The sequence below is a fragment of the Coptis chinensis genome, chromosome 6, assembly GCF_015680905.1.
Source record: "Coptis chinensis isolate HL-2020 chromosome 6, ASM1568090v1, whole genome shotgun sequence".
Lineage (NCBI taxonomy): Eukaryota > Viridiplantae > Streptophyta > Magnoliopsida > Ranunculales > Ranunculaceae > Coptis > Coptis chinensis.
The window spans coordinates 72,359,865-72,431,798 of record NC_141461.1 but is presented as its reverse complement, the minus strand read 5'-3'; the positions used below and the strand labels follow the sequence as shown (position 1 = coordinate 72,431,798).

Here is a 71,934-nt window from a genome sequence, read left to right as displayed (position 1 = left end):
TTTAATTTGGTTATGTCAGTAGGCATTGTTAGTATTGTCAGTAGGAATTATCAGTATTTTGGTTCTGTATTTTGGAACAAAGTTGTTTGATGTTGATATGTTTAATGTTGCTCTGTATTTTGGAACAAAGCTATTTTATGTTTCTCTGTTTAAGTTATGTTGCTCTGTTGGAACAATTGTCAGTATTTTGGTTATGTATTATGTTGCTCTATTGCTCTGTGCCTTTAAGTTATGTTTCTCTGTTGCTCTGTTGCTCTGTGCCTTTAAGTTATGTTGCTCTGGAAAAGATTACCATTCAATTTGCTCAATTCTAAGTTTATAATGTGGAATGTGATGTCTATCTCATTTGAACAGCAGGAGGCACAAATTTGGTTTGTTTTTTCATTCAGAACAAATTGATAAACAGACACTAATGCTCTCATCATCTATAGCTTGTTTCATTCAGAACAAACAGACACTACCGACTCTAATGCTCTCTACTACTCAGAATGGTTCACATCCACATATCATCTAAAAACTCAATGAGTAAGGTTTGCATAAAACATACTTCCAAAGACATCTCAAAAATCACTTCAACCAGTTAATACATTCAAACTCAACCAGTCAATACATTCAATCTTTAAAGTCGATACAATTCACTTCAACCAGGACAACAACAAGTAAGCAAAAACAAACACTATAATCCATTTCTTCTTCTCGTTCTTCTTCTTCAGTTCTGCAATTTCAGCTCTCAATTCTACAATTTCAGCTCTCAGTTATGCAATAATCACTTCATGATCATTCCCTGCCAGTGGATCAACCCAGACAAAGAATAAACACCTTTCTGGGTGTGGAAACTTTCTACACCCAACAAATCTTCTTTCGGGGTTCATTGGCGTCTGAGAAATCCATAACTTGGGTTCAAGTCCACAATAGCAAACGGTTCGGAATTGGGAGTTGCCTCGAGAGTTCACAGATGTGGTAGAATTAGATATAGACATCTAGAATTTGAGTAGAAATGATGAGTTTGAGCAGCAACAATGAAGAGTTTGAGCAGAAATGATGAATTTGAGCAACAACAGTGAACTAGGGTTTCAATTTAGATTTTCCATGGTTTCAATTTGAAAATTTGTGAATTTGGGTTTCAAATCAGGTATTTGGGGATTTGGGGATAGAAAATACGAGAGGGAATAATTTTTTGTGCGCGCGCGAGTGGTTTTGTTGGTAGGTCACGTGATTTTCTCATGTCTTTGTTGACTTGACTTGACCAGAGTGTGCTGAGTGTGCAAGAATTTGATACATCTCAAAATTAGAAATTCCACGTAAGAAAAAAATTAATCCACGTCACTCTTCAGGTGCCGGAAATGAACCGGAAATATGAAGGTGGATACGTTTTACAAGTACAGGGTTAAAATTGCCTAAATTGAACTTTAGGGGGGTAAGTGGTAAAACTTGACAAGTTCGAGGGTGAAATATGCCAATTTGCCATAAATGTATTTACTTTAAATCTTTTGATGTGAATACATATGTGATTATCTGTCTATATGTGGACGACATGTTAATCATGAGTCCTAGCCTTGATGTTGTGAGAAACACCAAGATATTCTTATCCTCCCAATTTGAAATGAAGGATTTGGGAGAAGCTTATGTGATTCTTGGAATCAAAATCATCAAAAACAGTGATGGCTATATGCTTTCACAAGAGCATTATGTTGAGAAGTTTTTGAAGAAGTTTAACTTTTATGATAGTAAGCCTGTGTCGACACCTTATGAGGCAACTAGTGAACTTCAGAAAAATGCTCAACATAGTGTCCTTCAGTCTAAATATGCCCAAATTATTGGTAGTCTCATGTACTTGATGAATTGCACTAGACCTGACATTGGTTATGCAGTTAGTAGGTTGAGCAAATACACTCATTGTCCTAGCAAAGAACATTGGAGTGCGTTAAAGAGACTAGCCAAGTACTTGAGAGGAACACTGAATTACGCATACGTTTTAGACGAACTCCACCTGTGATAGAGGGTTATTGTGATGCAAACTGGACATCTGATTCTCATGATATGAAGTCCACTAGTGGTTATATTTTCACTCTTAGTGGAGGTGCAATCGCTTGGAAATCTTCTAAGCAGACCTTGATAGCTCGTTCAACCATAGAGTCCGAGCTTATTGCTTTAGATAAAGCAAGTGCTGAGGCTGAGTGGCTTAGAAACCTCTTGGCAGATCTTCCTATTGGTACAAAACCACCTCCAGCTGGACCTATACTGTCAGGCTGCAATAGCAAAGGCAAAGAGCAAATTGTATAATGGGAAAAGCAGGCATATCCGTCGAGACTTCCGGTCTATAAAGCGAATCTTTGGAATCGGAGTTGTGGCTCTAGATTATGTGAGGTCGAGTTAAATTTGGCCGATCCTCCGACAAAAAACTTAAGGGAGACAAGTGGTTGAAACGTCGAGGGGATGGGACTTTTGCCTTAGATAGAGGGGGCTTACACCGACGGCAACCCCACCTATGTGATTGGAGATCCCATGAAGTAGGTTCAAAAGGAAAACAAGTCACCTCGTCCGCTCACGGTATGCTATTGTCTTTCTTTGAGACGTCCCACCCTATGACTAGATAGCATTTTTTTGTATACTTTGTATAATTTGAATTGCAATGAGAAAAGGATGAGTTATTTTACTCTTATTGGAATCCATAGTCCATTTTTTTTTATGAGATAATGTATTTTAACTGCAATGTACACTTGATGGATATCCACCTACGTGAATGTAGAACTGGGTCGGTTCTTATGAGTATTCAGGCAAGTACTCTAGAACATTCATGGAACACAGGCAGCGTAAGGGCCAAAAAGCACAACACTGCAGAACAGGCATATAATGAAAGAGCAATGTGGGTGCATGTGATCTATTTTACTACAAGGGAATGTTGGTTCAAAGATTTTTTAATCCACCACTTTCACGTATTATAAGACATGTTATCCTATGACTGGTTCAAGCCCGCAAAGCACCAGTATCTTATGTATTGTTTTTTCGATTCTCTCTGGTATTTCGTTAACCCATTTTTTTTGTAATATCCTATTCTAAAATAGTGGGGGACTATTAGTATTTTGAAATAGTGGGAGATTGTTGGAATCTCTAAGAGTATTTCGAAATACTTGTGAGTGTGTGCAAAGTGGAGGAGATGAATTATGTGTGTTCTCTCCACTTTAGTGCATTGTGTTTAGTCCCACATTGGTTAACCACCACTAGCAAGTGAGGTATATGAGGAATTCCTCTACCATAAGGGCGTGCCCTTAGGGTACAAATGCTTTTGTGTTAGAAGGGAGAACTCACCCAAAGCCACACGTGCCCGCCCGCACCGAACCGAGCCGAGTCGCGTCGGGTTGGGTTCGGGCTTGGGTTTACTGTCAACCGCCAGAGAGTTCTCAGTGGAAGATCTTGACATAGTTTGACAGCTAGGTGAGTGCATGGTTCTCCCGGATTATTACGAGTGGCCAATTCCAGAGGCACCTATATTAATAGTGGCATGGCCACAGCCGGACGCGATGGAGGCACAAAAGTCTTGACTTGTAGTGCTTTACCGCTAGCACTTAAATTACAACAGTTGAAATGTGATAAACTACGCAGTCCTAGATTAGAAACTCGAAATAGAACTGGCAAAAGAAAGTCTTTTCTGCATTTATACATTAACATTAGGAGACCCGTTATTGCAACTGAAACAATAAACATAATCATTATAAATATGTAACTGGATCCTGTTCCAAAACACCGTATCATCAATCCTTTCCGCATCAAAACAATTAAACACGTCTTCCCAAGAATTAATACTTGGTTCGCTTAAAGCAACAGCTTGGTTGCTTGTACAAGTTTCGTCACTGCTGCCGCGCAGCATCGAGGTTGGCATGACCTTGTTCTTGTGCTGCAGCCACTTCTGCTGCAGCAGCTGCCAGCCTTCCTCCCTCGAGTGCCTCTGCTAAAACTCCACCCTCTGCAACTGCAGCTGCTGCAGCCATGATTCTAGATCTCTGTTCTCTCCAACTTGGCAACCAATTATCTTGCAATAGACGGCAAAACAAAAGAGTTGTGTCATTTTTATGTTTTGGGGCAGCCCCCTCCTCAAATAAGGACCAAACTTCCATTGAATACTTATGCTCAAGGCAATTGTTCTTGTACAAATACTTGGTTCTATGCCCGAGTAGCTGATTTTCATTGTCAAATATCGAATGCAGTTCCTTTGTTAGCCTCCAATAACCACCAAATTCGTCGTATCTTCTGATCATGTTAGCACCAAGGTGCAGAATGTACATGTAAAAGTATTCCCCTACTTGAAAAATGTGATCGGGTCTGGTCAAGTAGATATTCACTGGGGAGTTGATGATGTAGGGGGATTGTATTGGGACAGAATCTCTCTTACTCTGCAGAAACAACAGACAGTATTCATCTCTAGGGGTGAACACGGTTCCTTCAGGTGCAAGCCCCGTCATCTGCAAACATGTATATAAATATAATTCCATAATAAAATGTCTTTATGCTTACTGAAATTGAATCAAAAGAATGTACATTATATGAAACAGAGAATAAGAAAAGCAGAGCAAAGCACTTGATGTAAGTTGAATTTCATTTACAAATACTGTTATTATCAAATCATATTCTTAATATGCCGTAGGCATATATGCAATCAGCACCAAATCCTGAATCTAACAACTTCTTTTCAACTAATGCTGTGGTTAGTCGTGGCAAAAGTCTACATGCAACTGAAAATAGTTTAGCTGCAAGGGAAAGCAACCATGGAATACCACTTCCCTGGTTTTTTTTACCACAAATATAGGATCCCACTGCCACAGGACTAATCGACATTAAGTTCACTGGTTCCAGTCTTTACCGGTGTTTTAAAAATCGGCCTAGGCGGATGCTTGGAAGGTCCCTAGGCGCTAGGCAGTGCCTTGCCGACATGCCCAGACCTCTAGTACGTCAGAAAATCGGTTAGGCCTACTAGGCGGGCAACCAAGTGATCTATGCTGTGCAGTCCAGCAGGCTGCTAGGCGGTCTGGGCGCCTGGGTGGATCAGGGGAAAAAAATATACCAACCAAAAAGGTCTTAAAAAAATAGCCTACAAAGGAAGACCCAAAAATCCCAATCTGAACAGAAAACCTAACCCTTAAATCACTTCAGCTTTTCAAACATAAAACCTGTTTCTCCAACTCGCAAAGAGCAACAATAATCAAATTTCTAACGTGATACCCAAATTCCACTCCCCAAGTCAGTTCGCCTTTTTTTGACGTCCAATAAACGCCAGCTGAAATGAACATATTTAAAAATACCTCCTCAACCAAGTGAGTCAAATATTGCAATAATATTCTAATATATATATAATCTTATTTTAACTATATACAGCACCCAACATTACTGTAATGTCGTTCCAAACAGAAAAAAGAGTCCATAATATTGCTAAAAACAATATGATATACACAGAGTCCTAGTAGACTAGTTCATATTTTTGTTTTGCGCTTAAGCAATGGAAATTCTTGGTTGGAACTTGGAACACTACAGCCCTTTCATTTCTAGGTTTGTGTTTAAACTTTGAGCTATGTGAAATGTTAGGTCGGAGAACTCTTCTGTGTTTTTAATAAGTAAAGTTTGAGTTCTTCCATAGCGCCCAACTGTATACATTTTTTGAATATCGATAGTAATATCTAAACTGTCCCTGGAAACGTTTGACATAGAAAGTTAACTAGATTACTATATATATAAAATATACTTAATTTTCAAGAGTATAGTACGAAGTAGAAGAAGCTAATATGAACTTCAAGTGAGGGGAACAAAGTCGAACTACCATCAGCATGTTCAATTACATTAACTTAAGGTGTTCATGTGCACGTAAAATATACTAGCAATTATAGAGTTAAAGGAAGATGAGATAATAGAGCATTAGCGAACAAACCGGGACTAATGGATGAACCGACAGCCTTTCCCTATGATCCTTTTCCACGTACTTCCGATAACTTTGATTCCAAAGATCCGTTAAGAGTTTCCGCATCAAAATACACACTTCAAAAGGAACCAACTTACAGTTTTCTGCATCACTCCCTTGCCCAGCCAAATGTTTTTTCAGTCTTCTAACACCACCATACTTCATAATTTTCTTACAGTAAATGCACTGAGATTTCTTGCTATCATCAAAAGATTTTCCATACTTCCAAGCAATGTCCGGTTTACGTGGCATAATGATACGGAGTAAACCACCAGAAAGACCTCTACAAAATGCAAACAGCATATAATTAGAACATATTATTTGTTAGGGTTACATTATGTTTGTTACATACATAATATATAGTACACTATAGTTACGTACATTATCTCAGATAAGTCTTACCAAATCCTAGGACAATCAATATAGGTAGACCATCGATTTAATGACCTATGAACACTTACATAACTAGTATTGACTCAAACTCCCTTGAACATATATTTTTATCTGACTTTGAAGCATTTTCTGATTAAGGATGCTATTAGGGAGACCTTGTTCTACCTTCTTTTTGGAAAGCTCCAAGTTTATGAAACCAGGGAATACAGAGTTGCAGAACTTCCCTCTGTATAATTTTCTGGTTACTTAGCTTTTTTTTTTTATAAGTGCATTTTATTGAAATATAATAAACGTAGAGACAGTACAAAGGGAGTGAGAGCCTCACCTATAACGACACAACATATTACAAAAAGCAGTGCACCCTCAAGAATGGGCACTAACTAATTAGTCACCAGTAATAAGAAGTTCCCAATGGAGAACCAAGTCCCTAAACCTATAATCCTTCCTCTCTGGATATATGGAAGGCCAATACCAAAGAAAAGATACCTCCAAGACAGCTTGAGCAGGTGGAGTTTCCTTACGACAAAAAATCTGACCGTTCCTTAGTTTGGTTAAGAGAAATGTTCTAGACCTCGTAAATCATTGCCATTTCTTCTAGTTATTTCCTTAGACAACTATTATTTCGATCTGAGGTCTGGTCATTTGTTTGGAACAGTAACTACTATTTTGGATGCCTAGGAGTCGCGAGCAGATGTTTTTTCTAAAACTCCTTTCAGGACCAGAATCTATGCTAGCTAGATTAGTACGACTTTTACGCCTGTGCACCATTTTAGGTTCTAGGACAACAGCTCTCGATTATTTATAATTATCCATGAAGCTATGGTGCAGGAAATCTTCAACGTCATTTGAAATTCGAAGGCATTCCAAACTAACAACTCAAGAAGATATCTGGAGATGGCATGAATTTAAGCTGAATTTGGGAGTTGCAAGTTTCTATTATTAGAGAAAATTCCAGGTTGAATCATCATCAAACCTTTCTTTTGATAGATACAAATTTATACCTTCAACTTCAAACTATCATTATGCTAAGCATGTGATATGACTATATAGATGTGTCCCGAAGCTAACTGGTCAAGCCTCTTTAGTCCGATTCCCACCTTCACCAGGGAAAAGGGTGTTAAGGATTCCAGTATTTATAGCTCTGATCATTGTGCTTAAGCACGTAGTAAATGATGATATAGCTAGTGGCTTATAACAATCCTCTTTCCAGAATATATATATATTATATATATCAAAAGAAAAAAGAAAAAATTCAACTCAAGGATCAAACGATCTTGCATAGTGGAGTTCGAAGTTTTTTTTTTTGCTAGATAAGTTACTATTGTATTAATAATGGAAAATGCAAGAAAGTACAAGGGGAAAAAGGAAAAAAAATGAAGGTAGCAGGAACTTTGAGAAGTCATAAATTTTCACCTAGTTATATGCTGCTGAATCTAAAGTAGGTTAAGTGGGGCTCCTCCACTCTACAGAGTATTCATAGGCATACATGCCCACCATAAATTTTTAAAATTTCACAAGATAGATACTCACAAGTCACAGCTGGCAAATAATGTTGAATCCTCTTGATTTCCCTAGCTTTCTCAGATGTGGTAGAATCATCTTTCATCTTCTCATGCTCTTCGGCGACCCAGCTGCTCTACGCCTCATTTTAACGTCAACATGTTGAATTCGTTTTTCCACTTTCTGCCTTTCTGCTAAAGCAGCAGCTTTACTTGTAAGACGGAAAGCCTTTCCACCATTGACAACTTAAAACTGGTTCCCGCTATCTTAAGGGAAAACTTTAATAAAATAATGGTTTTACTTTTACTACTCGGTTACAAAAGCGCAAATATGAAATATGAATGCTCACAAGATATCATCATATGTCCACAAATAATACATGAAATTTAGCATGTCAACATTTCATCTATGTGAACCATTGTCTAGAATCATTGAAGAGGATATAAGAGGAACAATCTATGTAAGATTTTGATTAAGGAATACAGGTAGTGGTCACAGCTATCGTTCAAAATAAATAAATAAACCATCTATCATTAAATTTAGTAGTTTCGGAGCAAAATGAATTTGAAAACACGACCCATCTACATTACAAAATAATACTGCTAAGAAATTTGCAAATATCAACTTCACAAATTGAAAATCAAACACAGGAAAAACAGTTGTAGTTAGCTTCTCTTAACTTTAATTATTATTAATTAAAAACAATATTACTTAGCTGGTAATAACTAGGTACAATATAAACTAACAATACACCACAATGAATGTGTTCCAGTTGACTCACCTGACTACAATGAAGTTGTAAATATTCCTTAACAGGCTTCCCTCTGTGTGCAGATAGTGATCTCTTATAACCATCGAAAGAATTGAAAATTTGAGGCAACACAATTTGTTGTTAGAAATAAAGGATTCTGGAGGAGATATGGACCCGAACCATACATACTAGCTGGGCCTATTCCTGGTAGAAGAGTCCACCTCCTTTACAACAATGCGTTGTTCCTTCATCGATACAGGATCCATGCAGTTCGAATTGACAATGTGATGGCAGCTGGGGAGGTAACCCTGTTTCTATGCAAAATGACTAGGGACATCCATGTAAACGTGCGTGGTCAGCCTGAGACCTTCCTCCAGGTCGAAATGAAGATTGCAGAAGATGCTACGCTAGAGCAACAGAATGCGGGAGAATAAAAATGCTGATTTTGATGTTTAGGCAGCCTAGTGTCATGTAAATAAACATGGATGTGTGTTGGTATAAATTTTTTTCTTTTTCTTTTTGTTTGGAAAAATTGTTTGTAAGTTTGTTGTCATAGATGGATATAGGGGGTGCGTGTAGGGGTAGTTGCACCCCTGAGATTAGAAAAGCCCCACTACCACGGACTCGCACCCCCTAATTTTTTTAGCAAACTTTCACTATCGTACCCCCAAAATTTTCACAACTATAGTGAGAATATAATCAACAAAAAAAATAGTATGAAAAAAAAAAACTAATAAAAAATATTCCAATAAACCAACGTTTTTTTTTTTTTACTTCTCTTTTTGCCCTTATAAAATTATCATTTATTATTTATTTTGAGTCCAAAACCATTAAAGATGGACAAATATGTCTTTGAAAGTTTGATGGGTTAATGAGACTAAAACAAATAGTCAAAGGCCCCCGGTCAGTTTGTATAATTCTAATCACCTATAACAAACCCGTAAGCTCTCCCTCATTTCTTTCACTCTCAATTCTTAAACAAGCGTCAAACCTCAACCTAAACAAAAAACAAAAAACAAAAAACAAATTCATAAAGAACTTGCAACGCAGCTTGTTCCACGCTTGTCCTAATTATTTGTAAAACTCGTTATCATTATCAATAAAATTTTCACTTAAAAAAACAAAAAACAAAACAAAACAAGGTAATTTTTTATTTTCAATGTTAATCTTTTATAGTTTTCTCCAGATGATACTAGGGTTATATAGACTTATAGTATTATAGGAAGTTAACAATTTGTTGAATTGTTATAGACTTGTGGACTAGATTATGTAGATATATATAAACATAACGATTGTCATAATTATTTGTAAAACTCGTTATCATTATCAATAAAATTTCCACTTAAAAAAAACAAAAAACAAAAATATAACAAAACAAAACAAGGTAATTTTTTACTTTCAATGTTAATCTTTTATAGTTTTCTCCACATAATAGTAAGGTTATATAGACTTATAGTATTATAAGAAGTTAACAATTTGTTGAATTGTTGTAGACTTGTGGACTAGATTATGTAGATATTTATAGACATAGTAGTATCAATTAATGGCTTAAGTGCTTAAGTAGTTAATTTTGTCAGTCAATATTAAATTCTTAGTAGTCCACGCAATTTAGTTTTGTAAATTGAAATAAATGGATAATTTTGTTAATATTTATTGTTTAGAACTTCTGACAAAAAAAAAAAAAAAAAAAATTGCATACTTTTATTTTTTTGGGGGGTGGGATGGGGTGTGCACATAATCTCGCACCCCCTAGTTTAGAATCCTGGGTCCGTCCCTGTTTGTTGTTGCCTTGTTGGTAAATGTAGGCCTAATGATTCCAGGCTCATAAAATTGTGTCGGAGTTGATTGGAATATGATGTTATTGTAGCCTAATGTTCAATAGCAGACAGTTCAAATATACAACTCCCCCCCCTTCACTCCCCCCTCCCCTCCCCTCCAATGTTGAATAAAGAATTGATAACAGCATTACACAAATGTGAGTGATTTGTTTCTAATACTTGTTGGTGATTTGGTGTACAACCCATCCATTCCAAGTTGACAAGTTCTACTTCACTTATGGATTAAACTGAAACTCTCCTTCAAGGTGGTTATGTGACCTGATTTGTAGGAGTAAGGGTTAAGTGCCACATCCTCACAGTCCTTTTTACGTCTTGCTTTCTACCAAGAATGTATGTCTTACATCTTATTAATGATGACCTGCCGATTCTATAGTAGTTCTAGAGACATCACATTAGAATATCTCTTCTTTTCCCTCTTTATCTCTTGGTGGTTGAATTGTCAGAAAGAATAATGAGTAGAGCCAATGCTTGGGATGATTGAGGATTCTAGGGTTGGTTAGGAGCAAGTGTTAGTTTCTCATTTGCGATATGCCACTATGTGGATGACTTCTTGGTACTTTTTAGTAGTGATTCCACTTTCCACAAAAAATTAGGCTTCTTTGTGTAACTTTTTGTTGCTTTGAGCGATCTCTAGGCTTAGAGTTAAAATGGATCCCTTGGTGGTTGCCTTGGACAGAGTAGTTAGCATAGCTAATGCTCTTAGGATTAACAAGGTTTCAGGTTTGGAGGTGCGAGCTTTAGTCTGACATCTGCAGTATTTGAATGCTCTCGGTCTTGTTAGGGTTCCTTGCAAAACTTTTATTTCGATCTTCAAGCGGTAGTTGCTTTGAGGCAGTCTCGTTCTAGGCCTAAACTTAACTTGGCTAGGATCAAGTGTTTGGTTCGAGTGACACAAGTAACTTTGAACAGTGTTTTGAAAAATGTAGATGAGCCTCAAGGCGGTCTGCCTCTGCGAGGCATAAGACAAGTGCCAGAGGTGCTTGAGGATTAGGATATCTATTCTTTTCCCTCTTTATCTAATGGCCATGGGGGTTGAAGTGTCAGAAAGAATAATTAGTGGAGGTAATGTTCTTGGGATGATTGAAGGTTCTAGAGTTGGTTAGGAGCAAGTTTTATTTTCTCCTTTGCAGTGTTATTCCACTTTCCACTAAACTTGGGTTTCTTCATGGATCTTTTTGTTGCTTTGAGAGGTCTCTAGGCTTAGAGTTAAAATGGATACCTTGGTGGCTGTTGTCTTAGACTGAGTAGATAGCGTAGCTAATGCTCTTACGATGAAGAAGGTTTTATGTTGGGAGGTGCAAGCCTTAGTTTGACATCAGCAGTATTTGGATGATTTCAGCCTCAGTGCACTGATCTCCCAAAAGGCTTGAGGCACCCCTCAAGGCGCAAGTACTAGGCGTTTCTGTTTACACTAACCTGGATAGATTTGCAATGTCCAAGGGTGTTGTAAGGGGATGCTGTCCTCATCATACCTTAGGACCAGAGGAATTGGGGGGCCCTGTCGCTGGGAATGGCCGTAGGAAGTTGAAGTGTTAGCAAAGGTGGGAACTTTCTAAAGTGGTCTGGCACGAGTTATAAGAGCGTTTTATCGAACTTGACGATTTATTTTATTTCCATGTCTATGCGCTAGAATTTTTCTAAGTGAATCAAGGGGATTGTTTGGAATTTTCATGGAAGCACACTCTGAGGAGAACCAAAACGTTTTATCATGTGAGGGGCGAAAAGAGATGAGGGTTTGGGGTTGAGGAGTATGCATGCCCTCACGCTTTTTGTCTAGATGGTAAAGGAGGTCCCGCCAAAAACTCAAAGATATACGCGCTAAGCAGAAAATCCTCCCCAACCAAGAAGTCCTTGCGGTTTGGGTATTCCAATTCTCAAATCTCTAGTCACACCCCCACGCACACCCAGGTTCCTTCCCTGCTACATGTTGCAGGAATAGCTCTGAGGCAGATCTTGTCATAGTTCGACAATTCGATAGTTCAGACTTCAGAGCATATGGTTCAATTGGGTAGCTCAGAGCGTATGGTTCTCCCGTAAATTCGTAATGTTATGGGGGGCGTTAGGGTGTAATCACAAGTGTGCGCCCAAAGACATTTTTATGGGCAATAAAAATAGGATATGGCTGCATCAAGAGTGGTATAGTGGATGTGTAAAGGCACACATGCCTGGGGTCCCAGGGCTAAACCGTTAGCATATGACATACAATACCTTCTTATTTTTAAAGCATTACATACAATAGTTTTTTTTTGGTCGGTAAGCGAATTACAAGACAATAGTTGAAAGGTGATAAAGTAGGCATTTGATAGTTAGATATTCATAATTAAACCGGTAAAAGAAAGTAATTTCTGCCTAAGATTCGCATGACCTTGTTATTGTGCTGCAGCCACTTCTGCAGTAGTGATAAAGTAGGCATTGATAGTTAGATATTCATAATTAAACCGTTAAAAGAAAGTAATTTCTGCCTAAGATTCGCATGACCTTGTTAATTGTGTTGCAGCCACTTCTGCGGCAGTGATAAAGTAGGCATTTGATAGTTAGATATTCATAATTAAACCGGTAAAAGAAAGTAATTTCTGCCAAAGATTCGCATGACCTTGTTATTGTGCTGCAGCCACTTCTGCAGCAGCTGCTGCCAGGTTTCCTCCCTTCAGTGCCTTTGCTAAAACTCCACCCTCTGCCATTGCAGCTGCAGCAACCACGATTTTGGCTCGCTGTTCTGCCGAACTTGGCAACCGATTATCTTGCAATAGACGGCAAAACAAAAGAGTTACATCATCTTTTTGTTTTGGGGCAGCCCCCTCCTCAAATAAAGACCAAACTTCCATCGAATACTTATGCTCAAGGCAATTGTTCTTGTACAAATACTTGGACCTGTGCCCGAGTAGTTGATTTTCATTGTCGAATATCGAAATCATTTCTTTCGTTTGCTTCCAAGAACCACCAAACTCATCATATCTTCTGATCATGCTCATACCAAGGTGCAGAATGTATGTGTAAAAGTATTCCCCCACTTGAAGAATATGATCAGGTCTGGTTAAGTAGATACTCACAGGGGAATTAATAATGTAGGGGGATTGTATTGGGAAAGAATCTCTCTTACTCCTCAGGAACAACAGACAGTATTCGTCTCTAGGGGTGAACACGACTCCTTCAGGCGCAAGCTCGGTCATCTGCAAACATGCATATACATACGAAGTCCAAATAAAGGTCTTCAAAATTACCACAAATTAAGTATTTAAATCACTAGGTGTTCCTGTTCAATTGAATTTGCATAATATACAACAGGCAATAGAAAATGCAACTTTAAGATGTTAATATCAAGACTACTTAACAATGCCGAGCAAAACACTAAAGCTAAAGTTGAATTTCATTTATATGTAGTACTTTTATCAAACCAGAGATATATGTCTCAATCTGCAGTAGGCACTGTAGGCCTCTAAGTGCACCAAATACTAAATCTAACTTCAGAAAAACGGAATTCGGTTAGCATCAAGATGTCATTTTGGTTGTACAAATGAGGAGGACTTAGACCATATACTGTGGAAATGTTCAGTAGCCAAAAGGATGTGGAGCTGGTTAGCAAAGGAGTTCGGCTATAGACACAACTTCAATGATATGCGTCAAGCTATAAAGAAGGGAAGAGGGAGTAGTCCAGCCAAGAGACAAGTGTGGTCTGCCACCGTCGTGTTAGGGATGGTTGAACTCTGGAAATGCAGAAACAAAAGAGTCTTTGAATACAAGATGACAAGCCAGGAGCAATTGAAGCAAGAGTTAAGAAGGCAGGTGTTGAAGACAAGATGACAAGCTAGGAGCAATTGAAGCAAGAGTTAAGAAGGCATGTGAGTAATGCTTACTCACTCTCTAAAGGCAGAACTTGTAGGTCTGGTGGTGACAACAATTTCTTGCTGAAATGGGGACTACCAGAGAGAGTGACAAGAGCACCACGAGTAAGAGAGACGAAATGGGTTGCACCTGAACAAGGAGTGATCAAGATCAATGTGGATGGGGCAGCATAAGGCAATCCTGGAAGGGCAAGCATTGGTGCTATCTTCAGAAACCATTTGTGTGAGTTCCTACTAGTTCTCAGCAGAAACATAGGGATCACAACCAACTTCATCACAGAATGTACTACAATTCTAGAGAGTGTACCTAGAGCTAGCTGGCACTCGAAAAAGGATGGACAGAAATTTGGCTGGAATCAGATTCAGAAGCGGCAGTAAAGGCCTTTGGTACCTCGCAGTTACCTTGGACGATGCTAACAAGATGGGACCTGTGCAAAGGGTAGCTCACTAAATTCCACATATCCCCAATTTGGAGGGAAGCTAACTTCTCGGCAGACCAAGCTACCAATATCCCCAAGTATAAGAGAAGGCCAGTTCTTAAATGTAAATGGATTCCCCCAGTGCATGATTCAGTTAAGCTAAATTGTGATGGCTCTATGAGCAAGGATGGACTAGGATATGGAGGTATGGGCCGTGTGTTGGAGTTATCCCTCACATGAGGAGAGAAAGAAGTTCAGTTTGAGTGAAGAGGTCTGAGCGCGCATGCACTCAGATTGGTCTTGACCAAGGAGCGCCCGTGCCCATGCCGTGAACAACTTACAAGATACAGGGGTAGCGTCGCTCGACATTAGTACTTGCCCAAGCGCCCGCCCATGTCTATTTTCGTAGTTTCTGGTTGCTACAGTAACCGCGAGATTACGGGTTACTATATATACAGAAACAAGGTTTTGGAAAACCTAAGCTAACACGAACCAAGGCAACACAAGAGAGAGAAAACCCAATCTTGAAAGCAATCAAGATTGAGAGATAACATTTACAGAGAAAAAAGCCTGTAAAGAAAGAGGAGTGATCTAGTAAGGTGAGAGACTGAAAGGAGTGATTGTAATTTTCCTTCCTACTTTATAAAAGGATTAGTTCTTGTGGAAGTAGGCACCATTGGCCGAACCACGGTATATCTTTGTATTGTGGTATGCTTGTTCTTCTCTTTACATTATTATTTGTTGCTGATAGTTGTTTAGAGAGTTGGGCATGTTAGGTTGGTTTTAGTGGATATTTAGAATTGTCTGGAGATTGTTGTTGGTTCAAATACAAGTTATCTGTGTAGTAGGGATCGATTGGTATCGTTATTCTCCAACAAGTGGTATCAGAGCATTGGTTAGATTAATCTAGGTTGTTATCCAAACCTTGCTCGGAAGGTGTTTGACAACATTCCTGAGAGAATATTTGAGTTGAAATAACTTGTAGAGATGGACCATTCTAGAAACACTCGCATGATTAGTCTGAATAGAGCTAACTACACCATCTGGAAAGCTAAGATGGAAGACAGTGGATTGACGACAGTGTCTTCTACCATGTATCCCAAGAGACTACTGCTTTTGGCTTGTAGAAGAAACTCGAAGACCTCTATGAGAGGAAGTCGGCCGAAAATAAAGTACTGCTCATTAAGAAGTTTGCTAACACGAAATACAAAAAAGGTTCTTCAATGTCTGAGCATCTTAATGAAGTCCATAATATCATCAATTAGCTGCATTTGATGAAGATTAATATGGGAGACGAAGTTGAGGCTTTATTCCTATTAACCTCCCTACCTGACAATTGGGAGACGTTAACAGTTTCTCTTAACGGAGCTGCCAAAGATGGAGTTATTTCCATGGAGATGGCTACCGGGGCATTGTTGAATGAGGAGACAAAAAGGGGTTCACGAAGCAGCTCCTCTCACTCAGAGATACTTGTCACAGAGAAGCAGGAGAGAGGTAAGAGCAGAAAACTATCTCATTCTAGAGGTGATGACAGAAGCAAATCTAGGGGTGAAGCTAGAACTTATAAGGCAAAGAGACAGTGTTACTATTGTGCTACCAAGGGTCACTTCAGGTATGAGTGCAGAACACTGAAGAGGGATGAGAAGAATAACTGTGTACATGAAGACATGGTACAGAGGAACGGAAACACAGGCAGAGATACTACCGCACTAGTCGACGATGGTCTAGTGGGAATTGTGTTAGAATGTGGTGTGTGCTGTCTTAGTACCTCATGCCAAGATACAGAGTGGGTGATAGATATAGGAGCATCCTATCACATCACACCGCACGGGGGATTCTTCACTACCTACAACTGTGGTGAATTTGGTGAGGTAAAGATGGGTAACAGTGGAGTCTCAAAGATTGTAGGCATTGGTGATGTTCATGTAAAAACCAATGTCGGCAACACTGGCTACACCTTGACACTCAAGGATGTAAGACATGTCCCTGACATTCGGCGAAACCTGATTTCCTTTGGGAAGTTAGATGATGATGGCTTTCAAAACTCGTTTGGTAACAGGGTATGGAAACTGAGCAGAGGTTCCATTGTAGCAGCCAAAGGGAAGAAAACTTGCTCTCTTTACAAGACACATGCTAGTTTGTGTAAAGCAGAAGCAAATGCGGCAGAAGAAAAAGCTTCCTCCGAACTATAACACAAGAGACTGTCATATAGGTGAAAAAGGCATGGAAGTTCTTGCAAAGCAAAAAGCCTTGCCAAACATAAAAGGTACACATTTAAATAGATGTACTCACTGTTTGGTAGGAAAGCAACACAGGGTGTCTTTCTAAAGATTCCCGTCTCACAGAAAGGACATTGTCCTTGAGCTAGTTCACACTGACTTATGTAGTCCTATGAGAGTAAAGTCCCACGGGAGAGCTTTATACTTCTTGACTTTCATTGATCATGCATCAAAAAAGATATGGGCATATAGTCTGAAGACCAAGGATGAAGTACTTGGCGTGTTCAAGATTTTCCATAGCATGGTGGAAAGAGAGACAGGGAAGCCTTTGAAGTGTATTCGCTCAGATAATGGGGTTGAGTGCATTGGGTCGTTTGAAGAGTATTGCCAGAGTGGATTCGTCATGAGCAAACTGTTCCCAAGACTCCGCAACAAAATGTTATAGCCGAGAGGATGAACCGGACCATTGTAAAGAGGATGAGATGCATGTTGTCTCACTCTAAGTTACCTAGAAGTTACTAGGTAGAAGCAATGCGTACAGCCGTGCATGTGATCAACCTATCGCCGTCAAAGCCTCTGAATAGTGATTATCCAGAGAGAGTATGGTCAGGCAGAGATGTTGATTATGGATACTTGAGGGTATTTATTCATATTCCCAAGGATGAGAGATCCAAACTTGACAACAAAGCCAAGTAGTGCATTTTTCTGGGTTATGGGGATAAGAAGTTTGGCTACAAACTCTATGATCCAATTAACTAGAAGGTAATCCGAAGTTGAGATGTTGTGTTCTTGGAAGACCAAACCATAGCAGATTTCGAGGAGGGTGAGAAGCTACAAGCTTTCACTAATGATCTTGTTGATTCAGAACCAGAAGTTCCTATTGTGGAACGTGCAGAAGGCATTGAGAATGCAGAGAACCATGAGTTTGAAACTCATAATGATGATCCTATTGCTCATGATGGGATAGAACCTATTAATATAGAAGATGCAGATGAAGTGCATGAACCACCACCTAAACAAGCATAAATGCATCCTCCTGAGGCACCAGAAGATGGGGCAAGGAGGTCAGACAGAGAGAGACAAACTTTAACCAGGTATCCATCATATACGTATGTTTTACTATCTGATGGTGGAGAATCTATATACTATCAAGAGGCTCTTAAAGGTACAGGCAAAGAGAAGTGGTTGAAGGTCATGCATGATGAGATGGATTCTTTACATAAGAATCACACTTATGAGTTAGTTGAGAAACCGAAAGGAAGAAAAATTCTCAAGAATAAGTGGATCTACAAAGTCAAGCATGAGAAGAATAATCCACACCCAAGACATAAAGCTCGCCTTGTTGTGAAGGGATTCGGTCAAAGGAAAGGGATTGACTTTGATGAAATTTTCTTTTCTATAGTAAAGATGACTTCTATCAGGGTGGTATTGGGTCTGACCGCAAGTATGAACCTAGAGGTTGAGCAACTAGATATCAAGACAGCTTTTCTTCATGGAGACCTTGAAGAAGATGTCTACATGGACCAACCAAAGGGGTTTGAGGTCAAAGGCAAGGAGCACCTGGTATGCAAGTTGATAAAGAGTTTGTATGGGTTGAAGCAGGCACCGAGATAGTGGTACATAAAGTTTGATTCCTTTATGGTGAAACAAGGATACAAGAAGTCTGCTTCCAATCATTGTGTGTTTGTTCAGAAATTTCTAGATGGGGATTTTATAATGCTCTTGTTGTATGATATGTTGTATGATATGTGGATGATATGTTGATAGTTGGCCCAAACATCAACAAGATATCCAAGCTGAAGAAAGACTTGAGTAAGTCCTTTGAGATGAAGGATTTGGGTCAAGCAAATCATATACTTGGGATACGGATCACTCGTGATAGAAAGAGTGGGAAGTTGTGGCTTTCTCAAGAAAGCTACATTGAGAAGGTGTTGAAGAGATTCAACATGGATCAAGCGAAGCCAGTCAGTTGTCCGCTTGGTGGCCAGTTCCGCATGACCAAAGAGATGTGTCCAAAGGGCGAGCATGAGCAGAGTCAGATTGAAAAGATTCCTTATGCATCCGTAGTGGGCAACTTGATGTATGCAATAATGTGTACAAGACTGGATATTGCTTTCGCTGTTGGTGTTGTAAACCGATTTCTATCAAATCTGGGGAAAGAGCATTGAGAAGGTGTTAAGTGGATATTGAGATATCTTAAGGGCACTTCCAAATTGTATTTGTGTTTTGGATGAAATAAGCCCTTACTTGAAGGCTACACTGATGCAGACATGGCAGGTGATGTTGACTTAATTAAGTCTACCTCCAGTTATCTGGTTACTTTTGTAGGGGGAGCAGTTTCTTGGCAATCTAAATTACAAAAGTGTATTGCCCTCTCCACTATAGAAGCCGAGTATATTGCAGCCACTAAGTGTTGCAAAAAGATGCTATGGATGAAGAGGTTTTTCGATGAACTATGGCTAAAGCAGAAACAGTTTGTAAGTTCTATGTGACAATAAGAGTGTCATCTATTTGAGCAAGAATCCGAGTTTTCATTCTAGATCCAAGCACATACATGTGCGTTATCATTGGATTAGAAAAGCACTCGAAGACAAGCATTTGTGCATTGAGAAGATCCATACCGACAAGAACGGGTCAGATATAATGACCAAAGTTTTACTGAAAAGTAAGTTTGATGTTTGTTGTGCTACCTCCGGAATGGTAACACACTCCTCCTGTTGATTTGGAAATTGCATAGAGGTATCCCCCCTCACTGTTTGGGAGGGGGAGATTGTTGGAGTTATCCCTCAAATGAGGAGAGAAAGAAGTTCAGTTTGAGTGAAGAGGTCTGAGCGTGCGCGCGCTCAGATTGGTCTTGACCAAGGCGCGCTAGCGCCATGCCGTGAACAACTTACAGTACATTGAGGGAGCGCGCGCTCGACATTGGTCTTGCCCAAGGTGTGCCCGCGCCAATGTCTATTTTCGTAGTTTTTGGTTGCTATAGTAACCGCGAGATTGCGGGTTACTATATAAACAGAAACAAGGTTTTGGAAAACCTAAGCTAACACGAACCAAGGCAACACAAGAGAGAGAAAACCCAATCTTGAAAGCAATAAAGATTGAGAGATAATCTTTACAGAGATAAAAGTCTGTAAAGAGAGAGGAGTGATCTAGTAAGGTGAGAGACTGAAATGAGTGATTGTAATCTTCCTTTTATAAAAGGATTAGCTCTTGTAGAAGTAGGCACCATTGGCCGAACCACGGTATATCTTTGTGTTGTGGTATGCTTGTTCTTCTATTTACATTATTATTTGTTGTTGATAGTTGTTTAGAGAGTTGGGCATGTTAGGTTGGTTTTAGTAGATGTTTAAAATTGTTTGGAAATTGTTGTTGGTTCAAATACAAGTTATATGTGTAGTGGGGATCGATTGGTATCGTTATTCCCCAACACCGTGATGATCATGGTAAAGTTCTTTTTGCTTTCACAGGAGGAGGTTCAGTTAGCTCTATTCTATTCCAAGAACTTAAAGCTATTTAACAAGGTTTGATTTTATGTTTAGAGATGAATCTCAAAAAAGTCACTGTAACATCTGATTCTTTAAAGGCAGTTCATATCATGACAGGAGTAGAGTGTACGCCTTGAAGTTGCAGTAATCTAGTAGCTTCTATTCGTAAGTTGGTTTCAAGCATGATGGAGATTAAGTTCATCCATGTATTTAAAGAGGTGAACAGAGCAGCTGACCATCTAGCTAGGTTGTCTTCTTCTTATAAGGATGATGAACGTTATAGTTTTATCCCTCCTCTAAGTAGTGTACTTACTACTTGTAAAGGGGCGTTTTTCCCTTACATATACAGGGGGAAGAAGAAAAGGTTTGGATTTGGGAAAGACCGAGTTCGCTAAATAGCGAGCTGCCTACGTATCTTCTCTTGATTCTGGGGGGAGAGAAGAATCGGGTCTCACGTAGTTCATGTAGGTGGTATTTATAGGTATAAGAGAGTGTTGTTCTTTGAGACACGTGTACTTTTGTATACAAATGTAGGGTGGAGATTACGAATGAGTGTTAGGTTGGTTCTGGTAGGAAGGCGGTGATTATTGGGAGTGGGTGCAGTAGTTCATAATTCCCGGTAATTGGAAGTACAAATATGGCTTTGGTAATGATTACCCTTGGATTAAGAAAAATGTCTTTATTCGAAGCGTTCTGCTTTAGGTCGTTCAGTCTTCTTGGAACGTTCTTGAGCGAGCTGGAGTGTACCACCTACATAAAGCGAGCTGCTCGCGAGTCGATCTTGGAGGACGATGTCCTGATTGCGCTGCGATCTCTACTTATGCTTAACGCGTGCTTAATATTCTTTAATGAGGATATTACTCCCTTACACTGCCCCCTCTCAGTAGATTGTGCTGTACATTAAAGCGATCTGCTGAGAGAAAACAGTAATACGTGTTGAGCATGAGTGGAAGAGTAGCTGGTGTAAGTTGAGTAATTGGCATGCTGTAACGTTTGAATTGGGTTGCACGACGATTCGATTGGAAAACAAAAGTTGTCAGGTGATTAGCATGTGACCGAATCATAGCAGTTGGTAGAGAAACGTGTCGCCGCATTTTCTGGAATCGTAAAAAGACAGGTCCTTGAGCCACGTGTGTGGGCTAGGCCGTAGGTTGTAATCATAACTCCTTGGTAACTGAACGGGCGATTGCACAAAATCAAATTTGGGACAACTGCAAAGTTATTTTTTGTTTTCAGTCTTCAGCAAAACTGCAAGCTAGGGTTTCTCAGGTGAGTGTTTCTGCTGCTGTTGCCTTTCCGTTTTCCATTTTCTTTCATCTTAGTCAAGCGTTGTGTGTTTAGTAGATAGGTCGGTGTTAGGCTTTATTATTTAAGTTTGGGTAGTCGGTAAGAAGAAAACGTAAAAATGTCTGACTTCGACGATACTCTATCTGAAGAGGTTCGAGAGGTCTCTTTAAGTTGTGGTGAGTATGAGGATGATAAGGAAGAGTCAGTGAGTCTTGGTAATCAATCTGAGCATGGAGAGGAAGTCAGGGGAGATGATGGTAGTGTACGATCTGGCTCTGTTGGTGCTGTGGCTAGCACGTCAGGTCGTAGTGAGAGGTCATCTTCAAGTGGGTTGCCCCCTAGGACGGTAGATCGTCGTGCAGCAAGTGCATTCCCCGAACTGAGGGCAGCTTATGGGATAAATGTACCGGACCTGGAGATATACGAACCAAGGTCGAGTGAAAATGTGCGGAGTGAAGAATACAATCCGCCGAATGGTGGGGTAATAATCTGTGAGGGCCAGCTGAGAGCGCATATGCAAATACCGTTCTCGAAGCTGGTTTGTGACTTTCTAGCTCATTGTTGGAAATCCCCTTATCAGTTTGTTGGTAACACCTGGCGGCTATTCAGGGTGTTCGACCTGCTGAATGCAAGTGGCGAGTACCACATAGGGGTATCTGATATTACTGAGCACTTCGTTGTAAGGCGATCTGGTAATTTCAATTTTAGCTTGCAAACTATGACAACGCGTTCTGGTGTGATCGACGGTGTAAGCAACGAGGCTTGGACCAAGAGGCCGTTCTTAGTAGGCAACCATCGGTTAGCGAGTGTAGGTTGCAAACTAGGATTTGCAATATCTCCGATGGGTGGGAGTGTCTTGTACATGTCATTTTAATGGGTGAGTTGTTACTATTCTAACTGACCTGTGTCTTTGCTTTGCTTATAGATTTTTCTGTCAAAACACGAACTGATCGTAGGGAAATAGAGAGGTTCGCGCGGTTGACTCGAGTGCAGAAATAAGCGAAGCTGCCTGAAGTTGCTCATTTCTTTGTAGAGAAAGGGGGTCCAGCGATCCGGGAGAAAAGAAGGATTCAGAAGGATCGAGCTCGAGGTCAAGCTAGGAAGGAAGTGATGGAGAAGCGCGCAAGTGATTTGGTAACCAGGGAGGATAGAAATTGGGGTCGTGTTAGTTCCAGACGACCCTTAGGAGGTGCTGGTGCCTCAGGTGCGGGTGGGTCAAGCTGGCGACCTGAGGGTGGGTCGATTGATGCTCCTGTAGAGCTGGAGATGGTGGTCTTCAACCCTCGTGTAAGGAGCAGGTCGTCGAAGTGGAAAGCTGATGTGTCTGAGCAAGACGCTGTAAGGGTTGCGAAAGCTACGAGGCATGCTTTGGGGGAGAGTTCTAGCACTGGGGGTGGTTCTGGTGGTGGTCGAATTGGTGGTACTACCACTCGCAAGACTCGGGCGAGACCGGAGCAGGTTCTGGATCTGGCTACTTTTGGAGCTAGGCCGAGCTCGTCGCCGGTGGTGCGAGAGCCTAGTCCGCCAGCGAAGGCGAAGAGTTCCTGTAAGGCGAGTGGGAAGTCAACTATGACTGCTGAGGACTTGGAGACCCAACTTGTGTACCTGGATGACAACGGGTGCGGCAGATCTTGGAAGCTGGATCGATTGCAGCTTCAGGTCGAGTAAGGTAGCGGCCTGTCTGCTTGATCATATAACTTTGGATGGCAACCGTAAGGAGCTGGATGAGAGGGGGTTCGAGGATAACTTAAAACAGATGGAAATCGCTCAATGTCTGGTACGTGGGGCTGTCCTGCTTTAACTTATTTGCTTGCTTATTAAACTTGTTGCGAACTGATTATTAGCATATGTGTGCGTCTATGGCTTGTGAGTGGATTTCAGAAGCTGAAGGAGATTGCCCAGTTCTTTGAGACAGATAGGGAAACTGTGGTGAAGCTGATCGAGGAGCTAAAGAATGTTCAGGACGCTGCTAAGATCGAACGCGAGGAGCTTGAAGACCTGAAGAAAACGCACCAAGCTCTTAGTTTGGTGAAGATGCTGAAGGATATTGAGACGGAAGATCTAAAGCTGAAACTTCTGTGGTCTTTGAAGAACGTTAATGCAGCATGACCGTGGAAATTGGTAAAATTTGAATGAGTGCGCGACCGCAAGGGAGTTTCTCAAGACGCTACTAAAGCTTATGACAAGCTGGATGCTGACTTTGTTGATCTAGAAGCTGATTATAAAGCTTTGAAAGAGGAGCATGGACGTTGTACTCTTCGTCCTCCAGTGGTACCGGTACAGGGAGATACTAGTGGTGCTCTTACTTCTTCCATCGCTGCTCCGGAGATTGTTGTGCCTCGCACTGAAGCTGCTGTGTCTGATGTTTTTATGAGTCTAAATCTGGACGGTGTGTCCATAGTAGTGAGGGGAAAGAAACTGAAGTTGACAACTCGCTGGTGGCCGGAGGTTTGGCCGTTATGCCTGGAACTAGCGAGTTGTGATGTAAGGTTGGTAATTTGAATGGTTGTTAGTTGTGATACAATAGGACTGGTTTCCCGGGGTAACCTGGGCAGTTCGCTTTTCTGATTTCTGTTTGATAATACTGGATGACCATATGATGATGAATGTTGGTTAGCCTAGTTAGATTTCCTGAGTAGACTCAGCAGCTCGGCTGACCTGTGAACTGTGTTTGGGTCCGCCTTAGCAGATCGCTTTTTGCTTATATGTTATGCTTATCACTTGGTTCTTTGCTTTGTAAGACTCTTGTATGGTTAAATGTATGAATGGAGGTATCACTATATCTGTGTGGCTGTGTAGACGCTTCCTTGTGACCATAGTTGACTTTAAATAACTTGTGATCATTAAATGGGCGTCCTATCCTTACTAGGGCCTTTAGCGTTGTAGGTCGCATGTAACGCGAGTTGGTGATTCGTTAGGCATTGCGGAGATAGTAGGACGTAGGTCGATATCTCTGTTCTATAGAAGTGAAACAGTTCTGCACCTGCATGCCACGTGTAGGCAAATGAGCGGTTAGCTATGTGCAATGATGGCTGCCAAGTGGCCTGACGTTTGGCGTCTCGATATAATTATGATGTACCTAGGGAAGATACATTATTACACAATAAGTAACACTATTTGTAGAAGAGCAAAGGCATTTGTTCCCATTTGCTCTTCCTGTTACTGCATTTCTTCGTCTCCAACCTGTGCTGCTTCATCTTCTTCGCTGCTTGTTCAGGTACGTCTGTCTTCTTTATGTGGCTACCACATTTGAACAAAAACTAATGTTTTGGCAGTTAACTCGCATATTGTCATTCTTGCTCGTAGATTACACTATGGCCAGGTGCCACAGATATACAAGGGGAGAAGGAAGTTTAAAGGAGACCTCTCCTCTAATAATGGAGGAAATGGAATTCCATCCCCACGTGCATGGTGATCGGGGTAAAAGAAAAGTTGTTGTTGTAGAGGCCAAAGGGAACAAGCGACCTAGAAGATCAGGTCGTTCGACTGGGGGCGTTGTGTTCAGGTCGCCCCAGTGCAAAGCGTAGCGACCTGGGGCAAAGTCACCATGTCGCTGGTGAGAGTTCGTCTCCGCGTCTGAGTGATGTGGGGAGCGAATTCTACTACATGGGGAAGACAGGGAAGAAGCGTGTGGTGAAACGCTCTGATTGCAGCTTCCACTCGGCACCCATAGCGACCAGTCTTCTAAAGGGGATCGTGTTGGATGGTGACAGGGCTGAGGTAAAGGATGAAGATATGGATACGCTATTGGGGACCATGGACATGGCTGCTTGTTTGGTGAGTAACTTATGCATGATGTTTTTGTTTATGTTATTTGGGTAGTTTTGACTTTAACCTTGTACTTGTAGTTTTTTGCAGGGTATGACAAGTTGAAGAATGCTGTGCAGCGCGCCGATACTGACACTAACCCGCACGTCGAGCTAGGATGTATGCGAGCTGCGTGGGGAGTTGACAAGAAGAAACTGGAGGTGATGACCAAGAAGTGTCAGGATGCTGCTGAGGAGAACGCTGTGTTGGTTAATGCTATGACTGATTTGCAAAGGGAGCTGGCTAAAGTGACTGAATATGCCAAACAATGTCAGAGGGTGGCGCACAAGGTGCAAGATGCGTATACCATGGCCTGTGTCCAATATGTTGAGCTGGACGAGAAATATCACTAGCTGAAAAAGGCGAGTGACGGCGGGGAACAGGGATCAGGTATGCGTGTGGTGTTGAGATCTTCCAGGCACACCCCTTCGACTAGCGCTGCCCCGAAAGATAAGCATGTTGTGACTGATTCTTGATTGTGATGTCTCTTCTTGTCTTTGTCAGTTGTGGGAATTTTATAAATATTTTGTAAGTTCACCTCTCTTATATGAGAGTTAACAATAGAGCTGTGTCTTCAGGCTTGCCTGAGCAGTTCGCCATTTTGATACCGAGAACTGGTTTCCACGAGAGTGGCAGTTCGATATTTTGTTAACATGTTAGAAGTATCGATCTGGATTTCCTGGGTAGACCCAGCAAATCGGTGAATTAGTGTCTTGGCGTTAGCCGAGTATTCCCCTTGAATGTGTATGGAATGCATGTTTCTGCTTAAATGTTTATAGCTAGCACCTTGTTTATAATGCGTATGGGATGGAATGGCTAAGGAACCTGTGGTTTATCTTAAAGAAGCATTACGCTTGTAGTTATCGCTTTCTTTCGTGGATGTTGCACTCTGTTGTAAGGCTCATTGAGAGTACTCTCGTCGAGCTGAGCTTAATATTAAGGATTTCTCACTAGGTGAGTTGGGAAGGCGTTGGGGCCTGTAAGCTGGAGAGAGCGTTTTGCCCGGAGACAGCGTGTTGGCTTAAGAAAGCGTGTTGCTCACTGGGAGCGTTCTCACTGAGTCGATCCTAGAAGTATAGGTTCTTGACTAACGAGATTCGGAGAGGCTGTGGAGCCTGTAAGCTCCTGAGAGTGTTCTGCTCACGGAGAGCGTATGGGCTTATGAAAGCGTGTTGCTCACTAGGAGCGTTCTCGCTGAGTCGATCCTAGAAGTATAGGTCCTCGATTAGCGAGACTCGGAGAGGTTGTGGAGCCTGTAAGCTCCTGAGAGCGTTCTACTCATGGAGAGCGTGTGGGCTTATGAAAGCGTGTTGCTCACTGGGAGCGTTCTCGCTGAGTCGATCCTAGAAGTATAGGTCATCGACTAGCGAGACTCGGAGAGGCTGTGGAGCCTGTAAGCTCTTGAGAGCGTTCTGTTCACGGAGAGCGTGTGGGATTATGAAAACGTGTTGCGAGATTTGCCATTGCTAGTAAATGAAGTGAATTGTAATAATAAACAAAAGTAAATTAACTTTGAATTTACAGTAAAAGAAAACATGGAATATACGACAATGTAATTTTATTGATAAAACTTCTTCAACAAATAAGTGTTCCAAGGTCGTGGTAATAATTTCCCTTCTTGAGTTTTGATCAAGTATGCTCCGTTGCCTACAACGCGTTCCACTATGTATGGGCCTTCCCAAGTTGGTGCTAATTTGGAGTCATCTTGAGTCTTTTTCAAAACTAGATCGCCAGGTTGAAAAGATCGAGGATGCACTCGCTTGTTGTAGGACTTCTTCAGAATTTGCTGATAGGATGCTACTCTGATGGCAGCTAGGTCGCGCCGTTCTTCCAGCAGATCGACCTCTCGTGCTAAGACAGAATCGTTGCTTCCAGACTCGACAAGTTCTGACCGAGTAGTAGTGACTGTCAGCTCGGTGGGAATAACGGCTTCTGTGCCGTAACACAAGGAGAATGGCGATTCGCCTGTACTTGCGCGAGCTATGGTGCGGTGAGCCCACAAAATGTTTTCTAGCTGATTTGGCCATTGGCTTTTGGTCTTCTCAATCTTTTTCTTCAAATTTTCTAAGATTGATTTGTTGCTAGCCTCAGCTTGACCATTACTTTGTGCGTACTGGGGAGTGGAAAATGCATGAACTATCTTCCACTTGGCCAGAAATTCTTTGACCGTTTTGCCTTTAAACTGTGAGCCATTGTCCATTACCAGTGTGTGCGGCAAACCAAATCTGGTGATGATATGAGTCCAGATGAAGTTTCTGACATGTGACTCTTTGACATTTGCGAGTGGAATAGCTTCGACCCATTTAGTGAAATAGTCAGTTGCAGCTAAGACGAAGTGGAACCCAGTACTTTTCTGTGGGATGAATGGTCCCATGATGTCCATGCCCCACATGTGAAATGGCCAAGGGCTCGCGATGCTAATCAACTCACGAGCTGGTTGTATGATGTTGTGGCCAAAGGTCTGGCATTTGACGCACTTGAGTACATATGCTTTGGCGTCGATCTGCATGCAAGGCCAAAAGTATCCCTTGGAGATCGCTTTGTGAGCCAAAGAGCGACCTCCCGCATGGTTTCCACACTCTCCTTCATGGATCTTAGCGAAAATCAGTTGGCCTTGTTCTGGGCTTACGCACCTCAAGTGAGGGCCGCCAATGGACTTTCTGAACAACTTGCTATTGAGCACGTAGTAACGGCGCGCCTGATATGGGATTTGCCTAGCCTTGGTACGCTCATCTGGGAGCGTGCCGTGTTGGATGTATTCAATGATGGGCTGCATCCATGTTTGGCTCATCTGATTGGCAGAGAGCGGGCATAGGTCGCTGATTTCTAATACATGGTCTACTTGATAAGCAGGTCGGTCAACTACTTCAATGAGTAATTGTCTAGGGGCGCAGTTCGGTGTTTGAGTGGCCAAATAAACTAGGCTGTCTGCGTGACGGTTCTCGTCACGCAAGAAGTGGTGTATTGTGACTTTTTTAAAAGAAGGAAGTAACTGATTAACGACTTGAAGGTATTTAGTAAGGTTACCTTCATGGGTAGTGTACTCTTTTGCAATCTGGCGAACAACCAGTTGCGAGTCACTAAAGACCTGAAGCTCCTTTACACCGAGCTGCATCGCCATGCGAAGTCCCATAATTAACGCTTCATACTCCGCTTCATTAGTAGAGGTCGCGAAGTCAATGCGAACTGATTTCTCGACCATGGCTCCATCTGGGGATGCTAAGACGACTCTGACTCCACTTCCTCCAGGGTTACTAGAACCGTCGACAAAAAGAGACCATATTGATTTGGTGGCTTCCTTCGTGGGTATGACCTCTGCTTCTAGTTCCCAATTTGGGTCATCGACAAGGAAATCTGCTAGGAAATCAGCCACGACCTGCCCTTTCTGTGAAGTGCGAGGGACGAACTCCATGTGGTGTTCTCCGAGCTCTTCGACCCATACTGCCATGCGAGTTGTCTTGTTTTCTTTGTGAAGAATTTTCTTCGAAGGTAGGTCGGTGAGAATCTTAATTGGATGTGCTTGAAAGTAGGGCCTGAATTTTCTTGCCGAGTATAACAATGCGAGTACTGCTCTTTCAATGTACGAATAATTTTTCTTAGCTGGAGTGAGCGTCTTACTTGTAAAATAGATCGGTTTCTCTGAGTTGTTTTCTTCTTTGAAAAGAACCGAGCTAATGGCAAAGTCTGATACCGCCAAATATAGCCCCAGCGTTTCGCTATCTTTAGGCTTGGCCAGGACGGGGGGTGTAGTCAGGTACTCTTTGAGGGTGGAGAACGCTTGGTGGCATTGATCGTTCCACGAAAACTGCTCACCCTTTTTAAGAAGTTGCAAGAAAGGTCGGCACTTGTCTGATGCCCTTGATATAAATCGGTTGAGTACCGCGACCATTCCTAACAACTTCTGAATTTGCTTCTTTGTCTGGGGATCAGGCATGTCCAAGAACGCTCGAATTTGGTCTGGATTAGCCTCGATCCCTCTTTGTGATACTTGGTACCCAAGGAACTTCCCAGAAGATGCACCAAAGAGGCACTTCTCAGGATTAAGCTTCATTCGAGTTCGGCGCAACCTGGAGAACACTTTCTCGAGATGAGTGAGGTGGTCTTCCGCTCTCTTGCTTTTGACGACCATGTCGTCAATGTAGACTTCCATGGTGTCACCTAACATGTCCTGGAACATGTCAGTGACGAGGCGTTGATATGTTGCGCCAGCATTCTTAAGTCCGAAGGAGAGGACGTTGTAACAATAGATTCCTTGTTCCGTGATGAATGATGTTTTCTCTTGATCTTCTTCAGCGAGTAGGATTTGGTTGTATCCACTGTACGCATCCATGAAAGAGAGGAGCTCATGGCCACATGTCTGATCTACGAGTCAGTCTATGCAAGGTAGAGGGAAACTATCCTTTAGCGTTTCCTGATTAACGTTTGTGAAGTCAACACAAAGATGAACTGTGCCATTCTTTTTAGGAACTGCGACGATGTTAGCGATCCAGTCTGGATAATCTACTTTTCTAACGAACCCGACTTGCTTAAGTTTGTCGGCTTCATCATTGATGGCTTTCTGGAATCGCAGGGATAGTCGGCGAGGTCGTTGCCAAACTGGTCTGGCATTAGGGTTCACATTTAGTCTATGACACGCAACATTGGGATCTATTCTAAGCACATCGACATACGACCAAGCGAAAATATCTTTATTTATGGCCAAAAAGTTTACAAGCTGGGCCTTGAGTGTGGGGTCAAGGTTAGCCCTTACATATACGAACTTGGGATCATCTTTAGTTCCTAGGTTCACTCGCTCTCTGTCTGCATGCTGAGATGTTGTCTTTGGCTCGGATGCTTCCTTAGTTGGTGATACTTTATCGATCTGAGGGAGAGTGGAACTGGTTGCACAAGCTGGAGCGATATCTGTGGTGACGACAACAGGGGCTGGAATGGCCTCTGTGGTCATGACAACAGAGTCTGGAGTGATCTTCGGAATTGATATTGGTTGTGCGAAACACGACGGCGTGACTTCTGGGGTGCTGAATGGTGGGATGACGACAGTGGAAGCGACCTCTAGGGTCTTGACTGCTGGATTGACAACAACTGACGTGACTTCTGGGGTCCGACCTGGTGGAGCAACAATGGTTGGATTGACTTCTAGAGTTGAAACAGACGACTGGACCTTCTTGTTGGAGCCCCCAATGAGCTGTTTTGGTGCTTTGGCTCTCACCTCGGCAACTAGGTCTTTGGCCATTGTATAACTGGTGGGCTCGTTCTTTGTGCAAGTATGCAGGTCAGCGGTCTTGTTTGCAGAGAGGATTTGATTACAATGATAAGCCTCGAGTTGATTGCTTCGAAGCTCCATTATGCCTCTTGGGCCTGGGAAACGGAGGACTTGATGCAACGTGGATGGAATAGTTTGCATTTGATGAATCCAACGCCGCCCTAGAATAACATTAGAGGACGATTTGATGTCTAGAACGCTGAAGCATGTATTGAAGCTGACTTTGTCCTCTCTAGATCCCACTGAAACTGAAAGTATGATATCGCCGATTGGGTCGGCCCTGGAGCCATTAAACCCATAAAGAGGAGCAATCGGATCTATAAAGACTGACTTAGGTAAGTTCATTTCTTGAATTGTATGATAGAAGAGAATGTAGCACGAACTGCCAAGGTCTATCAGGACGCATTTGACTGTCCAGTCACTGATCTTGACATGGACGACAAGTGCATCATTGTGAGGGAGGCAAACCTTGTTGAGGTCGGCCTCGATGAAAGTAATATCCCCTGCACTTCGACCTGAACTTCGCAGGGCGTGTGACGCTTGTGAAGAAAAATGATAAACTTCTTAAAGTGCGCCGACACGCCTGCGTTTCTCCCTGGAAAATGTCACGGAATCGTCTGAGAAAGTGATCCTATGAATAGTTCTTGCGTTGTCGCGATCTGATGAGTGTTGTCGGCGTTCAAGGCGAGAACGGTCACGGTCTGGGAAGCGGGGACGTCCTCTGCTGCGGGAGTGAGCTTGAACCTTGTGGTGGTCCTGGCGAGGTGGGGATCTACTGCGCACTCGGCAAGCCATGAGTTTATGGCGTAAGTCGTCGTCGGCTATGTTAGTATACGGTTTGATATGCCCTGCTTCGATGAGATCTTAGAGGTAGTGTTTTAGCCCCCAGCATGCATCGATCTCGTGACATTTGGCTCGGTGAAATGCGCAGTATGGTTTGTCAGGTCGGTCCACTGGTTGCCTCACATCAGGTCGGAAATATGAAGCTCGCTTGATCTTTTCTAAGATGTAACTAGGCAAGCGTGTCAAGACGGTGAACTCTCGGTTGTTATTCGTTCTGTTACCCGGCTTCCGCTCTTGCTGTCGGGGGCGCTTTTTGGAGACTGGGGGGTCATCTGATATTGCTGCGACCTCTTCTTCTTCTGGTAGGCCTTGACGCTTCAGGCCTTCCTGCAACTTTATATACCTGTCGACTCGAGCGTAAAGCTCAGATAACATCTCAGGGCGCTCTTTCATCAGCGATCTGGCGAGTGTCGTGTTTCACAAACGACAAGCGTTGTAGAATGCCAAGGTGGCGAAAGACTCTTTCAATCCTGCTTCCATGCACAGTAGTTCGGCTTTGAACCGACCTAAAAATTCACGAATTGTTTCGTCTTCACCTAGTGAGAGCTGGAACAACGAGTCCAGATCAGCCTTCTTACGTTTATTGTGCACGTATTGACTAGCAAATGAATCGGTAAGTTGTTCGAAGATCTCTATCGAGTCTGGCTCGAGTAAGAAGAACCAATTGAGTGAGCCATCTTTGAGACTGGCTGGGAACAAACGGCAGTGGAGGTGATCGAACTCTGGTGCACTATACAGTGTCAAGCTTTGGATATAACGAGCCACGTGTTGACCAGGGCATGTGCTGCCATCGTACATCGGAAAACGTGGCTAAACAAAATCCTGAGGAGAGGGTTTATTTAGTACCTCTGTGGTGAATGGCGATGTGCGGTACGTCTTGAGCATTTTCTGGACGATCTGGGTTACGTCTTTTCTTACTGCGCTTTGGCCGATTTATTGCGATAGTTCGTTAATCTGCTGATTAACTTTGTTGATGCCATTCTCGGCGATGTTCCCAGCTGGTTGTTGTTGTGCGTCTACTTGTGCATGAAGAGCAGCATTTTCCTGCCGGAGCAAGGAAATGCTTTCATTTGTTAAGTCTAGCTGGTTTGCGAGGCTTTGAACTTGAGCTTCGAGGCTTGCCATGTGTCACGCCCCGAGACCCCAGCACACATCCCAAGGACGATGAGTGAATCTCGAGGCCGACAGCATCACAATTCTACCGAAATTTCGACAGAGTTTCCTTTGTTTAATCGATATTCGTAAACCCTAAAACCTGTCATAAACCTGGACATTTCATAATACCCTTCCAACAACCATATATATACAAAATCTTCACCCTATACACCACTGTGATGCCCATATACATATCCCAAAATGTTTATGATGAACTACACTCCAATACATCAAATAAATACATCAAAATGAGCGGAGCTCTATATATATACAACCAAAATGACTAGACTATCTCTATACAACCAAAAGTATGAACTTGACTCTGTCCTCGTCAAGCATAAGGAAATCCTCCCAAATCCCCATAACCGTCATCACTAAGGTTAGGGAAAACCTCCTCCGCAACTGGCTCGTCTGAAATGTTAAGTAGGATGAGCAAACAACTATGCCCAGTAGAAACGCACATAGCCAATAAATAGTTACTTATAGAAAACATTTAAAACATGCAGGGTTTCCATAAAAGTATTCAAATATCGTGACTATATATATACATCACTAACTAGCAGAAATCATCTCGACATGCTTCATTGATATATAAAATATAGTTTTTCACAATCATCATACAACTATTGTGGCGGGCATCCTGATCCTATTAGAATGGTGAGGGTACAACCGGTACTTCCCGATCACACGAGGCAATCTCGGTTCAAGACTTTCTAGTGTGAACCATGACCGTTGTTTTTTCGATTTTATCGGAGGGGAGTTGAAATGCCGTTGTTGTGTTCGTAGACACACAAAATCCCCAAAGCTTTTTAGGGCTCGGTGGGCCCCGTGACCACGACCCCCATGGGCTGTCACCTAACTTACGGTGGTCAACCGTTCGACGGTATAGACCGCTTCAGATCGGGATCGACACACATCCAGAGTGGACTAAACTCTCACTCCTCGCGTCTAAATCTCATCGAGGTAGCATGTAACCCCACACAAGCTAATCACCATACAAAAGTGACACGCAAGCATGGTTATCTAGAAAAGTAGAAAAGGAATTCCCGGACTACATCCCGGTGATGCATCCCTTTAAAGGTGAATCACCACCTCGAAAGGTGTACACCACGCTTGGTTGGAATCGAAAATGCTGCCTCCTCGAATCGCGACAACAGCAGTTCCTTCTTTATATGAATTCACAATTCCTTTTCTAAATCCCCTCGTGATAAGCATAGTAATATCTATATATATACTTGTATTACCGATTGTTTTCAAATACTCTAGTTACATATTTAGTTTTTCTTTTAAAACTGTTGATTCTGCAGGTGTGAGTTCCTAGATTTCCCACTATCGAGTAAAAACAACCTATGACTCCTAAACGGGCCAGTCATAGTAAATAACAACCGATGATTCCCAAACGGGATAATCATCGTAAATAACACAACTATCCAGGAACAATCGTAACCTCCCACCTAGTTACAAACACCGGGTAATCCTCACCGCAAGATACAAAATCCATCTCTCGTCTCCTTCGAGACAAGAGACGCGAACCCTTCCTAAAACCAGTTTTCTCTTTTAACAAAGAAAACAAATCTCCATTACCCGATTTTACCAAAAAAAAACCATTTCACACTTTAAAGCTATCTATATATACGGTTTATATCGAGGAAATACAAATTGCAAAACATGAATATCATATATACATGCATGGTTGATACGCAACTATCTATTTCCTATTTAAACAATTCAAATCATGCATGAAAATAAGCAGACCATATCTTGGTATGTAGGTTCCTATCTTAGCAAGCTCCGTTCTCCTCAAGCCCACTTAACTAAATCCAGCCCGCTTAACCGAATCAACTCGAATTCACTCCTATAACAGCATATACATATACGTCGATTATTAGAATTGATCAAACAACGAGGAATTCTTATCTAGTGCAAGCCGAGAAGAAATCTCGACATTAAGAATTGGGTTTCGGATAAATTTTCATCTAACACGGATTAGCGAGCTCTGAGGCCATTTAAGCATTGTTACTCTGACGGTCTCTACGGCTATTTCGGGCCATTGCAGGCCCTCATATCGACGCCAATCCTATCACATCCCAATTCCAAGTCCAAATTTCAACTACAACCAATTCTACACCTCTCAATTCACATTAATTCTATTAATAAAATCGGTGGGTGTTCCTTATCCCTCGATCATTACTCAATCAAATCTTAAACAGTTATAAATCGACATAAATCTCTCGAAATTCACATTATCAGTTATAAATTGACATGAATCTCTCGAAATTAGAGTGAATAACTCAAAATTCTTACCAAGTCGGGGCAAAATCGTTCCTTGCTTTCTCCTCCACCAAAATCGCTCCACTCTATCTCCACCAACAGCCATCATCGACATTACAAACACCCTATTCAATTAATTCCATCCATACACCCCTATTAAATCGAAATCAAGTTTACACTATCGATTGGAGAGGAACTAACTCACCTGTCGCCGCGATTTGGCTTCGGTATGCACGAATTTCCAGGAGATTTCGAATTCTCTCACTTCAGTTTAGTGTTTCTAGGTTTGAGTGTGAAGAATTGAGGGTTGGATCGATGGGAATTGAGAGAATTTAGGTTTATCTCTCCTAGGGTTTTTAAAAGGTGCGAAAATTGGGGAAGAAGAAGAGAATTTGGTTTCGCGATTTTGGTTTGGCCGATTTTTTTTGTTTTTCCTGTTTTCGCGATTTTCGTTATATTTGAGCCGATATATTTAGGCCCAAGCCCAATATATTCCAATTTAAGCTTAAGGTCCTAATTAACTTCTAACCCCCACTAATTCGACTTAGCGTCTTGATTATTTTTCTGCCCATCCCGCTAAATTTAATCTTCTATATTCTATCTCACCGCAGGCTATAACAATAACCCACTCATGCGTGTAAGCTGTTAACTCGTCGTGCCTTTCAAGACGCTAGAAACCGCTTAACCGCCATTTTGGTCAAATTTTTCAGATAAGATTTGCTCATCTAACGGGGCTTAGGAGTCGGAGTTAAGTTTCCTTAAGTTACGTACGTTTGAAATATAAACCCGACAACCAATTTACATAAACGCCCCTAGATTTAATATGAAATTTACAAAAATACCCTTAATAATAATTCAAGACTTTACACCATGCTTCGTGGGCTTGAGAGTTTTGGTTTTTGAGTTTTGATTTATGTGAAATTGGTGTCTCAAGTAATCGAGACCACAGACGGTGCCAATGTAAAGGGGCGTTTTTCCCTTACATATACAGGGGGAAGAAGAAAGGGTTTGGATTTGGGAAAGACCGAGTTCGTTAAGTAGCGAGCTGCCTACGTATCTTCTCTTGATTCTAGGGGGAGAGAAGAATCAGGTCTCACGCAGTTCATGTAGGTGATATTTATAGGTATAAGAGAGTGTTGATCTTCAAGACACGTGTACTTTCGTATACAAATGTAGGGTGAAGATTACGAATGAGTGTTAGGTTGGTTCTGGTAGGAAGGCGATGATCATTGGGAGTGGGTGTAGTAGTTCATAATTCCCGGTAATTGGAAGTACAGATATGGCTTTGGTAATGATTACCCTTGGATTAAGGAAAATGTCTTTATTCGAAGCGTTCTGCTCTAGGTCGTTCAGTCTTCTTGGAACGTTCTTGAGCGAGCTGGAGTGTACCACCTACATAAAGCGAGCTGCTCGCGAGTTGATCTTGGAGGACGATGTCCTGATTGTGCTGCGATTTCTACTTATACTTAACACGTGCTTAATATTCTTTAATGAGGATATTACTCCCTTACACTACTACTGTCGAGGATGACTTGTATGTTACTTATTCTAGATTCTAATGTAGGTAGAGGTCTGCCTAACCTCATCAACGTTTCAAAAAAAAAACAAACTTCTTGGCAGACCAAGCTGCCAATTATGCACTTAGTCTTATAGATAACAATAGCACGACTTTGGTAGGAAGGCCTATCTGGATCTCTAAATGGGAAGTGCTAGAACAAGTTTATTTTAGGTTTGATTAGTGTTGTATGTGTTTTTTTGCAGAGAAATACGTTAACACAGCATTGTATAGAACACCACTCCTCCCCCTCTCGCCTTTTTCCTTCTCGTTTACTTCTAAATACAAAGTTAGCTTACTGAGGAAAAAAAAAAGACTGCGGTTAGTTGTGGCGGCAGTGTACATGTAAATGAAAATGACTCTTCGTGTTGTTTAACATGCATATGTGGAGAACAACCATGGAAAAGCACTTACCTTGTTTACCACATACAAAGGAACCCACTACTACAGTGCACAACTCAATATTAAGTTCAGCGGTTTAAAATATTACCTAGGAAATGCAGTCTTGACCAGTGTTAGGGAAATCGGCTTAGGCGGCCGACTACTATGAACTAACTAATATGAAATAAATTTAAATTAGCACGAAAAACTAATATGAACTTCAAGCAGCTAAACAAGTGGAACTACCATCTTAATTTGCAATTGCAGACATTGAAATGTGTCCATGTGCAAGTGAAATCAACTAGCAATTATAGAGTTATAGCGCTTAGCAAGATAAAAAAAATAGAGTATTACCGGAGGAACCAGGACTGCTGGACCAACGAACGGCCTTTCCCTATTATCCTTTTCCAAATACCTCCAATAGCTTTGGTCCATAAAATCCTTTACCAGTTCCCTCATCAGGTCACGCACTTCAACAGAAACCAGCTTACAGCTTTCGCCAACACTCCCTGACCCTGACAAGTGTATTTTCAGTCTTCTAACACCACCATACCTCATAATTTTCTTACAGTAACTGCACTGAGATTTCTTGCGATCGTCAAAAGATTTTCAATAATTCCAAGCAATGTCCGGCTTATGTGGCATAATGTTATCGGGTAAACCAGCACAAGTCAAAAACCCACAATAACTTCTGCAAATTGCAAACAACACATAATTAGAACCATTTATTTTCTTAGGATTATTCTATGCTCATTACATAGAGAAATAACCCCACAAATTCACACCAACCTGAAGTATTAAAATATATAATACCAAGACAGCCACATATAATTATGAACACCACGGAGAAAGTTACGTTAAACTACAACTTTTGGTTGGTAGACTAAAGACATCAAATTCTCATTATAAAAACAAAGACAAAAACTGATGGACTCGGTTTCGCACAAATACACAAACTAATGGAGCCAAAAAAAAAAACCCCTCTCCCCAAAGGGGTAACTTGATTAGAACAAAATGTCTGTCTGTGTTTCTGTCCGTCTCCCACTCTCCCCAAACCCTTTAACACTCCAATTTCTGGTTTCCTTAAAACTTCAATTCATGTTAAGATTTTAACCAAGAGAATCTAATGGAAATAACTAAAGGTTTAATTTTGAACTACGTACCCACTAATGCATACAACTAATTTCTTTCTTTGGATAACTTTTAAGAGACTTAATTATTAGGCTTATAGGCATGGACAAAAAACATTAAAAAAAGATGACTTCACCAGAAAGCAACACGAAAAAAATATATATCACCTTAATTAATCAACATATTATTATAAGTTTAAGCAATGAGATGTCGCATGAAATCATCATTACGTAAAAGATATTGGGAAGAGGAGAGAAGGTGGGAAAAGTGTACCGCAGAAATACCAAGTTCTCGATATTTTTCTTCAAATATATCAGTGTATCACCATAAATCGCGACATATGTCAGTAATATTTCGGTGTTTGAAAAAACCGGTATATTTCGCCAAGCCAATCTTGTATATATTTATTAAAGGGTACCCGCACGAACACAAGCCACTGAGTTTGAAGAGACTTGAGCATGGTATCAGTAGCAGCACCCACTTCATCACATTTGATCACATGCAGTGCTTCAAACATTACTGCTACTACTCCTTCATCATCTCTTAAACTACCACGTTTGAGACCACTTATTTGGCCATGGGAAAAGATAAAGATGGGCCCACTAAGTGTATCACCAATGGGTTTTGGGACATGGGCTTGGGGGAACCAGTTGTTGTGGGGGTATGATGAATCAATGGATAGTGAGCTTCAAGCTATTTTTAATCTTGCGGTGGATAATGGTGTTAATGTTTTTGATACTGCTGATTCTTATGGGACAGGGAGATTAGTTGGACAGAGTGAGAGGTTACTTGGCAAGTTCGTTCGTGAGTTTAAAGGTTAGTTATAACTAACTTAACTGCCCAATGTTATTTTACATACATTCATAATTATGTTTGTAGGATATGCCGTTAATACCATCGGTCTAGATAGTTGCAACTTGCAAGTCCATGTTAATATGTTATTCTAGATAGTTAAGAGTTCGCGGTACAGGTTGCAAAGAAGTCTTATTGGTGCTTTAGAAATTTTGTTGAAGAACTGAACGTTTGCAATGACAATTAGCGGACCACGTATTTGGCTAAAAGCCAAGGCCATGACCAATACTCAGACATTCATATTCACGTGTTTAAGAGGTCTGATCAGATGAAATGTGATGTGATACATGGAATGAAGTGTGAACATTGCTTGAGAATTGTTCAGCATTTTAGTACTTTGACAACCACTTTATTCCAAAAACTCAAGTTATTGGTGTTGGAAATCTAAGTGTGAATAGAAAGTGGTCCCATATATAGTAGAGGGGCTTTAGGTTTAACCAGGGCACATACACACCTAAGAACACCTTGGGATGGGTTGGTTCCTCTACAATTGCCAGAGTTGATTTGATAGTGATTAAAATAAGCTTGTGGGTGGTTTTGATTGCTAAACAAGGGGAGGTGGAAAGTGCAGATAAGCAACTTTTAGCTTTCAAAGATCTTTGGACTTTTGAACTAGAGGGCAAGGATTTGTATTTTGAATCTCAGACTCCTAAGAGTGGGAGTGCAATCATCAAACTGTAGAGCTTCGATTATGACTGTTTACTTTTGGTTTCCAAACTGAAAAATACTTTTATTTTGGGTTTTATTTGTTGTTCCCGACTTCTATGTGGTACATTGTGTTTTGCCTTAAAATAGAGTACAATATGTAGCAACTAAAGAGAAAGGCAATGAATTTATTGCTGCAGTTGAGCTTGAGCCGAGTGAATCTTCTTTACTCTCTGATTCTCTCGCTAATTTCAAGGTTTCCGCTTTAGTTTGAGGTTTTATTTTGTCCCCTGTTTGTAATCTTTATTAATCCTTTGTCATGTCCCAACGACTCGGACTTTTAAAAAAGTCAATATGTTTGTTGTAGCCACCTTCTTTTCAAGGATTTTAGCACTTTAACCACCATTGGAACTATTCAATCTTAAATAGTTTCCGATTACCACAAAGTGTCAGGGAGATGTAACTCCCATACACTTTTCATGTCTTGGACTCTACACAAACTAAATATTTAATTGTTCGACAGAAAACTACTCAAATGCCTTGCTTAGTTAGTAATCTTAGTATAAATTGAACCGGTCTTGCTCGAGTTCAAATGAGTTGGATATGATATTGACTGCAGGGTTCAAGACTGAGTAGTGTAAAAGACATTAATGTTTGATAGTAAAATTAATCAAATCTGAATCAGGACCAACTTAGAGGTGTTGATGCTGCAGACTCAATATTTTACAAACAATATTTTATCCTGCCAGTCTAGTCTTAAAAGTTCGTTGTATTATCACTTATCAGGACAAAAGAGACAACGAGATGAGATAGTGATTGCTACAAAGTTTGCTGCATATCCTTGGCGTCTTACCCCTGGCCAGTTTGTAAAAGCCTGCAAGTACGTTTTCTAAAATTTGCATTTTCTTGTTTTTATGCTTTGCATGGGCATTCTTATAGTTTTTCTTTTTTTACTTAAGGACATCTGAGTTCGTTTTCCTCAGATATTCAGACATTCAATCAAGTTCCACAATTTGTTGTCATTCAACCACATTTCAGAGTTAGAAATTTGGTTCAAAACTATGTATTAGACACTGAACCACTTTGCATCCCATGGACAATCTAAATTGTTATGGTCTTATGTTCCACTTACGGTTTGAGCACTTAGATGCCCATCGACACCCGTGGACATTACTTAAGTTTCCAGAATATAAAAATGGAAGGACTGCTCCCTGGGTTTGATGTTGCATAGTTGATCATAGCACCCTCATTTGACACAATCAAGTTCTGTTTTGAATTAATGATTTCTTTAATTCTTTCATGTTACACACACCTTAATTACATTCAGGTTGCACTTGGCATTAGTTGCTTAAATTTGGTAGAAAATGCTTTGCAGAATGTCGTTAGATCGCATGCAAATTGAGCAAATAGGAATAGGACAACTGCACTGGTCCACAGCCAACTATGCTCCATTGCAGGAGAGGGCTCTCTGGGATGGTCTGGTGGCAACGTATGAGAAGGTTACTTATATTTTTTTCATGTCCTAGTGTCCATTTAACTCATAAAAGATCAAACTGATATCCCCTGGGTTTGGCTTGCTTGTCTTTGAAATTCATGGGGGTTTTTAGAACTTTGAAATGAGTTATATAGTTCAATACAGCTTCCTAAATCAGTATTATACAGTGATACTTGAAAGTTGAAACCATAAACTTGGAGCTCATATCTCATCAACTGGATACTAGCCTCTATTGACTGGCTTATCACGTTTTATAAATGGATGTATTACGTTTTCAATGGTAAAAAAGGTGACGGGTCATGCAGGGTTTAGTTCGAGCAGTTGGCGTAAGCAACTATGGACCAAAACAGCTTTTAAAGATCCATGATTACCTCAAATTACGAGGTGTTCCCCTATGCTCAGCTCAGGTACGTCTGGAAATAACCATTGTTTTTGACCTCTTGATGAGGTTGTTTCTGACCTCAAAAGAAGAAATGAGAAGTACCAGCGAAATGTCATTAACATATATTTTTGTACTGCATTGTGAAAGATGAGTAGCGATTACTGAAAATTTCATACATTTGTTGCTTGGAAGAAGTGGGCTGTCGTTCCGGGTTAGGAGATGTAAAAGATTAGCTTTCTGAACTTCATAGATTATTTGACTGCAGGTTCAGTTTTCTTTGTTAAGTTTGGGTGATGATCAGATGGAAATCAAAGAAATTTGTGACTCCCTAGGTATCCGTTTAATTGCCTATAGTCCTCTTGGGCTTGGGATGCTTACAGGAAAGTATACGCCTTCTAATCTTCCAAGTGGACCAAGGTGGTATTTTTTATCTCCGAACTTGCTGAAGAAAGATAAAAAGTTGTAAATTGTTTATTTCATGGTTACTCTTCGTATTTTAGGGCATTGTTGTTCGGCCAAATTCTTCCTGGTCTGCAGCCATTATTGGGTTCACTGCAAGATATTGCAAAACAAAGGAACAAAACTATACCACAGGTATTTCCTCTGACACTTCTGGTACTGGGAGTATCCTATGGTCTTATGAAAATGCTTATGGTTAATAGTTAATACATTGCTCCACAGCTTATGAAGGGTGGCATGACTAACGTAATATAACTTCAGGTAGAATATATAAAGCACTGCAGACAAACTTTGATTTTTTGTTGATCAAGTTTACCAAATAAGTATGTTCCTAATCCAATGCAAAGGAAAACATAGTCTTGGGGGGATAGAGATTTGTGTCATGAAGTTCTTCAACCAATGCATTGCTTCTCTCTGTTGCTATTGGTCTTGGTTAGAGAAGTTGGAAAACAGTTAGAAAACACATGATTAGTAAAGTTTTTAGTGTTTTTGTCATGTGCAATGAAGGGAGACTGCAACCTTTAATATAATCAATGGCACTAACTCCTGCCTGACTATTACTTTTCGTCTATAAGGTCTTCTGAACCTATTGTGGACCTTTCAAGCTTTCCAAGTGCATAGTACAAAATGATATACATATTTGACGATAGTCAAGGGACTTACGTTCGTGGGGAGTTCTAGCTTTCTAGGCCAGAGTTAATACCTAATTGGATAAGATGTAGAACGTTAATAGGCATTACGTAAACCTATTGTCTTTAAATAGGTCTGTTATAAGTTGTGATCTGAATCTGGGCAAGGCGATTGGGCCTACAGGGCATATTGGGTTCTTTAGACATTGTACAGAAACATTTTGCAAGGAGTTGGGACTGAAACCCAGTTGTCAACACTTACAATATTAAATCATTAATTGGAATATACCAATATGGACGAGTACTTGACATCATCAAATACATTGAATTGGATTAATGTGATTATTCATGTAAGAGATTGTGTAAAAGGTCATCCTGGAATTAATGCAAGCAAATGGACAGGATAAATTCAAGGTTTTTGTGAAGTTCAAATTATGAGGCATCCTCGGAACGACTAGAATAGAATTTTCTTAAGCTGAGATGCACAAGGTGTGTTCAATCACAACAATCAACAAAAAGAAGCTTAATTGCGTCATCAAGGAATCCTCTGATCTCAGGTGTTTTTGCAGCCGTGGAAAAAGTGTCAACTGATATTGAAAATGTTGACTTAATTGACACTTGCATCACTCGCTATGTTAACAGTATTCTTTTGTTAATATTCCTGTTACTTTTTCAACTACCTATACATTCAAAGTAGCAGTTGGTGTTAGAATCTAACAAAACTTTGTAGTAGAATTCCATTTTTAAAACTTCGATACAACCATGATTCTCCTTGCATTACCTTTCTTTTCCATGAAAGGCATCTATGACTACATCGTTGACAACAATACAGACAGAAAAACTCTACCCTTATATCGATATGTTTACTGTTTCTTCATCAGCGAGAGGCAGCAGGGTTTATATTGGACAGCTTTTGTTCCATTTTCCTTACAGTTTTCGTGCGATATTTGTTTCTGGGTGCAAATGCCTTCTCATCTAAGCATTCTTCTTGGCAGGTAGCAATAAATTGGTGCATGTGCAAGGGTACCATTCCAATACCCGGTGTGAAGACAATAAAACAAGCAGAAGAGAATTTAGGTGCTCTTGGTTGGCGTCTTGGTTCAAATGAGATACTTCAGTTAGAATGTGCAGCACGAGAGTCTCCTCGGAAAATGATCCAGAATATATTTCAGACCCGATGAATATCACATTCCATTCTCTGTTGTAAATTTTGGAAAAAAGGGGTGGGGTACCACAAGAATGACCTGTTAAACGTACTGTATGTAAAAGAAGAAAGGGGAATTGTATTGTTTTCTTTTCTTTTTGCAGATATGTTTCTATTGTGGTTCAGAAAAGCATTGAATTCGCATCGATTCATTTTACACTTTGATTGTGGAAAACTTGCTTCTGCTTTGTGAGTGAACATTTATTTCTAGTGGTTGTGGTAAGTTTTGTAATCATATAACGTTTTACATGTATAAACGACAGTGTGATTTTTCCCAATGATTTAGACATTATATCTCAATTAGTAGAGTACACCATAATTAATATGGACATTTAAATTGGACCAGTCTTTTTTCTACTACTAAATACCCTTTATAAAATATTCTAACAAATTATTCAATGCCTTTAAGAAATACTATATCGTCGTCTCAAAATTGATTATCATTTATACTCTTAAGATTACATAGTACTTAAAAGACGTATATGTAAATTCAAGTTGTAAATCAACTACACACCACTATTTAATTGTTCGCTACTTAGCATAAACATTAATTGCCAAATTATTACCATTAATACCTAAATTAAATGAAAGAAAACCAGCCGTCTCTCTCCCAAATCTCTCCTAATTTGCTCTCTTAAAAAAACTAAAACTGAAAGCCAAAAGAAAAAAAAAAAAAAAAAAAACTGATAAAAAAACCTGATCCAAGAGGAAACATAGATACAAAGTTTGCATACAACATGAGATTAGGATGATTGATCTTTCATTGCATAAATACTCATGGCTAACATGAAGATTAGAGATATCAACAATAGCAATGAAGAAATTAGATACATGATGATCAATAGCGATAAGGTTAGTTTCTATTGGTATTTGGGAATTTCATGGGATTTGCAAATTTAGTATTTGTGTGTATACTGTCATGATTTAGCCACAACTATATATTTTTTTTCCCCATTATTGAAAATTTTTCTTCAATTGGTTTAGGATTTCCCCCCTACTAGATGGGAAATTAGGGTCTCCCCGACTTGTTTTTTTTGTGTGTATTTAGAGAGGAGACCCTAATTTCCCATCTAGTGGGGGGAAATTCTAATTGTCTCATGTAGTAGGGGGTAATATTGGTTAACCCTTTTTTTATTTCTCCTACTGAAAACTGCCTTCATATTAATTAGTGGTAAAGCGAAAGAATGTTAAATATTTCTCACCTTCCTCTGTCTTTCTTGAAACTCCATCGGCAAGAAGTGGAGGTAAGAGACTGTTTCTAATCGTATCTGAACTCTGAAGAATGGGGAGCACATCACCAAACACAACAGGAAAATCTATAAGATGCAAAGGTTGGACTTTTCTCCAACTCTTCACTCAAATTCAAGCCAGTACGCGTTCTTTCATAATTGAGTAATAATATGAAGTTTATAAAAGTGCAGCTGCAATAGGTAGAAAGGCGGGGGATCCTCCGGGTTATAGAAGAGATTGAAGTAGCTCCACCTAAATCTTATGAAGTTCGGATCAAAATACTTTGTACATCTCTTTGCCATTCGACATTACCGGGTTGGAAAATGGAGGTAAATTTGAACATACAATTAGCGATAGTAATGAATTTTTGCTTTCTTTTTTCACAGTGGATTTCCTTGATGTGTTCCTTTTAGGCACCTGTAGGAGTATATCCAACGATTTTCGGGCATGAAGCTATTGGGTAACTGCATTTAATTAAAGAATTTCCCTTTCTCTTCCAGTTAGCTAGATAGCCCGCCGTTCTTCATCAAATGACCAGTGCGATTACGAAATAATCATGACGACGATGCATTACAAACTTCATCTTTATCGACATTGAACAAAAATTATGTGGAAAGTGACCTTCATTTTATACTTTTGATAGTATGACAAGTAATAATTTGCTACAGTCGGCTAAAACTACTGCTCAAGTCATTAGAAAAACAAATGCAAATGAAGACTGATAGTGAAGTTCACATTTCCTAAATATTGATTTCTATGGCAAATCATATGTATATGTCAAGACTGATTGAACTGTTATGATTAAAGAACTTAAGACCAAGTCTGACTTAACAGTACCTGTTTTATTACTTAGACATGTTAAAGAATAAATTAGTCGATTATAAGGCTATTATCCTTTTCTCCAGAAATATCATTGTCAAGCCGGTAATAATGGATCTTTTTAAACACATAGGGTGGTGGAGAGCGTGGGAGATTATGTAGAGGAAGTGAAGGAAGGAGACAGAGTTGTTCCTTCTTTTCTAGCAAATTGCAATGAATGCATTGATTGTAAGTCGGAGAAGAGCAATATGTGTGCCAAATTCCAGTTTAGAATAGGTGCTGGTATGCTGAGGGATGGGACGAGCAGATTTATAGATTCCAATGGTAAGAGAGAAATGAGCAGGATAAGCAACTATTAATATCTGACCCTCCTGATAAAACCGATGTGAAAGAGACAACACCTCTCATTGAGCAGAAAGGTACTCTTATCTCTTTGGCTTCAAGTGTTTGTTTTCCCTCTATAGGAAACCTATTATAGTGATATTATGTTTTTGTCCAGAATTAAATGTTTCTTATGTCCTTTAATTTCTTATGGTGATGCAGGCAATCTATATAATTCTGAGGAAGAGATGAAACTTTGGTGACACTAGGACAAAACTAGTAAACAAAACTCGATCCCAAAACCACTCATCAGATACAAGACAAAGAATCGACGAGAACTTAACAATAGACCTTGGGGAGAAGAAAGGTAGAATGTCATGTTTGTAATTTGCATTTTAAGTAGTTGGTTATGTATCAATGTTGTTGAGTATCTTGTGGTGGATATAGCTCATGTAGTGAAGATCGCCATTTAAATTGCTCTAGATAAGGCCTACTTACTTAGTTGTGGTGTCTCAACTGGTAAGATTACTTTTAAACACATTGTCAATCATCTAATAGAAAGAAATATTTCAGATGGTATAGATGCCCGAGTTCGATTGATTTTTTTTTGCACAAGCATTTTCAATTGCAAATGTACGTGATTAATCAAAATTGCGAAGAGATTACTGTATGAAATGAAAAAGTGATGTTGTTGAAAATAGCTGATGCCTCAGGTAGGTCTCCAGCATTTTCCATACAGTTATTTGATAAATCTATGAATGGAGATGCGTGCAGGACTTGGTGCTGCTTGGAAAGTGGCAGACGTCCAAAAGGATTCAATGGTCGCAATCTTTGGACTTGGAGTTGTTGGACTGATAGTAATATAAAATGACATATGGAAGTATTTGCTTGGAACAACACATAGTTCATACGACTTTGTAATGGATATGATTAACAGTAAAGATTTAAGACATGATTTCCCAAAATCTCTATTCTTCTGGTAGGAGGCATGAGTTTGTTCACACGCTGATCTTAAACACGACCGAGAAATAGAACTTTCGGCTGATTTTGGAAGTTCTATTTGAGGTCGTGTCATTGTAGTTTTGTTTTTCTTCGTAGATATCATATTCTCAGTACTGTATATTGACTATGAAATTCCTGATTTTTTTTTCATTTATTTAATTTTGTTGCATAGGAATGGTAATGATCAATTGCTACCCATAACGTACACGTACTTGCTGTATTACATTATGTTGTTTTTTTTGTTCGTGTCACTCGAGAATCTGAAAAATCTTGCCTGGAGTTTGAAGCAAATAGTGATGATTGTAATGTCATAGATGTTGAGTGGAAATCTTTAACAAAAACAAATACTTCACACAGTCCCTTCCATTTTGTTCATTCTTCTCTTGAGTCGTCGAGCTGAGCTTGGATGCGTAACCAAAGGTATTTCTCATGCTTTTGCATCTCTTTTGTCTGTTATTTTTAACTTCATATGTAGCATCTCTATAGCATTTTCAAGGAATAAAAACTCTTCAATCGCTCTTGACATCATCGTGTTTAGTTGTCGCTTTACACTACAAATGACCAGCTAGCACCATAGGAGATCCCACAGCACATAGTATATATCATATGCAGAATGCACCATTGGAGATTCTCAACAAGTTTCTTTTTTATTGTATAGAATTCAATATACTCTGAGAATTATAGTATTTTTTTTTAGTTAAGAAAGTTTAGTAATTAGTATATGGTATCTTTATGGTAAGCTTTTCTATATATATGAGTTCTTTAATGCATATGATTATATGAGTTCTTCCTATATATATATAAGAAGTAGTTTTGTTTTATTGATAGACGACAGGAAGCTGTTAATATTTAAGATTGCCTTTGTTTTCTACTGGAGTTATTAATTCATTCCTTTCATCATCAATGAATGCAGCTTGTGATGTTGGACATTTTCATCATTAGGGACACTAGCAAGAAAAGTGCAACTTAGACCAAATCCTTTTATCATTATATTCCTAAGTATTCCACCTCCTAGAATTCATGGCTAGAAATTATATAAGTACAGAACAGGGAGGAAAATCATGAAATAGAATTATTAAGAAACCAAAGTTATGGTGATGATGCAAAGCATTTACTAGATCGTTTTAAGCTGGTTAACAGACACCAACCAAATTAACAGAGAGGTTCTGAGTAAACCATTCTTTCTCTCCTTGAAGTTTGATTAGGTCCACTACAAATAGAGGTAGGTCCTGGACAATTGTTTACTTGAAAGAAGATATGTTTGCACACGATAAATGCTTTCGATTAGGTTGTAATTGGATCGGTTTTGGATGCTATCTTTGAGTTCATACAAACACTTTACTACTTTAGTACCTTTGTAGGACCTGGAATCACACTTGCCTAATATTTATCCAGTCCGTTGACTGCCATATTATATATGCTGCAATTATTGCAGAATCATTATAAGCAGTACTTGGGGCAACCTTTCCTGTTAGATTCTTATCAAACCTTAGAGTGAACTGAATGTTGCAGGGCTCATAACTCTAGAAACGTTTGAAAAATTATGAACCACTTCACTGGTTATGACGACGAAATTCTCTAATGGATTTTACTTTGATCACAGGTTATATTAGCTACTAACATAACAGAATCTTCAGTCACAATACCTGGAGTAGCATTTGTTATTGATTCATGTCGATCTTTACAAGTCTATTCGGACAGTATCAGAAAAAAGGAATCAGCTGAACATGCATGGGTATCTAAGTCTCAGGTACCCAAAAAAACTTATTATTCAGTTTGAGATTTGCTTGGAAGACCTGATTAATCAATTTCTAGGATTTGTTATAGGCTGAGCAAACGTAAAAGAAGGACAGGGTGGACTTGTGATGGTCATATCTACCGATTGGTTTCTCAGTCTTTTTTCAACAAATTAAATGACCATGATCCACCATCTATATTGAGATTATCCTTGAGGCAGCAGGTTCTTATGATTTGTTGTGCTGAATCAAAAGCCATTAATGATCCCAAAGGTATATGGCACTAAGTTTTGGTTAAGAGTATGGAACATTGAACTGCAGGTAGAGTCGACAAGACAATGTCTTCTTTCAAACTGAATGTTGTTATTTGTAAGTTGTAACAGTGGTCGTCAGAATCTTCATTGCTACGTTCTAAGCTATGTATATGTTATTTCATCATTCCCGTAGTCAACACGCGTGCTGTTACAATTATATAGAGCAATAATTTTGAAATATGCTTACAAGCACAAGTTCTGAAATACAAATTAGATTGACTTCTACCATGCCTGAATTGCAGATACATGTTTAAGAGAATTAGAGTTTGACGGTAAAATGGCATCTCTTACTCCAGGGGTACTTCTAAAGCTTTTCCAGAGCATAAACTCAGTAGCAAGAGATTGTATGGTTTTGATATTTACTTTGTTTTTCCTTAATACTTTGCTGCAAAATGTAGCTATGTTTGGACGAGGTTCTGTTTGTGATTGCCTTTGTTTTGAGATAGGTTTTGGTGCTTAAGTGGGGAGTTTTTTTTAACATTTAGGTATGCAAGGTTTTCGACTTTTGTTGTGATTATAGCTTCATAATTTTGGGTGTGTAACCAGGGACTTTGATAAGTAAAGAATGTGGGTTTTATTGTTTGTGATCTGTTTTGTTTTCGTGCTTCACTGGGATTAGTTGTCTCAATCATGGTGAAAAACTTAGCATCTTATTCTTTTCATTTTTATCTTCTGTAAAAGCCCTCTTATAAAGTATATATGTTTGAATGCTTGAATTTCGAATGACCGGTTGACGATTCCTACTAATCCATTAAATTACTTTTTCCAAGACAAGCTGAATGAAAGAGGGACTGGACCAGAGTTGTTGTTCCTCGATGGAGTCTCTTTTGATTAAGCGGTTGATAGCGATCTTTTAAATATGCTCTTATAGATTCATACTATAATGAGTTATCCGTTCCGTTAAACTTTTTATCATCTCTCTATTTTCGGGGGCTCAAAAATGTCAATGTTTGACGCAATTCAAAATTCCAATGAGTTGAGTGATATTGTGGTTTCTATAATTGGTTTGTATTGTTTTTACTTCTACCGTCGGATTAGTTATAACTCTTTTGAGCAGATAACCCTTGGAAATGAGATATACCCGACGACATTGGACAAAACTTACATCTTTGTGAGTTATGGTTTTCTATCAATTTTCAATTAGACTTTTCGTACACCTTTTTATCATCTCTCCATCATCCCAGAAGGTCATGGGCTCAAAATGTTAATGTTTGACTAGATTCAAAGTTCCTTTGAGTTGAGTCGATTGTGTTAGCTGATAATGATTAGGTTGGTTTCTCCCACAATATGTTCTACATGAACTCTTAAAGTTATTGTGCTTACCAATGTTGTGGCTCAACTTTTTATTTACATGATGTATTAAGTCATTCACTTTTATACCTTTTGTGTAGCAGATTTGAAGGAAACTCTTTTGAAGGTTAAAAACTATCAAGGCTTTCAAATTTGACATTATTGAATGATCTGTAAGTGGTCAAATGCGAAAAAACTTGGCATCTCTGAATTTTAGTATGCTCTTATGTAGCATTTGATGCTCAGTTTGGCTTTTGATGGCATAACCCCTCAAAAAACACAAGAAAGGTGCTAGAATTGTTTAAATCATATTATGTGATTTATACGTCGCATGTTATATTAGTATTTTACACAACTATGTAAATGAAGATGCTCAAGGGCTAATCCATGTAAGATTTTGAATCTTTAATAATGGGTTTGGCCTTCCTTAACCCAGTAACTTTCTTAAAAAAAACACAGAGTAATGGCCATGTTAGAAATCATGGTTCAAATAATGACTAACATGAGTAACACGTGAATGATTTATACTTTGAACATTTTCTTTTTGTCTAGCTTGGCAACCCTTGATGGTGTTAGCCTTATTTAATTATCAAAGAGAAGTTGACCCAAGGCGAACGGTTGAAGTTGATCTATGGGAGTATGTGACAATAATTCAAGTACAAGACAAAAAGTCCATACACAAGACAATGATCCAAGAACCCTTGACAGGGTTATGTATTTTTTGCTCATTTTTTTGTCTAATCTTGTTATTTATCCGATTAAGTATGTATTGTGTTAACCTTAAGAAGGCACATCCGTTACATGGTGTCTTGATTTGTTTTTCTTTTGTATATGCCGTTGTTATTTGCGAACTATGTAATGCCATTAATTTCGGAACCGTTTGGTGTCTAACATTGTGTCTCTACAATATTATTATATTGATATCAATATATCAAATTATCAATGTTTGCTTTTCCGCTTAAGTGCTTTCTTCCCTGAATACCTAAGCTTTGACACTTCAATTTTTGATCCGTTAAGGCAATTGTTCCAAGCCATCTCTCTCTCAATAGGCCTTTTTTTTTTAAATGTCTTACAGCTAAGTGCATCCAATCTCTGTAAGGTGAGCGTGCTGATTTTGTTCATATTTTATATCTGTATGCTTAATTAGAGCTGGTGTTAATTTATCTCCCATTGAACTTTTATATCCTTTTCTGCTTAACTTTATCATGTTCTCAATGAGTTGGGCATCTATGATCGTCTTTAGTGGTATGAAATGTTAGTAGCACAATCAGTGTGATTAAATAGTTATACAAGTTTTGTGTATGAAACTTCTACTTACTTTAGCTTTAAGCATTCAAATAATAAAAAAATGTGTCTTCTTCTACAGAGCGTGTTGAATTTTCTTGCGTCCTTTGTTTATACTGATAAGCGATTTGCTTCTTGACATTCTTTAAGGGTGTATTTTTTTTGTCTTAAACTTTCTATCCTTTCATAACTATATGGAAAACTAAAATGAACATAAAACTACAAGAAGTTTTGAACTTATATATATATATATATATATATATATATATATATATATATATATATATATATATATATATATGAGCTGTGATATTAATATGAGTAACAATGGAAGTGTAATATGTATACTAATGCTGATAACAGGCAAGAGCAGTTTGAGAATTTTGCTGTTGGAGTAGCTACACATGCTCAGATAACTACAATGTCAAAGCAATCTGTTCTGTCTAACAATGGCGAACAAATATCCAAGGTAAGATATTTTCTTGCTTGGTTTAAATGCATGCAAGACACTATTGTGGATTAGGAGGTTGTGATCTAAGGTATCTTGGTTTCTCAAGGATATCCATGGTTCAGTTTGGTCGATCAAGGCACTTTGATGTTGTTCAAGTTTTCACGACCTTATATAGTAAAATGTAATATAAATCCAATTTGAATTCAACTGACGTAGGAAGTATTATATTCTTTTTCTAAATTATGACACTGAAGAGTACACAAAGCTGAGTTCCTTCAATGGTTTTTGCTTATGGTTGCAGTGGCAGATAGGATGATGTTTATCTTCTGAGGCATTCAATTTTAATAATTTAAGGTTAGTTGCATTAAGTCTCTCATGTAAAGTTCAGTTAAATTATGTGTTTATTACTACATTTGAGATTTTGAGGCTTTGCTATTGGGTGTCTCTGAGGTTTTCGATTTTCTGCCTCAAGTATTTGGTTTGGGATTCTGGGGATTTTTATTGAGCAACTTTATATATACTGGTTAGTGATTTTCTACTTGACATTTTTTAAGGGTGTATTTTTAGCAAAAACTTCCTATCCTTTTCGTTCGAACTACGCAAAGATTTTCCCGATAGTGGAAGAAGAACTCGAATCCTTTTAATTATGTTTGATTTGGTTATATAGACTTAAAATTGTGAATATGCATCGAATGCAGTGGAAAAAAAAAAGTTTGTTTGAAGGTTTTGGTATAGTAACTATTCAATCAGTTAATGCTAATATAAGAAATGGTTTATGGTCATCTTGACTCAAAATCACATATTGGACAAGGTTTATTTTTTGTTTGGGAAATGGAGTCGATGATAAAATTTGAGCTCCTTAATTGTAGCTATTGGTTTCAGTGCAGCTTAAACAATAACTAATATCTCAAATATACACAATTTATGATTTTCATTTTACTATATCATGGCCATTAGCCTATTCTGCTCATGTTGCTTCTTTTTCCATATGTGCTATAGTTTTTCCCGGGCTAGATGTAATAATGATATTCAAATCAGTAGTCGAGGATCTATTTACTTAATATGTTCTATCAGCAGTTGAACTACTTGCCAATGCACTTGCTATAGTTGCTGTAAGACCCGTTTCTCATTTATTGAAAGGTATATAAATTGTTTTTATCATGCATTGATTTAACAATGGTTTTCTTTGTGTTATACAAAGAATAGGTCTTTTCTCATCCTTTGGAGATTCAAAGCAGGATGAATTGGAATGCAACCTCAAGCGTGCACCAATGTATATAGCAAGTCCAAACTTGAGTGACGGCTATCTTTGAACGAGATTCACCCTGTAGCAAAGAGTTTAATTTAATGATGTGTCAATATATATTTTATGTATCTATATTGATAAAATACACCATAATTAACTTGGTCATTTAAATTACACGAGAATTACTCACATACTTACATCTATACAAACTTTGGGCGTTTAGATGCAAAAAGACACGATCTATGAAAATTTCGCAGAAGACACTATGGTTAAATATGGAGCAGCTTAACTCTCCTCTTGATAATTATGTATCGTTCATGTGCAGAGCACGTGCATTTTGCTAGTTTATATAAATGACCATTACATTTTTTCATATGAAAGAGAATGCAAATAAGGTCTTTTCGATGATTCTTTTCCCAACGAGTTAGTTGCAAGTAGGGGTGTAATACGGGGCGGGTTGAAGTGTCATGTCTTAGTACCATTACCCGGCCTGTTGGGTCAACTTACGGGGCGGGTTTTGGGCGGGTCATTCGGGTCAGGTGGAAATTATCATTTTAATCCAATTTCACCCAAAAAAAACTTTCTAATTCTGCAAATAATATATTTCCAATTCACAACATAGAGAAAAAAATAGAATCAATCAATAAAAAATAAACAAAAATAAAAAAACTTGAACTTGAACCCAAAACCATATCTGTAAATTTGAAACTTTTTTCTCGTGATTTACCATTTGTAAATTGATTATTTTTCATAGCATGATAAAATGAAAATGGGAGCGAGGATCTATGGTACTAAACAATAAAATATAAACTAAAATAAGAATTCAAAATTAATACAAGGATGAATGATTCATCTTCTCCAAAATTCGAAAGTTAAATTTGAATTTTGAATATTTGCCCAATGTTCAAACTTGAATATTTGAAATTGATGTTGAACTCATAAGTTTGTGTTCATATCTCTCAAATTTCTACAAAAGTTAAAATAAAATATAAACAAAATACAAAAATATTAGAGTTAGAGTCTTGAAATTGTGCGGGTCAACAGGGTCAAGTCAACGGCTTTTGACACGATACGGGTCAGGCGGCTTGACAGGTCGGGTTTGAGCATAGAACCTACACCCATAGCCCGACCGCGTAAAATCGGTGGTGGGGCGGGGCGGTTCTGTTTTTGGGTCAGTGCAGGTTTGGGTGGCGGGTGAAGACCGGGTACCCTACGGGATGATAGTTCAATGGTTTTTTTTTACACTCCTAGTTGCAAGGCTTAACTGTGCTGCACCTGGAGTTTCTTGAACCAATGGTGTTTATGCCTACCCATTTATTGTTTTTTGAAGTTTGGCAGGTCAATCGCTACAATCTTCAACAGCATGGAAAGGATAAATGGGCTCTATATGAGATGTCAGAACACACAGGGTGGGTCTTGGTCAAGTTAATGAGGTGGATCTGCAGACAGGATGCTTGACCAGGTCCACACTTGGTATTTGACATGGTGCAAGGGTATTATCTGGATTGGCATGAAGGCCTTGGTCTGTGATCTTATTGCTGGTAATGAATGGGACATGCCACTTTCGAGACATTCTATTTTCTCCAGGTTGAGCATGAACTTGCATCAGTTTCAACCACCTATTGGAGGCCGGACAAGACTCAAGAGTGTGCAAGCCCAACAAAGAGGGTAACATCACAGTAAGCCCAGCATTATTTGAAATTGTCAGGAAGAAGGAACGAAGGACTGGTGGGGAGAAGCCATATTAATCCCAGGGCAGAAGGTATAGTACGGAACCTTCTACGGAAAGCTGCCCCTCAAGATGACAAAGCACAAAGCAGAGGTGTATGGTTAGCGTCAAGATGCCACCTATGCAGGATTGTTAAGGCTACTGGCAATGGCTGCATGGCTTGTTTAAACTCAGATTCAGAAGTTACAATGTGAAGGAGATATTTTGCTGCAGCCAACGCTTGGATCTCCAATTCTCCACTTACAAATAAGCATGGTCAGATGCAGTCCTCCAGGTCATGCTTCACGTATGGAAGGCCAGGAACTTATTGGTTTTTGAAGACAAAATATTTGATCAAACCAAGCAGAGAATTTCATTAATGACATGAGCACCACAGGACAGCAAGGTGAACTGTACAGCCCAGCTGCTGAACAAGAAAGTTTGAATGCTTTTGGCATCATATGTATAGCTGGAATGAATCAAAGGGTGAAAGGCAACTGTGATGGGTCCCGCTTAGGCAGCCCGGAACAAGAAGGCAGGACTTAGTCTAGATCATGAAGTCAAGGTCATTGTTGTCATGGCAAAGGAGCTAAGTCCAGTCACCAACTACGAAGCAGAACGCCATGCAGTCAAATTAGTAAGGAGGTTACAACAGACAAGCAACGGCCCAAAGCACGGTTAGAAACTGATTTTAGAGTAGTGGCACTTGCCTTTAACAAGAGGCCTGTAGTGCCTTGGCAGTTCAGAGCAGTATGCGAGAGAGGTACAGCTCCCATGTATGACAGAGTGGAAGGTCACAAACACCAGGAGGGACAGCAGATGCTGCTGCAAAACATGCCTCAAGCTTGACGTCAGGCACTTTATGTTGGGGATTATACCAATACCAATCGATTCCCCCACTACACAGATAACTCGTATATGAAAACAATTCAACTCCGGACAAAATCTAAATATCAACTACAGCCTATACTAACATGCCCAACTCGCTAAACAACTATCAACAACAAATAATAATGCAAAGCAGTAAAAGACAAACCACAAAACAAAGATTTACCGTGGTTCGGCCAATGGTGCCTACTTTCACAAGAACTAGTTCTTTATAAAGTGGTAAGGAAGATTACAATCTCTCATTTCAGTCTCTCACCTTACTAGATCACTCTTATCTCTTTACAGGGTTGTATCTCTGTAAAGGTTATCTCTCAATCTTGATAGCTTTCAAGATTGGGTTTCTCTCTCTTTGGTTTTGTCTGGTTCTTAGTCTTCTGACTTGGTTAGGTTTTTCAAAACCTTGATTTTGTTTTTATATCAAAAAACAAATTTCGCGGTTACTGTAGCGAAGCCCACGAAAATCAGCCTTGGGCGTAGGTGCGCCTATTCTGAGCGCAGGTGCGCCTCCTATGAGCGCATGTAGCGCCCAAAACACTGGAGTCACGAGCACAGGTGCGCCCCCTCTGAGGGCAGGCGCGCTCTGACGTATCCAACGTCGAATCAGCTCCATTTCTCTCCTCATGTGAGGGATAACTCCAACACTTCAGTGTTGTAATCTCAATCCGGAACAGCCTTAGAGTTGCCTTATAGACCATACTAAATGTGCTTCTAAGGTAATATAGATGTAAGGAGTTATTCTCCATCCCTGTAACACTGTTGTAACCTTATTTAGTTATCATTTATAATGTTGCTCACCTTTCCTGCAAAAAATGCAAGCCCATTTTGTTCCACATGCAATACAGACAAGCTCAGGCATATGTTCTAGAGTAAGCAATCGCTAGGGGATTTATGCGCATCTTCACTCTGGACCAAAGATGCAACACAAATCTGTTGAAATTTTGTCCATTTGACCACTTCTTGCTTCAGGGAAACATTTCACTGCAGTTTAGAACGTACAAATGGTTCCCAGTTATACTGATTCACAGTTATATCAAGGCATTTGTCTGTTAAAGTAGTACACATGGTAACTGCTGTATGCAAATAATCTGTCGAGTTGTTGCAGCAAAACGATTTGACACAAAATTGTCCAACCATTGGGTATATAGGACAAATGTCACTGATTTAAGTTGTGATTTTCTCGGAGAGTACGATCTCGGCATCATAGAAATCATCAACGAAAAATCAGACTGAATTGAAGTTTCCAACCTGAGGAAATCTAACACAAATTTCAGTGGAGCTCGAAGATTTTTGGCTATCAATTCAGCACAAGATTTTTGACCTTTTCTTTTTGACACGACACACACACATACAGACAAAATTCTTCATGATGGAACAGTTTGTTTTCAAATTTTCCTACATCTTTGATGCAGGAATCGTGTGGACAAATGCCATGTTTGGGGTATATATTGATATTTCAAGTACTATAGCTTCTGGTTTTTGTTATGTTGGAACCAGTAAGAGTGTACAGAAGTCTAAAATATGTCACTTACAAGGGATGGAGTTCTTATTACAAAATAATCCACCTCAAATCCAGAAGTGAACTCCAAGTTTCACATCTTACTTCTATTACTGGCAAACTATTAGCTTATTTAAAAAACATAGAACACCAACACTAATACTACTTCCTACCAAGAAAACAATACCAAGATGAATGTCATTGTTTTCCTTACTGTCTTCCTATGTTACTCATGCATTTCTGTCAGGAATTGTTTAGCTGATGATAGTCCTGTTTCGGACATGTGTCCAACGAATACTCCGGGACAAGACATTCCATTTATCAATGGCTTTGTTTGCAAAAATCCATCAAGTGTGTAGCCTCTGATTTCAAAACCTCAAAACTTAATCATTCTGGGGATACTGATAGTTTTCTACACTCATCTATGACTGTCCTAACTGCAGTGGATTTTGTAGGATTGATGTCACAGCCCGAATTTCTAAACAATTAAAAAAAATAAATATTTGAAATATAAATATCTCAAACATCACTCGGTTCAATTGTCTAAAAACCCAGGCTATGACGGGAGATACAACACATGTCAAAACCTAAAACCCACATCACAACAGGATCAACTTAACAACAAAAAATCTCCAAATCCTCAACTATCACTTTATTAAAAACTTTCTTCCATCCCAATACAAACCTAAACAAACTTTAAGAATAACAATTTCCAACATCGTATTCTCATGTCATATAAAAATGTAACATACGTTATTACATCCTTCCAATAAGATCAGGCCTAAAAGAGAACTAACGGACTGCTCCAGGCACGAATCCCAATCACACGCCGTGGTTCCACTACCTTCCACCTATGTTCCCAAGAACACACCCACGTTGCCAAAACAAAGCAAACATGGGTCAGCAAAATGGAATTTGCTGGTATGAGTAGACTAACCACATATAAACATTATCATACTTTAATTATCCAAACAATCACTTTATATTTTTCCATAACTTAATCATTCACAGCTTGGAAGATAAGTAGTTCCGTCATTTCAACCGGCATAGCTTCTTCCCAAGCAAGACTTCCATCTTATTAACTCATTCCAATAACTTGTTTTAATACTAAGTCATTTAATTTAAAACTTACCGATATCCACTGCTGTATAAGGGTAGAACCGCGTCCCTGCACAAAATGTTATTAAGTCCTACCCTCCTGCAAAAGAAAGTTAGAACTTCTAACATTTGTCGATATCCTATAGGTATTCAAAAGTAAATCCAAGCACACTCGCACAATCAAAGAAATTTCTCTTATTAATTAATCAATTACTTTTCTTATACACATATTTCACAACCTATGTACCTTATGTCATTCCCGCCACATTCAAGGAATACCCAACCCTACATTCCCGTACACTCAAGGAATACAACTAACCCATAAGCGTTTAATACCTTAGTTCCTCTCAGGGTAGTCCAAACAACCGGTCATTCATGGCACATTCAATGAATACCCGGGTCATTCATGGCATATTCAATGAATACCCATATATAACGCTAACGGGCCATTTATGGCACATTCAATAAATGCCCACCTAACCTATGACATCAACAGTCATAAAACTCGATTCCAAAACTTGAGGCGTGGAGAGTTCTAAAAGAGTGCGGTAAATTTATTTACGCATGATTGAACTTTATTTTATATATCATTTTAGAGAACGAATGAGTATCTTGATTCCTGTATTTTTGATTTACGCGTTATTAATTTTAGGGATGTCTTAGTGTCATACGTTGCATATCATAAAATACTGCAAAATCACATAGTAGTTAATACACATACACACGTATATATAGAGGTCTTAGCCTAAAGTCAAGTATGCTAATAGCCCTAGACCTATCTTAATAACCCAAATCATAATCCGAGTTAAAAGGTCAAATTGGGTCAACTGATCAAAGTCAACCCTGGTCAACAGTCAACTCTGGTCAAAGTCAATCCTGGTCAAAGTCAAAGTCAACCATCATGGTCGAAGTCAAACTATCGTTTCTATATTCAACAGGTTCAGGGTCATAGCCATGGTTCATGGCTAAGGTCAAATTGCATGGCTCATGGGCTCGTGGCTAAGGTCATGGTTCGGACCCAACTGGCCAAGCCCAAACCTTAAAACCCGAAAGTTTAAATGTTGAAAGACCCAATTAGATCTATATTAAGTCCAATGGACTGGCCCCAAGCAATATTAGAAACTGGCCCAAAGCATAATTGGATTCGGCCCGAAAATTAAACTGAAACCGGCCCAATCAAAACAAATGAAACTGGCCCAACAAAACAAATATTAGAACCGCCCAAAAATTTAGAACCTAATCGGCCCAATCAAAAAACAAAACAAACCGGCCCAACCAAACAAAATAGCCGGCCCAAAACAAAACCAACCAAGGCCCAAGGCCCAACTAAGATAAACAGTGTCATCTTCTCCAACAGCCACCACCAATTCCGATCGACCACCCATTTTGACCCCACGGTTTCGATCCCCATACCAACCCATACAACTTTAATGAAAACGAAAACCACAAATATTAGTAAATCAAAACTCTTCTCAACCTAGATCTACAAATTTCAGGCTGCCATTACGGGCTTCTCCGAGCTCCACTCGACAGCCCTCATCACTCCACCAATATCGCAACAATCCATCCAAAATAAACCAACACAATCCATTAAACAAAACAGTTCGAATTATTACTGAGGAATGGGTGTGCCGCCATTAATGGCTGCTTGGAGCTTTCCACAGCACTCACAACCCTCCCCACGAATCTACACTCAATCCCTCGCGACAATCAATTCGCATACAACCCAAAACAACGACCATCCACATTGGATCGAACCCTTCCTCCACACTATATGGCGCTGCCATTAACGACCTGCTACAGAGCTTGACTAGCTCATCCCATCACCGACCACCAACCTCCAGTACTTAACCCCCGACATCAATCCACAAATTTCCAATAGTTCAACAGAGAAACAAAGAAAAGTGACGATTTCTTGCTGCTTTGGACTCTGACGCCCGCCATTGGCGACTTCGAAGTTCCAAGCGGTTCAAAACCGATTTCAGAGATCAGCGGTTCAAATCAAATCTAAACATATCGATGAGAACTAAAAATTTTAACAAACTGGTCGGAAACACTCGACAAGAAAAAATCGTAAATATTAAGCGCGAAAAATCATAGTTTTAGTAGTGGTGAGATAAAACTCTACTCACCAGAAGTGGCTCTCCGATTATCAACGAGCTACCAGGAAAAACCTTCCTTTCCTTCCTTCAGTAAAACTCCCATTTTTTCTAAAACCCTTCGCTGTGTTTTTTTTTCCCCCAAAAACTCTACGTGAGAAAACTCACCGAAAAACAAGGACAACCCTTATCTATTAGTTACGGGACTCTTATCCTTAACTGATAGTTATCCTATATTATTTTATATATTATTCATTATTATTATTAATATGAAAATAAGAGAACTAAAACACGGGGTGTTATAATTGAACACCCTTGGAATCGCCTTTTCTAGGACAGATTTGGGTGCGAAAGGCATAGTTTTGCCTCATTCTCATCCAAGAGCTTCAGAATTGGTTTTTGTAAGCAATGGAGTTGTTATTGCTGGATTCTTCGACACAGAAACTCGGCTGTTCCAGAAAAAGCTCCAGCAAGGGGACGTTTTTGTGTTTCCACGTGGATTGCTACACTTCTGCTTGAACACGGGGCCTGAGCTCGCTACCATTTTTTCAGTGCTCAATAGTCAGAACCCAGGAGTTGTAAGGATTACTGATGCCCTAAGGCATCAGCAATGCAGGCCTTTAAAACCCAGGGCCATGTCAGCATTTTGGAGGGCCACATCAGCGTTTTGGAGGGCAATAAGGAGGAGCTAAAACTCTATATCATGGGTGTTCCAACGGAGAAGATGACTGCTACTTTATAACATGTGAAACAAGACTGAAAAATCAAAAAGTGAAGTCACGTGCTGACTTTAGTGAAGTCATGTGCAAAGTTTTGGGCTTCAGGTTCTTTATAAACATCTGTAGAAATGAAGACAAATATCCAGGATTGTTAAATTGGAGGCCCATTTAGGGGCTGCGTTGGAAACAGTTTTTTGCTAAAGTCCGTTAAATTTGGAGATAGAGGCCCGTATCCAGGCCCATTGGTGATGCCCTTATTTAGCATGGACTCTTATGAGACACACAAACTCTTGCACAGGTTGGTTGGTCTTTCTGCTGTGGATGCTGATCACGCTGTGAATTTAACTGTAGGAGGAGTGAACCACTTAATTAGTTAGATAATGTCAAGAATGAAAATCTTGAAATCTATTTATTGGTTATGCGTAGTCTTGAGTACTAACTGAAGTTATCACGTACATATTGTAATTCAAAATTCTGAAAGGCTTAATTACTGTTCCATATTGTATGATCATCAGAGTTTCAATTCAAGTAGACGTTAGGTTCATGAGTCAAGGGCTTATAACCTGCCCATACCCTGTTAGCCAGGCATTTCGGTTTTAGCTCATCTAATAGTTTAACTAATGGAAAACGCGCCAACGTATCAACGCCTTATTTTTGAACTTGTCATCCACAAGAATAAAAGAAAAAGAGAAAAACAAAAGCACAGGTGTACAAGAGCATCTTTAGGAGTGATATCAACCTAGCATCAAACACCAAATTTCCAACAATTTGGTGTTTTTTCAACTTTAGGAGAGTTACATGTTGATGAAAACACCAAACCAAACACCAAACCGGCCAATATTTGGTTCTAGGTTTGGTGCTATATCAAATCACTTACGCGGAAACCACGCGGTTTTGCCAACACCGCGTGGGCTTGGGCTGCTAAATGGGTTTCTATGGTGCGGTTTTGGCAAAACCGCGTGCTCTCAATGACAACAACGGGCAAAAAACGGCTATATCTTTTTAACCCTATAAATTGAAACACTCACACCATAGTTTTACACTCATTTTTTTTCTCTACTCTCTACTCTCTACTCTTAAAACAACAATGATTAATCAAAAACCAAAATCAAAATCTAGAGGGGCTTCATGGATACAAGAAGAAGATGTTGCTCTCACCAATAGTTGGCTACAAGTTAGTCAAGATGGTGTAGTAGGAAATGAGCAAAAGTCGAACGATTTTTGGGCTAGAATTCTAAATGCATTTCATGCAAATCTAGGAAGAATGACCGAACGCAACTTGACGGGCATGAAACACCGTTGGACTCTCATTCAAGCTAATATCAATAAGTTTCATGCTATTCTTTCTAAGATTCAAGCATCTCCTCTAAGTGGCTATAATGACAATATGATGGTAAGTATTTACTTTTTATTTGTTATTTTGATTCACAAATACATTTTTTAATTCTAATTTAATTTTTGCTTAATTGGTAGGTTGAGGAAGCAATAAGTGCATATGTGATGCATAATGGGGTTTGGAAGTGGATGTAATGCTATAGTATGGTGAAAGACTCACCCAAATGGAAGAGGCTACAGTTGAGAAATGATTTGCATCCCACCAAAAAGTCGAAATCAAACAGTGGGGAAGGAGGTTCATCAGTTCCAACATCAACTGCGACAACTCAACCAATGGATTATGATCCACACCAAGTTCATGGGCTTGAGGATAGGCCTCTTGGAAAGAAAGAAGGCAAGAAAAGAAGGCAAAAAGAGAAAGAAGAAGGTGATTCTACATTGGAGGAATCCGCTAAGAAACTTGATGATTTTCATGTGGAACTTTCTAAACCCACCAAAGAAGGTTATGAATTGGAAGCTCAAAGACAATTGAAGAAAGATGAGATGGAATTCGAAAAACTTCAATTGAAGAAAAGTTCAATGGATTGGAAGCTCCAAATCCAAAAAGAAAAACTTCAATTAAAGAAAGATGTGCTCTGAGTTCAATTGAAGAAAGATGTGCTCTGAAATTAGAAGGATTATCCGAAGACGAGCAAGAAATTTGGCAACTCAAAAGGGTAGAAATTTTACAAAAAATGAAAAATCGACTTGGCAATATCACTGGTAGTAGTCAAAGTAGTGCATAGTCGAAATTTGAGTTTGTATGTCTTTTAATTGGAGTATTTTAATTTGTCTTTTAATTTATGTCTTTTAATTAATGACGTACTTTAATTTGAGTTTGTATTTTGATTTTAATTAGAATGTACTTTAATTGAATATTTTCTTTTAATTTGAGTTAAGTTACCTTAATTTAAAGTTGATACTTTTTATCATTTTAAAAAAAATTCGGCAGAGTTTACTTTGTATTTTCAAAATTCTCATATACACAAATCCTTTCATAAAACCACAAATACATAGAAATAAACTTGGAACACAAATACATAGAAATTGAAATGATAAATAAACACAAAGTCCAAATGAAGTGCAAATAGAAATAGAAATCAAGTCTGACCATGCCGCCCACACCTACTCCACAAATGCTCGACCAAGTCATTCTTCAATCTATTATAAACAACTTTTGAACGAACCCTCTTGACGCCAGATGCCTAACGAGATAGAACAAATTGGCGTTGATCTTCAAATGCACCTTCTCTACTTGGTATTTCCAAATCAGGAATATACTACAGGATATCCGTTTCGCGTTCATCTTCCATAAAATGGTGCAAGCCCTCATAACAGTAGCCATGTTCTCCAAATACCATAACCTGCACGGATTCGCTAAAATATCCCAACGCGACTTTAATATACCAAACACCCGCTCTATGTCTTTTCTAGCAGCTTCTTGCTTCTTTGCAAAATGTTTGTCTTGTGCAATAGTCGGTTTAGCAATCGTTTGAATCAAGGTGACATAATTAGGATAAATATCGTCAGCTAAGTAATAGCCCATATCATAATGATGGTCATTCACAGTGTAGTTACAAAGAATAGCTTCATCATTTACTATATTATCAAATATTGGTGAGCGGTCAAGCACATTAAGATCATTGTGAGAACCCGCCATTCTAAAAAAAGTATGCCAAATCCACGCATCATGATCGGTAACTGCCTCCAAAATCACTGCTGGTTTATGCTTATGGCCAATGTGAGACCCTTGCCACGCGGATGGGGAATTCTTCCATTGCCAGTGCATGCAATCAATGCTTCCTAGCATTCCAGGCCATCCGCGTTCCTCAGACTCTTTAAGCAAATGTTGAATATCTGCAGCATTTGGTTTGCGCAAGTATTCACCTCCAAAAATTCTAATAATTCCATCACAGAAATAGCGCATACATTCATGAATAGTTGGCTCAGCAACATGTAACATATCATCTACTAGATCAGCTGCAGTCCCATAAGCAAGCATTCATATAGCAGCAATTACTTTTATTTTTGGGTTAATCCCAAACTTACCCGCACTATTAACTTTTTGTTGAAAATATGATATATTATGATTAAGATGATTGAAAATACTAGTAAATAATGACTGACCCATACAAAATCGGCATCGAAAGTCGTGGTCACAAAATATAGGATTTGCGCCGAAGTAGTTAGCATTTACACGAGCCAGTGTTGCCTCGTACTGATGATTCTTATATTTTCTTCCTTTCTTCGAACCACCAAGTGGTCTATAAGAAGACTCCGCTTCTTGCTGGCGCAATAAACTCAGACGATGTCGAACCAAAGCTAGAGCAATAACCACTAATTTATGAGTTTTAACTGCAGTGTTATCATTTGAAGAGCTCGAGCTCGATGAAGAATCAGAAGAAGATGAATGATCCATTGAAAAATCGTCAAGAGTTTTGGTAGTGTTTTTTTTTTTTGCTCAAGGAGATGAGTTTAGATGAGAGGGAACATGAAAAATGAAGGGAACCTCACATGACCAAGAGGGTTAAATGGTTATAGCACACGGTTTCTGGAAAACCGCACGGTTTTGGCAAAACCGCTTGGTCTTGGGCCTGTCAAATGGGCTTCTATAGCACGGTTTTGGGAAAACCGCGTGGGCTATATGGCGCGGTTTATCCAAAACCGCGTAGTTTGATGTTGCTCCTAAAGTTGCTTGGTGTTTTTTTGGTTTGGTATTTTTTTGGTTCAAAATTTTGGTGTTTTTTTGGTAGCTCTCTTAAAGATGCTCTAACCCCCTGTATCAAATAGCCAAATATAGTAGACGGACTAATGGGCATGGGCCGAAGGTGGACTGAACCCATTTGATGGATTAGTGTTAGAGAATAGAATTCTCTCGCACCTTTCTCCCTCTCTCTTCTTCGCTCTTTTTCTCGAGGGAAACTCTCTCTCTCAAATAGTCAAATAGATACTTATAAAAAATAAACATAAAAATAAAAATAAATCGGTACTACGTTTTTCTTTCTTCTACTACTGTAAAGATTTGAAAAATGTTGGAATTCTCATTTGTGTATTTCAAACTACTTGTGTATACAAAGTGAAGAAGTAGAACAATGAGTGTTCCCTCATACTTTATGTTTGTGTGACAGTCCCAGTATGCTACCACTAACTTTGTCGGGTTCAGGCTTGAGCTTGGGCTTATCATGTGTTGTAAGTACCATCCATTCTCAAACATATCACTACAGCACACATGTCTACCAGGTCGTATCTTCACAGCTCGTATATCACCAGGTTGTACCACGCTACAAGGACTCAGGTCGTCCCAAACTCAGGTCGACTCAAATATCAAACACATCTAAATATGGAAGCAAATGATCTACCGCGATCCTGAAGCTCAGTCAACGCACCAATGAAAGAGACATTTACTTTGTAACAACAGAAGTAATGACGAATCATCAAGATAGCACAAAATATGAATATACACTTGACAACGGCCTGGAGCAAATAAGGAAGGTCAGCAAACATCTAAAAGTAGAGACTAGAGAGAGATGAACTACGTAAGGCTTGATTCAAGTTGACCCAAGAAACTTGATATATAGGTGATAAGAGTCAAAAACTGTAGTTTTAACCCCTTAACAATAATACTTTTAGACTAATTATGCGAGTAATAAATAAAAGTTAATGTTGATTACGTGTTTTTATGCATTTCAGGCTTTAGAGTCAATTATGTGCAGAAATGTGTCACTTTGGCGAGATAAAGGAGCAAGGGTTGGTTGCTAAGGAGTTCTGTGATTAAAGGCCAAGATTCAAGGAGAAAAAGCCTTTAAAAATCCCGGTCAAAGCTGAAAAGTCAAAGTCAACGCGGGCAGAACCAGCACACAAAAGTCAGTAGAACTTTTGAAGACCGTATCTTTGGGCTCAGACCTCAGAATTGGGCCTACCTTATGTCAAAACGACCGTCTCGGAAAGAGCTTTCCAATGGTTTAAACTTTAACCCAATCAGAGGAGTAAAAGTGGACGAAAACGTTGGCTGAAGTAAAATCCGGCTGGAAAGGGGTCTGTGGACTGAAGAAATTGGGCTTTGGGCTCGATTTTCCGGCCCAAAACATGGCTCCTCAGCCCATGCACGAAAATGTGGATCTTGTCTCCTCCATTTGAATAGACAAGACTTAGCTCTTAAGAGATAATTAGGTTAGGTAGAAGGTAGCCATTAGAGGATATTCTAGATCTAGTTTTGAGTTTTATTCCATTAATTAGTTTTCAATTATTGTTTTAAATCTAGTTTACCTTTCAATTAATTAGTGTTAGAACAAATAGATTATTATTTTAGAATTAAATATTAGTTTATAATAAAGTATTCAATTTCATTCCAATTTAGTTATTGATTTAAGTCTTGTTTAAGTTTTAGTATTGTTAAATTCTTAAATTAGTTGTCTTTATTTCATAATTAGTTAATCATAATTTAGTTCAATTATTAAATTCATTAGAATCAATTTCATTTCTTAGTTGTTAATTTAGATTTGAATTATTGATTAGTTAAATTAGTAAAATTAGAATCTTTATATGATGTCTAGTTTAAATTCAATTGGAAATGACAGTTTTATGAATCAAGGCTAAACCTCCATTAGAGGGGTCTGATGAAGCCTTGATGAAAATTTGATTGTGCAGTGTAGAATCGTTGTAAGAGTCTATTTCACTCTAGAAGGTAGTTGATTCGCCATGAGATTGGGTAGAACTTTCTCACATGCTAGTCATTAGTTAGTAGAGATTGTCATGAATGATTAGGGATTAGAACAACCAATTCTTATCGTAAGAACGTAAAAAATTTGATTACAACAATCTATGCTAGTTTATTAAGTTGGATTTAAGGTGGATTCAATTCCCCCCTAATTCTTTATCTAGATTCAAACCTTAGTATTTCTGTCATTTCATTATTCGTATCTTGTTAGTATAATTTGCCTCGTAGTACAAATTCCCACCATTACTCTCATTAGCTTTGGATAGACTCGCAGTCATAGAAAACTTTGAATGTTAAAGAACTAGGAGTGGAACGAATCTTTTACTCCACTTTATTTCGATAGATTCGAGAGTAGAATAATAAATCTTTGATAAATAGTCTTCGTATAAGTTTTAGTTCTACTTCCGTTTGAATTTAATCTTTTATTCGTGAGTAGAAGTATCATTTTTACGTTTATTAGTAGGCAACTCTTATCCCAAGAAAGAGTGCAGCCATTCCCTATCAACCTCAACATCAGGTTGTAGATACAAATCCACACATTTACATTGGCGCCGTCTACCAGTTCGTTTCCTTAAGAAAAACACCCACACTATTTTCTCAAGCCCACGAAACTGGTTAGAAAACCACCATGGAAGAACAACTAAAAGCTCTAGTAGATCAAGTAAAGTTTCTCCACGAGTCATTTACCACGCTCCAGCAAGAGAACCAAGCTATGCGCGAGCAAACCACCTTTAACACCAACAACCTGGCTCCAGATGCAATTGAAAACAACGCAGTCACTGCCCTCACTACAACCACTAATCAACGGCTAGAGGACTTTACCCAGCGATTGGAGAAGTCAAGCGAAAAACCAACGCAGCCCAGATCGTACAAAAGATGCTCCAGTCATATAAAGCGTCACCATTCACCACAGAAGTCAGGGACAAGCAGCCTCCCATTGATTTTATCTAGCCAAAGTTCCTATTGTACGACAGAAACTCGTGTCCAGGCCAGCACATAGCTCGTTTCAGCCAAATCCTGGCGCTCTACAGTGCTCAAGACTTTTACTACCTCAAATGCAAACTCTTTCCAGCCAACTTGAAGGACGGAGCATTAAACTGGTTTTACACGCTAACTCCTGATTCAATCCACAACTTCGACAAGCTGGCCAAGACATTTGCAGCAGAGTTCGTCCACAACAGTAAGAAACAAGCTGACCTAGATTCCTTGTTCTAGCTGAAGCAAGCACATGGCGAGACTATTCACGCTTTCCTAAGACATTTCAAAATGGAACTCCTATCAATGGAGCCAGGCCTCAAGGACAGCTTTGCAACCTTTGCATTCACCAACGCTCTCCTAGTCGACTCCGAATTGGCAGGGTCTCTCATGCGCAACAAGCCAGGACGCCTAGACGACCTGTACCATAGAGTCGACAAGTACATGAAGTACGAAGAATGGATTGTCCAGCGCAAAGGTAAAGAAGTTCTCGCAGTCAATGACAAACGGGGACCCAAAGAAAGCAACCAGTACTCAGGCAACAACAAGGGCACCAACTCCCACAAGCCATTGTACACCAAAAGAGAATTCTCCAACTTCTCCAGGATGCCAAGCCATATCCTGAAGAAGATATATACAACACCTTACTTCAAGCCAACCATCAACAAGGTGATTGCAATATCAGGACGTCCATACTGCCACTTCCACAAACTCCACCACCATGACACCGATGAATGTTGGAGTCTCAAGCACTACCTCCAAGACTTAGTCGAAGAAGGAAAACTGAAAGAGTTCCTGCTAGAAAGCGACCTTAGGCATAAACTGAATGCCAACCGCAACAGAAGGAGGAGCCGTAGTCATGAATGACCTGCTCGCAGAAAGAGCAGAAGAAGAATAGCCTGATTATCTAAATCTCCAGGTCGGTTGAGGCACAACAAAAAACAACACTCCTCCTATCACGATGAGGAAAACGTAATCCACATGATTACAGACACCTCTAGCAATGAGACCTTCGGTCGTGAAAAGCGCAGGTGTGTAGGAACACTACAAGAAATCTACCACCTATCCCACAAAGCTAAAGTGATCACTCCTGCCAGCGCTCAATCTACGACCTCAATATCATTCACCGAGGAAGATCTCGACATGGTGTGCCTACCTCAAAATGATGCTCTAGTAGTGCACGTTAAAATCAACGGATAAACAGTCAAGCGGGTCCTAATCGATCTAGGTAGCTCTTGCGACATCCTTTTCTACCAAACATACAAGGATATGCACCTGCCAGACTCAATGATGATAGAGTCAAATGCATCACTCTACGGGTTCAATGGAGACCGCACATATACCATTGGAGATGTCATCCTACCACTCTCTATTAGAGAAAAAGAGGACATGGTCAAGACCTCAACACACTTCAGTATGATTGATGTCAAGTCGTCATACACTGCCATCTTAGGACGTAGGTGGATTTACAAGATCCAAGCAGTTCCATCAACCTTACACCAAGTCCTACGGTTCTCCAGACCCCGAGGCATCATGGAGCTCAGAAGCAACCAAATAGAAGCTCATCGATGCAATCAAGTAAGCGCAACAACCAAGGCCAAAACTCAGGTCGTCCAGACGAAAGCCATCCCAAAGCTGCAAGATCCTTAAATTTCCAGCCCTCCAACATTAGCAACAGACAAGCTTAAGGAAAAGCAAGCACAAGTCGAACCTAGAGAGAGTCAATTTGGGCACAAATGATGACCCAAAATTCGTTTATGTAAAGGCTAATTTAGACCCCAAGCTTAAGGAGCAACTTGTCAATTTTTTATCTCTCAATAAAGATATTTTTGCTTGGTCGTATATCAATATACCAAGAATCGACCCTCAGGTCGCTTGCCACAAATTAAATGTAGATCCAACTATAAAGGCTATCAAACAACGACCTAGAAAACTAGCACTTAAATTCAAAAAGCAATCAATGAAGAGATAGAATAGCTCAAAAAGGTTGGATTCATCAGAGGTCGAGTACCCAACCTGGTTAGCTAATATTTTAGCCGTTCCTAAGAAAAATGGCCAGATATGACTCTGCATAGACTTCACCAACGTCAACAAGCATTGCCCAAAGGACAGCTTCCCCCTACCCAGGATTAACATACTGGTAGATCAAACTTGCAGTCATGAACTTTTATCATTTATGGACAAATATAGCAAATACAATCAGATACCACTTGCAGAAGAAGACCAGGAAAAAATGTCTTTCATAACCGAACAAGGAACGTTCTGCTACAATCAACGTCCTACTATTCGACTTGAAGAACGCCGGTGCGACTGATAACCATAAAAATAGTAGAATCCTAAATATTAATGTTAACAACACTAATACGTAATCCTACCGTTCTTACGTTTAAATCAATTCTTCTTACTCTCAAAATATAATCATGCAATATAATGAGTAAGGATTCGTTCCACTCTTAACTCTCAAGACTTAAGCAAATTCAATTGAACAAACCCAAAAGGAACAATGGTGAGAGTAATGATTTGATGTGAAATTTCTATACTACCATTCCTAACACAAGAACAATAATAAGAACATGTCATTATGGAATAAGTAATTAACTTTATAAATCTAATAGAACAATAAGAACAAGATATGATTGAATGAATAACAACTATTTTATTTATCTAATGAATGATATTCAATGATTTAAATAACTAATCTAAAACAAAGAATGAAACTAATTAATGGAATGAAAACTAAGTAATTAACTAATCTAGATCTATCTTTTTCTAACCCTAAACTCCATTAACATTAGCTTCCTAACCTAACTATCTACCATTAACAAAGAGCTAAGCTTTTGTTTTTATATGTTTCAGATCCAAAAATCGTGCATGGGCTTGGAGTCATGTTTTGGGCCAGAGAATCAGGCCCAAAATCTAATTCTTTCAGTCCAAAAAGGCCTCTTCAGCTGTAGTTGGCTTCAACAGACTTTTTGTCCACTTTTGATGCTCTGATTGGGCCAAGGCTTAGACCATTGGAAAGCTCTTTCCGAGCCGGTCGTTTTGACATAAGGTAGACCCAATTCTGAGGTCTGAGTCCAAAGATACGGTCTTCGGAAGTTCTGCTGACTTTGTGTGCTGTTTCTGCCCGCGTGGACTTTGACTTTTCATCTTTTGACCGGGCTTTACAGAGGCTTTGTCTTCTTGAAAATTGGCCTTTAATCACAAAACTCCTTAGCAACCGACCTTTGCTCCTTTATCTCGCTAAAGTGGTACATTTCTGCACATAATGGACTTTGAAGCCTGAAATGCATAAAAACACGTAATCAATATTAACTCTTACTTATTATTCACATAATTGGTCTAAAAGTACGATTGTTAAGGGGTTAAAACTACAATTTTGGGCTCTTATCAAACCACCCCAAACAGCGTTTTG

At 39.5% G+C, this 71,934-nt stretch overlaps 4 protein-coding genes and 1 pseudogene across 9 annotated transcripts; 3 read left to right on the top strand and 2 right to left on the bottom strand.

Moving 5' to 3' along the window:
• Positions 1–3,626: 3,626 nt before the first annotated feature.
• On the bottom strand, positions 3,627–9,133 carry LOC147494335 (uncharacterized). Its single transcript, XM_086568829.1, has 4 exons — positions 8,622–9,133; positions 7,871–8,031; positions 5,918–6,230; positions 3,627–4,460 (listed from the first exon to the last, which is right to left on the bottom strand). Exons 3-4 carry the CDS (start codon positions 6,197–6,199, stop codon positions 3,849–3,851), a joined length of 894 nt encoding a protein of 297 aa, XP_086424955.1. The 5' UTR covers positions 6,200–6,230; positions 7,871–8,031; positions 8,622–9,133; the 3' UTR covers positions 3,627–3,848.
• A 3,708-nt stretch (positions 9,134–12,841) lies between these two features.
• LOC147494334 (uncharacterized) lies at positions 12,842–38,355 on the bottom strand. Of its 4 annotated transcripts, none has more exons than XM_086568443.1 (3): positions 38,255–38,355; positions 37,311–37,647; positions 12,842–13,599 (listed from the first exon to the last, which is right to left on the bottom strand). In XM_086568443.1, exons 2-3 carry the CDS (start codon positions 37,512–37,514, stop codon positions 13,027–13,029), a joined length of 777 nt encoding a protein of 258 aa, XP_086424569.1. In that variant the 5' UTR covers positions 37,515–37,647; positions 38,255–38,355; the 3' UTR covers positions 12,842–13,026. The 4 variants fall into 4 exon arrangements, 2 of the variants coding, with proteins under 2 accessions (XP_086424569.1, XP_086424568.1); XM_086568442.1 differs by lacking the exon at positions 38,255–38,355 and adding an exon at positions 37,746–38,148; XR_015199568.1 differs by lacking the exon at positions 12,842–13,599 and adding an exon at positions 32,719–33,160.
• A 154-nt stretch (positions 38,356–38,509) lies between these two features.
• PLR1 (NAD(P)-linked oxidoreductase superfamily protein) lies at positions 38,510–44,031 on the top strand. 2 transcript variants are annotated; one of them, XM_086568440.1, is made up of 7 exons: positions 38,510–38,903; positions 40,371–40,464; positions 40,960–41,083; positions 41,385–41,486; positions 41,727–41,878; positions 41,962–42,055; positions 43,545–44,031. In XM_086568440.1, the coding sequence occupies exons 1-7, from the start codon at positions 38,546–38,548 to the stop codon at positions 43,728–43,730; spliced, it is 1,110 nt and encodes a 369-aa protein (XP_086424566.1). In that variant the 5' UTR covers positions 38,510–38,545; the 3' UTR covers positions 43,731–44,031. The 2 variants fall into 2 exon arrangements, with proteins under 2 accessions (XP_086424566.1, XP_086424567.1); XM_086568441.1 differs by lacking the exon at positions 41,385–41,486.
• Positions 44,032–44,955: 924 nt separating this feature from the next.
• On the top strand, positions 44,956–46,216 carry LOC147494332 (alcohol dehydrogenase-like 7; annotated as a pseudogene). Its single transcript, XR_015200435.1, has 4 exons — positions 44,956–45,084; positions 45,175–45,312; positions 45,397–45,443; positions 45,936–46,216. The product of XR_015200435.1 is annotated as an alcohol dehydrogenase-like 7 (transcript).
• An 11,503-nt stretch (positions 46,217–57,719) lies between these two features.
• Positions 57,720–61,426, top strand: LOC147494331 (RmlC-like cupins superfamily protein). The gene is given in 3 exon segments (XM_086568104.1): positions 57,720–57,891; positions 57,894–57,993; positions 61,039–61,426. Coding segments are annotated over 3 exon segments (651 nt in total). The 5' UTR covers positions 57,720–57,728.
• Positions 61,427–71,934: the final 10,508 nt, after the last annotated feature.

Excerpts from the sequence above, each read along its gene's own strand:
- LOC147494335 (XM_086568829.1), bottom strand. The coding sequence starts at position 6,199 with ATGCCACGTAAACCGGACATTGCTTGGAAGTATGGAAAATCTTTTGAT. Across the intron at positions 4,461-5,917 it reads CGGTTCATCCATTAGTCCCG|ATGACGGGGCTTGCACCTGA; the intron begins GTTTGTTCGCTA and ends ACATGTTTGCAG.
- LOC147494334 (XM_086568443.1), bottom strand. The coding sequence starts at position 37,514 with ATGAGGTATGGTGGTGTTAGAAGACTGAAAATACACTTGTCAGGGTCA. Across the intron at positions 13,600-37,310 it reads CAGCAGTCCTGGTTCCTCCG|ATGACCGAGCTTGCGCCTGA; the intron begins GTAATACTCTAT and ends GCATGTTTGCAG.
- PLR1 (XM_086568440.1), top strand. The coding sequence starts at position 38,546 with ATGGTATCAGTAGCAGCACCCACTTCATCACATTTGATCACATGCAGT. Across the intron at positions 40,465-40,959 it reads CAGTTTGTAAAAGCCTGCAA|AATGTCGTTAGATCGCATGC; the intron begins GTACGTTTTCTA and ends AATGCTTTGCAG. Across the intron at positions 41,487-41,726 it reads TTCCCCTATGCTCAGCTCAG|GTTCAGTTTTCTTTGTTAAG; the intron begins GTACGTCTGGAA and ends ATTTGACTGCAG.